The sequence below is a fragment of the Pholis gunnellus genome, assembly GCF_910591455.1.
Source record: "Pholis gunnellus genome assembly, chromosome: 18".
Taxonomy (NCBI): Eukaryota; Metazoa; Chordata; class Actinopteri; order Perciformes; family Pholidae; genus Pholis; species Pholis gunnellus.
The window spans coordinates 14,831,787-14,897,493 of NC_136545.1; the positions used below are offsets into that span (position 1 = coordinate 14,831,787).

At 42.9% G+C, this 65,707-nt stretch overlaps 1 protein-coding gene across 1 annotated transcript; it reads left to right on the forward strand.

Moving 5' to 3' along the window:
* Positions 1–4,020: 4,020 nt before the first annotated feature.
* On the forward strand, positions 4,021–45,212 carry ctif (CBP80/20-dependent translation initiation factor). The gene is given in 14 exon segments (XM_079179186.1): positions 4,021–4,156; positions 11,237–11,473; positions 11,778–11,849; positions 13,326–13,448; positions 14,106–14,179; positions 15,446–15,550; positions 15,687–15,765; positions 26,001–26,077; positions 32,892–32,904; positions 32,906–33,460; positions 34,292–34,591; positions 37,112–37,267; positions 41,254–41,307; positions 42,147–45,212. Coding segments are annotated over 13 exon segments (2,007 nt in total). The 5' UTR covers positions 4,021–4,156; positions 11,237–11,296; the 3' UTR covers positions 42,369–45,212.
* Positions 45,213–65,707: the final 20,495 nt, after the last annotated feature.

Here is a 65,707-nt window from a genome sequence, read left to right on the forward strand (position 1 = left end):
TTTCTTCTCACATCCAACTGTCAAACTATTGCTGAAGGTCACACAACTGTCTCTCCCTCCTGCACCTGATATCATTATCACCCCCCCCCCCCCCCCCCCCCCCCCCGAAAACTCCAACTCCTCCACCCTGCAGCCTCCATCCCTATACCTGTCACCCTCCCTCCTACCCCTGCTGCTCATCACCTCTCCCTCTGGTACCTGACACATCTCTCACCTCTCCATCCTTTACTCTCCCTCATCCTTTTACCACCCGCCATCTTTTCTCTCTGCATATCTGCCCCCTCATTCTCTCAGTCTAGGCTCCTCTACCTATCACTGTCCATGTCCCGTCTCTCTGAGCCCCTCCCTCTCTGTCCCTTTCCCTCTGACACTCTATGTGTTGCTGGTGAACTTCCTTCTGTGTTCCATCTGCCCTTTTCCCACCTCTCCCACTCCCTTCCAGCAGACCCACCTACTCAACGGGTGCTCAGCATACAGGCAGGCGGGCACACAACACGGCCCGGAGCTGTCAACGCGCTCCTCAGACGGTCCGCGCTCTACTGCAGTTCAACAGCAGGGGGAGTGTCAGGCTGCCGAGGGGAGGACAGAGGGGGGAGTTGAGAGCAGAGCGGCCCCGTGGCCCCTGGAGAGGGAAGCTGAAGGACAAAGTATAGAACAAATAACTTTGATCTGGGTTTTCTTTCGTCCTCTTAATTATCAGAAAATAATTATATTACAGCTTCAATGATCCCTGTTTTTCGCTGTTTTTTTTTTTACTGATGTCACCTTGTGCTCTAGGATATTATCAACTTTTTCTCTTTTTCCTGGCATTTTAGAGCCCAAACTATAATCAAGAAAATAACTGGCGGATTGATCAATAATAATAATGATTTATATATAGCCACCTGTTCTGTTGCAAAACTGTTGTCACTGTGGTATTGGGATCTTAAAAAACACAGATTTGTGAGGCTTTTTGCTTTCTGACGATGTTTGTAACGGCCAAGTCAGGATTCATTACAAATACGGTAACTATCCTTAAATTCAAAGATGCAATGTTAATGTTTTATTATTTTCACCGCAGAATTGAATAAGTGTCATTACAGTATAAACTGGGATATAGTGTTGCAGTAGATCGCATTAGTTAAGTGTTTTTGTGATTTTCTTCCCACCTCCTGTATGTGTAGGTTACAGTAGATCTTACAGCACATTATAATGGCACTGCTCAGTGTACAACAGTCCTATGATCTGTCTACTGCCCCCACCTGCTGGTTAGAAATCATGTTTTTGTTACTCAACACATTGAACCCTGGCCAATCTCAGTGTGTTTATTTTTCTGAGCGTTAATGTGTGTGCGTGTGCGTGTGTGTGCGTGTGTGTGTGTGTGTGTGTGTGTGCCTGTATGTGTTTTACACAAAGAGATGTTCAGTCACTTCCACCCACTTAGTTTCTCTCTATCTAGTTCGGTTGCTAGTTCGTATAGATCTTTCTCCCACACCTATCTCGTGCACCCATTCGACCTGTGAGAGCAGAACCGCAGGAGACAGCTGCGTCGGCGCCGCCGGCCTAATGAACTTCACATACTGACGCAAATAATCAGCTGCCCTGTTATAAAACCCCGGTACAGTACAGTTTGATGGCCAGTGTTGTTGGTATCACACCGTTGCTCTCACAAGCCACAGGAGGGGAGAGTCTGTGACCTTAAGAGCTGCGGGTCCTGCACTGTCTAATTCCATGTTTATGGTTTTGCCTTTTTTAACACACACAGACGGGAGCTGCCCTGGCCACAAGCACACGGAAATATCATCATGCGCCCTCTCCACTGCTAATTTGTGCCTTGGTACCATCCCTCTGGTGAGGACTCAGCTTTGTGCCGGGCGACCTGAGGAGCAACGGCAATTTCAGGCTTTGCTTCTCTTCCCCTTTCTCTTTCTTTTGTGCCACATCATTTACTGTATGTGTCGTCAAACCAAACATTAAAATGAATTTTAAGAGCAAAGTTCTCTTTAACAAAAAGAAAACTGGCAATAAGACTTTTATTTGTATGTAAAGTCCTACATATTCATACACGGTTTGCACTGCACACAAAGATATTTGACTGAGATCATTATACTTTAAGATATGTGTGACCTTCGCTCACACACACATTTCTAAACGAACACATATTAAATATTAAATATAAATATTTGAATCCTGTCACCGCTGTGGGAGTCGTTATTATGATTAAATACACTATGCTGAGAACATGAGGTAAAAAATAAAAGTGTTGCAAGCACTTCTTCAAGTGTTGGCGTTTTTAGAACAATGAAATTGTATAGCAGTTGAACTTTATGGTTTCTTTGGTAACAGTGCAATGTACTTTGACACTTACCAACTTTTACACTTTAGCTTCACACAAGCCTCACATCTGCAGTTCAATAGAGTCTTTAAGTTAAAACAGATATCAGAGTCATAATTATTTTGGTGTGTTTTCTGCTCAGCTCACATACACTGAGGGCAGATTTCAGGGTGGCACATCAAAAAGAAAAAGAGAAAAGCTATAGGTGAGCTTGTATCAAACGAGATGACAGAAATGGAGCATCTGCACAGAGAAAAACGCACAGCGGTATGGGAGGGAAACGGGGGGATGAATGGCTTGCAGTGCGGCGGGTGATGTGGAGAGGACAACAAAGTAATTATGGGATGACTAAGGATAGATATAGAACTGGGCGAGGGAGTGAGGAGGAAAGGGAGACATAAGAAGAAGAAGAACAACGGGGTGGGGGGGGGGGGGGGGGGGGGTAGCAACCTGCTGGAGTCTCCATCACGCTATGATAGTTAATCAGCCTCTGACTGTGGCGGCGAACATATTCTGTAGCCATCTGGAGCAGGAGAGAAATGTCTACCTTTCTACTTACAGACAGACGTATCTGCCTCTTTTTAGTTCATCTGTCTGGATTGTGTGCCTTTTTATGTGCGTCATGTCTCTATGCAGGTCTATCTTTCAGTCAATCTGCCTGAGCTCCATCTTCCAGCTGTCGACCATATTGACTAAAGACCCTGATAAATCCCTGTGTTAGTATAATATATGCACAATATGTACACATATAGAGAAGCACACACAAACACTCAAAAACCAAGACAGTGGAGCAGTCTATCCCTCCAACTGCACTTCTATCAACATCCACAACGGGTCATGATTACCTTGAAATGATTCTTCATCAACTGCGATCTGCAGTCTTTTGTAATTCCTTTCATTTGTTGGGAGTCCTTGATAAGACTTGAACATGTGCTATTATGTGAGAGGCGTTAGGCCAGGATTTTAGAATTGTGAATGATGCAATCCTAAAATGATTTTTACATTGACTTAATTTAAATCAGCTGCACATGCAAAGCACAAACATTTATATTAAATCTGTATTCACACCTCACATCTGTCACATGCATACTGTATTGTATTAGCCAGCTGCTCCGAAAACTATTAACAACAAATAGCCCTCTGACAAAATGGATCTACACTTTAGAGTGAGATGAGAGGAAACTTGTGGTATTGGATTTAAGCCTAATACTCCATACTCTTGAAATGTATTTCTAATTAAAGTTAGATGTTTGAGTCAATGCTTTAGACAATTATGTTAAGTACAGTTAATCACTAACCTCACAATTTATAGAAATACATGAAAAAGAGGGTCATATATTTTTGTGATCTAATTAGTTATTTCCACCTCGTAGTGGAAGAAGTACTCAGATCTTGTAAGTAAAAGTAAAAGTAGCAAATACAAAGAGTAGAAATACTGCATTCAAGTGTATAAAGTGTGCTGCTGTGCTCATATTTCATTGTATTCTATTTTAGTTAATCACCTGTATTAAAACAGTCTGCAGCAGGTAGGGAGGGGGTAGTGTCACACGTCCAACCAGTTATTAATCCGGTATCTTCTCAAGCGATGCTTGCATTACAACTGAACTCCTTTTCCCACAATGCCTCGCTCCTGCGTGCACGTGTCACCGCTGCCAGCGAACCGGACTGAACGTCACATTCCTGCATTCCCTTTTTCCTTAGGACGTCGGAGTTATTGCTACCGCTAGATAGCTAATCCTCTCCCCCACTTTTCTTTTTTGATGAAAACACACCCATGACACGGCGGATTTGATCTCAGGAGGTGATCCCGGGTTCACCAGGAGTCAGTATCTCTCTTCGGGGGTGAGTATTTACCTAATTTTAAGCCGGGGTTGAAGGTGCCTTGACGGGTCGGAGTGCAAACAACCGTGGTGGTCAGATAACAGTTTTAAAAGATGCGCTGGATTTGCTGCGAGTGAGCAGCCTGATTATGGTCTGGCTTCAGCTGGCAGACCTGTTGATACAGCACAGTTGACAGATGGTTTAAATATCGCAACGTGTGGCCTTGTTGTTTACTGTTGTAGCTACTTAATAACTAAGCTAACGTTAGCCTCCGGGGCTGGTTAGCCGCAACGCTTGCGTCACCATTGTTACCGGTGGAACGCGGGCACACGCGCACAGGGTGTGGAGGCGCCTCCAGATGTGTGTCTTTGTGTTACTCTGACAGGGACAATGCGGTGCAGTGAGTCGGATAACGTTGCCTGTAAAAAAAAAAAACGTCCTGTGGAAGATGCAGCATCACTAGGCTAAAGGATGCACACGGTGCTAGTATCCCACAGACAGCATGGGCGTGGTTAGGAGTGCAAAATAGAAGATACAAATAAAAACAGTAGCTAAGGTAATGATGGGGTCGGTATGATCAGTTTGGTTTCAGTAACTGTATACGTGCAGGACAGGAATGACAGTATCCTTTCAATAGATATCAGTTTGGCTTGGAAAGCAGCTGAGCATGCTGTAGCTCAGCAGCCTGTCCAACAACAAAGAGAGGACCACAGCTGCTGCTAGTCTGGGGCAGGATAGACCGAATCACTGATACACTTTGACGCTTTGAAGCAAATACAATCAGTTGTGTTTGGTTTGCATAGTTGCATAATTTGAATGAATGCTAGAGTCATCTTGTCATTGTAGGAGTTGTCTGTAACAGTCCTGCCTGCTGTTTTTTAAATTGCAGTCTCCTTCAGTTTGCTCATAACATTCCTGAGATTCCTGCTGTTCAGATGCTGATTGGATCAGAGTAACTTGGAAGGAAGGTTTGCGTGGTGCTACCACAAGTCACACAACAGAGACCCTCCTGAGCTGAATGTGACGAGATCTGTCACATTTTTATGCAGAAAAATCAAGACCAAATTTGGATGAATTATCTTAAAAAGACAGCTATTTTCAGTGGAGAATGGCTTCGTGAATTAACCCAATATTCCTCCTGCTGTAGAGGCATTTTGCTCATGAAGTATGACTACTTACAAGTCTGGTTCTGCCAGTGTCTGTATTCATAGTGAAGTGATGTTTAACTTGGCTTAGTGTCTGCCATTAAGTCTACCCAGACTGATCAAGTCATGTGTGTCAACCTTTGCAAACATTGTACAGGCAAACCTTGTGTAGATAAACACAAATATTTACAAACTTTGTAATGACTTGTATGCTCTCACGGCTGCACAAGATACAGCATTTAATCATGTTGTTTTCTTAAAGACTGGCATGTGAAATTCAAGTAGCATTTTCGCAAAGGTTCCTCTCCCATCAATCTGATCTAATCTGTGATCTTAGGCTCTGAAATAAGACTGATGAATAGAAACGTATGAGTGTTGCTGATGTTTAAACTTGGCCTGACATACAGCTTCATTTCGACCATGTAAGCAGAGTCAGTGCCGTGTCATCATCACCCCCAGTGATGTGCCGTCCCAGCAGCACATATGACCGCTGCATTGACGCGGTGAACTCTGCCCCCGGGAGGCCGAACGAGTGTCTGGAAACAAAATAATTCTCCCAGAGGAACCTCTGTTACCTCACGTTAAAGCTACAGCTAAGACGCCCGGGTAGTGTTGTGATTCACATCCAGGTGTGTGTGTGTGCGCGTGCAGTGTTTTGAAGAATGTGGAGGAGGAGGAGCAGCGCGCAGAGCTGCGTGCTGTGGAGAGAGAGTGTGGAATGCCTGCAGTAAACTGGAACACCCTGACTCAGCCTGCGTAGCACAAATGTAGCCCCTGTGGGAACTGCTGCTCATTACGCTGCCTGTAATTTATGACAGCGAGGAGAAGGACACCATGCAGGTAACGGTTGAGGAATACATACAGAGATAGCAGACGGCCTTTAGCTTAGCGCAGGAATGCAGAGTCGCTCTCTCGCAATTGCTACAGAACTCTTGTCACAGTCTTTCTAAGGCCGACCTTTTTGTTCTCGGGAGTTACTTGTTTTGTCATCATCACGTGTGTTCAACCCCAACCAATAATGGCTGCTGCAGCTCTGTTGACGACGAACCTTTTGTTGCCCCTCTTTGCGCTTTTGTTACCTGCACTCCATACATGTTGTGAAGCCCGTGAGCTGAATTGCACACCCTCGCTTGTTTGCCATGGTTTGTGTATGTGGATCCGGACAGAATAGCATTGTTGGGCTACAGTCCCACAGTACTGCACATGCCCATTAGGTCACTAAAGGGGCACAGGGGGGACAATGGGGCTATTGTTTTAAGTGAACACACACATACACTCGCCCCCCCCTCTCACCCTCTACTGGTCTGTTCCTCTAGATTCAGGTCATTCAGCTCAAACTGTATGAGTAAACACATTTACTCACAGCAGCTTGCTCCAGTGAATGGGAGGCCAGAACTACTACAGACTCTTTTTGAAGTTGGGTTGCAATTAGTCTCTAAACATATTCCTTCGGTTTTAGTGTTGTGATCAACCCTGCACCTGTTGCTGCATGACTTAAGGGGACATCTTGCTGAAAATTACAAATATTTTGTTCCTTCTGCGGAAGAAGAGCGGCCACAAATCTCATACTGTCACTACTCTCTGTAATGATAGTTTACAAACTACTAAAGGACACCATACAGAACAAGATTCAAGATTAAAATGTTTTATTTGTCACATGATGCTCATACAATATGTAGTGAAATGCAGGGCAGCGTACTCTTAAGGCGGTGCAGGAATGGCTAAGTTGTGCTTCTGAAGTCGGGACATTCAAAGACAACTTTGGAAAGATTCATTTTCTTTTCTCACAGCTGACTTTCATGCCTCAATATGCAAACACAGTGTACATTATACAAAGAGCTCATATTAAATGTAACCTCTCTAAATTATATTTAAACCCAAAGTGTTAGTTTAATAAGCCAGCCAGTCGGTCGTAGACCAGATCAGGAGAATTAGCGGCTCTCGCGCTGCATGTGGGGAGAACGTTGACTTGGACTCCCACTGGGGAGACTTTGTCTCATGATCTGCTCTGCTTGGGTTGTGGAGGATTATGGTTCTTACCGTTTGCTTGTTGTGTAACCATATCAAAGGCTGCAGATCACTGGTGGCTCAGAGCTGGTTTTACTTTTGTTATGGTACATGTTTTATTGTTTTACTGTGCCGCCCTTGGGCGTCTAGTCTGCTGTAGTGCTTTTGGAGCCCGGGGCATAATGGTTTAACATCGCCTCGCTTTATGTTGCCGTTTCACGCAGAGCTGACTTCTTTATAAAAGTATGAAACTTGAGAATATTATTCCAAAGTCGAACTTCAATCAGACAAATATTTATGACAAATAGCCCCCGTGTGTCTCCGTTAGAGTTGAGCTTGTTGCAGTGAAGCAACACTAAAAGAGAAAGAATGAAGCCTATTCTTAATAAAAGAAAAAGTCAATAATGAGTTAGTCCAAGAAAAAAACACTGGACATTGCTATACATCGCTCCAACAGTTGATGATATGTAACACTCACTTCAGCGGGCCTGGGAATGTGTGAACTCACCACCTCATCCTGCCATCTGAACTTCCTACCGTGTGTCACGCACTCAGTCTAGTTTCTCTGAAACAAAAATAAACACAATTGCGTCATTTGGAAGCTTTTGTCGCCCCGGTTTGTCTGCATGCATCGGACTGTGTGTCAAATATGTGGATATGTCATGATGACAGTTTCTTTTTGCCAGTAATCAATGTATTCTCTGTCCTGAAGTACGGATTTGTCTCCGCCTGTCAAACAAGAAACATTGTGCTGTCCAGTGTAGTGCTGTCTGTCCGGCCAGTTCAGTGTCAACCCGGACGGTGCTGGGCTTCAGGCACAGTCTTCCTTTTACTGTCGTACATGCTGCTTCACATTTTACAGTCTTGATCTTTCTCTGCTGATAGCCTCCTCTAAATCACCGCTCACATCTCTGAATAGTGCAGCGACTAAAATAAACTCCGCTGCCAGTTTCTATAGATTCAAAACCAATGCAGTCTGAAAACAGCCCTTCCATAAACCCTACTGTCATTTAGTTTAGTGAGATGTTGACTCAAATGTATGGCCATTGTAGCTGCTTCAGTGATGTTGAATCATACTGTGTGTGTTCCAATTCTGAGTATGGAGAAGATCAAATTAGATATTTTAGGATGAGTAGAAGTAAACTTGTGTTGCCTGCTGATGTACCAATTCTTCAGCTACAAGCACAACGGTGAAGATAAATGTGTGGCAGGCTGTGTTTTGTTGGAACAGCTGGTAGAATTGAGGGAGGGAGAGCGAAAGGGTGGAGACAGGAAAGAGGGGAGGAGTCGGGGTTTGTGGGATGGATGGGAAGGATGCAGTTTGAAGGGGAAGTCCAGTAGGCCAGACAGACGAAGATAGAAAGAGAGGAGGCGGGGTCTCGCACCGTCATGGCCCATGTTGCTACAGACAGGCCAATGCTACTAGCCACCGACAAGTTAACCCACGAGAAAGGCTTCTCTGTGTGATGCCTAGCTCTAGCTGTTCCTTGCTTTAGTCCCAATGACTCCTCTCTCTGGCACCCTACAGGGAAGAGGTTTGTTGTTTCACATTGTGGACTCTCACATTAACAGATTTACTTTATAATGTCATTAAGTTAGGAAGGCAAACCTCTAAAGATCATTGATGTTATGTTGTTAATGTGAAAGAAAGTAAAGCAACTGTAACCACCACCTAAAGCAGATTTGGAGTGGTGTGTTATGTTCCGCAGCAGGATAGAGTCAGGTCTACGACACAGAAGAACCAGTGTTTACTTTGGATATTGATGATGATGTTTTTCGTGGTGACTATAGTGCAAACAGGCCTCGTGATTCTAGCTAAAATGAAGAAAAAAAAATCGTAGATACCCAGACAAAAAGACTGAGAACTAGAGTGTTGTGTTAATGGTCGGGTCAATACAGCTGTTGGCAGCAGCTTCCCCTCAGGCAGTAATTCTATACTACACGTCAAGGACAAGAGTAGGACATCTGACTGAGCTGCAACCGCCACCAATATGCATCAAACCCATCGCTGCAACATCCAGTCTGCTATTATTGAACGCTTCTCCATTCATTAAAACTGTGTAGTAATTACCCAATATAACTCAGCCACTAACTGCAGCCTCAGATATTACCTGACTGTTGAAATGAACGGGCATGTCGGGGACAGATGTTGGGGTTGTTGGTTTTTAGGACGACACATGATCTCGCAGGAATAGGACCCAAAAACTGTTTTTTATAAAAACACTAGGAATAAGTAAACTTTAACACGAAGATGAAATTAGTACAACTACAAGTGTGCACGCATGTGTATATGTGAGCCCATACATGTACAGTACAGTAACCCAAGAGGTTTTGTGCTGGTTGTTTAACAAATATTGTCTTGAAGGCAGCTGTTAGCCCGCTGCCTGCCAATCAAAGCCCCCAGTAATGGTGGATGGATGGATTGTACTTTTGACATGTATGGATTATGCGACAGTAAATCAGATTAAGACAAGTTGACCCTGGTACATAGTATGCAGGGATTACAGCAATTGTCCTAAATGTACAAGAAAGCACTTTCCGTCCTTGAGCCAGAGACCGGTTCAGGTTCTGGTCTCTGGCTCCACAGGTGTGCTATCCTGAAGATAACCCTGAGATCTGATCCTCCAATGGATCATTTTACCTCTTGGTAATACTAACTGAGTTGTTGTAAACATGATTTATAGCGTTCATGGTACACATAAAAACAATATCAAGTTGTGTTTTTGTCGTTCTGTAGAAATAGTTGGTGTGATCTATTTACTTTGTTGTGTTGTTGATGAGATACTACGTAGTTCAGCAGGTGGTGGGATCAGACATGATGAAGCATAAGAGTAGACTAAAGGGAGTCTTTAGGATATAGCACGCCTCCCTACCCTGGTATTAGAAAGCCCTGTAGCACAAAATCAAAGCAACGACTTTAAACTTTGTGGCGCTGACTTGTTGCACAGGGCTCCCCAGCGAGTCCCCAGGGCTCAGCAGATACCATTCTGCGTGCTCCAGGGCAATAAATCCTCTTTGCATGGCTGGTGATCAAGCCATGATGTAAAGGAGCTTAGTAGCAACAGACAGCCAGGCGGGAAGCTGCTTCCCTGTTGGCCACAGATCAGGTGATCACACACAAAACACAGACGAGAGAGAGAGAGAGAGAGAGAGAGAGAGAGAGAGAGAGAGAGAGAGAGAGAGAGAGAGAGAGAGAGAGAGAGAGAGAGAGAGAGAGAGAGAGAGAGAGAGAGAGAGAGAGAGAGAGAGAGAGAGAGAGAGAGAGAGAGAGAGAGAGAGAGAGAGAGAGAGAGAGAGAGAGAGAGGCAGGGACGAGGTGGAAAAACAAAGAGGGGGAAATGGACATGGGGAGGTGTGTGAATGGTGACACCAGAGGGAGCTTGGACAGAGAAATTAGCAGAGATTAATCTGAGGTTTTTCAATAGATGGATGTGGTGTGAAAACACAACCTGGCTCTGCTGCAGGACACTCCTGTTGTTGGACATGTTGGAAGCAAGCAGTGCATGCATATGGATGTTTGTTGTCAGCAGTGAGGTCATGTTTGTTCTTTGAGTGTTGGGAAGTTGAGGGGAACAAAGGTGAGAGAAATGCTGCATTGTTGTTGTTGGTACTTAAAGCTGCAACTAACCATTGTTCTCATTTTGGTTATGAAATGACAGGAAATTGTCATAGTTTGTTTATTCAGCAAACAGTCCTAAACCCATAGACCTTTACTAGACATAGAGTTCACTGTAATATGAGAAATGGAAGTGTAACATTATCACATTTCAGAAGCTGGAAATGGAGAATGTTTGGTATTTTTGCTGATAATTTTTTTGTCAATCAAGAAATTGGTTCATCTGCTAACTGTTTCAACTGATACTGTTGGTGTTTGAGGTCTTATTGTAAACACAGGCCAGCCTTGAGTGCACTAACGTCTCCCTGTATCCTTCTCTTCCTCCCTTCACAGGTCACTTTCCTCCTTCCCTCCCCCCTCCTCCCCTCCCACCTGTCTCGGCTCTGGTTTGTCATGGAGAACTCTTCGGTGGCGTCTGCATCGTCCGAGGCCGGGAGCACGCGCTCACAGGAGATAGAGGAGCTGGAGCGCTTCATTGACAGCTACGTGCTGGAGTACCAGGTACAGGGGCTTCTGGGAGACAAGGCTGATGGCGACTTGGACATGGACAATGGTGGCAAGGTGCCGCAGGTCAGAGCGTTATTACATTAATGGATGACATATGCTCCCATAAATCCCGTATCTGTAGGCAGCAGTGATTCTTTTTAGTGATTTGCATCTTCCAGAACAGATAGGCGGGGTACAACCTGCATCAAAACAGCTGCCCCTGTCGTTGTAATGTGTATTTAAACGTAGACAAATGTGGAGGTACGTCCACTAAACACTGCAGCTGGAGGAAAAATACCAGACTCTTACAGTTGTGACTGTTTATGGTGTTTGTAAACCCCCCCTTTCACAAATGATAGCACCCTCTCCACCCATTTCTTCCCAGCAGTGGACAGATGACTGTAACAACAAGAAAGATGGCAGCTGGACGTCTTCACGGGGGAGAGGCTCAACCAAGCCAGTAAGTGTGTTTCCTCCTCAAAAAAAAATAATCTTGAATCAAATACTGGTCTATAAGGTCTTCATCATAGATCGGTGTGTTTGGACGATACCGGAGTAATAACAAACGTGACTAATTGGGGATTCAATTTGTTGTGAAGTTTGTGGTTTGTTTGTAGATGAAAAGTTAGGTTGGATTGAGATTCTGGCTTAAAAAACTTAGAGAAAGAATTGTTTTCTGCCCTCTCAGAAATCCCAGGATGGATCTTCAACCAGTTTCTATCTTTTTCTTCTTTAAATCTCAAATCTTCCACCTTCTTGACTTGTCCACTTTCCTCGTGTCTCTTTGCATCTCTGCTGTTGCTTCCTGCATACTTGCTTCTGTCTCCTCATCCCTTCCTTTACTTTCTGAAGGCTCTATTTAATAATATCTTACAGTGCACAAAACAACAAAACTATAAATACAGAGATAATAAACTATGGAACATGTCAAGCTACGTTAAATCAGCAACGACATGGACCTGTTAGAACAACACAAACCTAAGTGCTCATATCTAGCTATTTACCTCCGGCTTTTTGTTTGACAGATAATATTTGATGCAGCACATTTCAGAAAATGTCTTGTTCATCTTCTGAAGACTTGATTTATTCTTCTTACCCAAGAAACCCATGTTGCTAGTCCAGGGATGTTGCTAGCTGCGAGTCCTGCATTTAGAGTTAACACCACTGCTAGTCTGAAGAAGCTATGAGAGTAGTCCTAGTTTTCCCCATAAACGGCTGCAAAATATTCCAAAACACTACTTCAGAGTGTTTTAGGTGAGTAAACGGTGTTTACGCGTGTTGAGCTTTCACTGCAGCCCCGATTCTACTTCCATGTTGTTGTTGTTGTGCTCATCTAGACCCTCTGAGCTTTGCTCTGCTCTCTCACTTCAGTATGTCGGTGTAGTCTTTCCCTCTCTGTCAACTGCTCGAGTGTGTGATTAGAAGAGACCAGCCGAAAGCGATCACCGCCGCTCGTTGGCTTGCTTGTGGTTGCCGGAAGACAAAGTATGCTCTTAATGACTAACATGGGATGCTGTGAGGCTAGAGCCGGTAATGAAATGACCCTAAATGAATTATCAGTCGGTTTGTGTGCTGTACGGTGATTTAGAGTATTATTGCTCCCCAGAGATTCATTGGTATGATTCACCAGGAAGTGAAGCGGCATGGGTGAGAGGTTCAAAGAGCAGAGTGAGCCAAAAAATGAGGGAGGTAAAGAGAGAGACTAGAACTGAAATGTCCGAATTATCAGAAACAATTCAGCAACAATGGAGACAAACATGTGGTGACAGACTATTCTCTGTGCAAAAGAACACAACACGGGTTGTTGTTACTCTCCTAATATGCTTTTAAAGAAAAAGTTAAAAAGCTGTAGAAATGGCACTATGACAGAATATGAAACAGGTTTATGAATGAAGTACACAGTCTTTTTCTTTTATTCCCTCTCTCAACTCCACAGGACGAATGGGAGCACAGCAGCAACGGCAGCACCGGTTCCAGGCCCAGTTCAGGGTCCAGACCCGGGTCCGGCTCGCGCTCCGGGAGCAGAGGCAGAAACAACCAGTTCACAGGCCCTGCCATGGTACAGATGCACCTGTGTTTGTCTTCTACTGCCACCACGTTCCCTCAGTGTCCCTAAAAAGATCACCTCTAGAAGAAATGAAAGGGAAAGTCCTGGGGAGACTTTGAGGGACCAATACTTTGGTTACTATCGTCAAGTGACTCTTGATTTGTTGTATTGTTCCCTGTGGAGTCTCAAGCATCTGAAGATTTCACCACAAATCAAATCTGCAACATATTTTACTGTTTAGGGGGCACATGAAGATCAGTTTACTAGTCTCAAGGAGAACTACTCAGCCTGTGAAAACACCTCAAATATTTGACAAAAAAACAAAAGTTACAAACTGGAGGTGAAGCTTTTGAATGACGAGAGCATTTACCAGGTAAAGAGGGTCTAATGGTTAATGCTATTGAGGCACATTTGGTTGTAGGATCCAACCGTTTTTGGAGCATGACCCATACTACTGCTAAAACTTTCTTGAAGTGCAGTATTAAAAGACGAAATAATACTACGTGCATTGACTTTACAGCCTCTTTAATTCGTACTTATTTTTATTTCACAAGGAATCTGCTTTTCTTGAACAGTTCTTGTGGTGCACCTGTTAATATTTGTAAGTGATAGCTTGGTAAGAGGTGTAAAGTAGTCGTACTGAAACTATTTTCCTTGTGTGTCATGTAGAACGGGAACAGAGACGGCTCCTTGGACATCCTGGGGACAGACATATGGGCTGCCAACACTATGGACTCACGCGGGTAGGTGTACGTCGTACAGGGTCCGGATTCCAGCCATAGTTTCTCGGGGGTCATATGACTGATTTAGACGCACCGACACACCGACGGTGTCTTCTCACGGATTCTTTGGCTCTCTTAACCTGACTTTGCTCAGTTTATTCATTTGAGGTCTTGAAGTTTTCTCCTGGTTATCCCAAGACAGTATTTCCCAGCTTTTGTCTTCAAGGCCCCCAGATCACTGCTGACATTTACTGTGTGAATAAAATAATATATATCCAAACTAAATTGAATAAGGGGACATCATATCTTATACGAAGTGAGGTCTGTGGGAAATTCTTTCCCAGCTTTCTCTGTTAACTCCTAATGATTTTTCAAACGAGAGCCAGACCTGTAACTTACAGGAGGAATGGAAACTGAACGAGACGGTAATCAAATTCACTGGAGGGGAGAACTGGTTGCCATGGTAACAGCTACCTAAGATCCGTCCACGTTGGCACATCCGAGCGCACGGTGAAAGAGGGCAGCGGATGATGTAAGCGGCTCTGCCTCCATGCAGGCCGAGATGAGGTGTTGCATTGTGCGAATATTGGATTAAAAACTGACATTGATGACTTTAGTTATGAGTCATCTCTGTCAAATCTGTTTTTAGCAACAACAAATTCATATTATAACAATGCCTATTGTCAAAAAACCATAATAAACAGTAGCACAGATGCATATTACCAAGCTTGGGAGTTTGCTGAATTCTTCAGTTCTGTCAAAACTATTGTGCACCGTTTGTCTTCATGTTGCATCTTTCTTATCTTGTCAGCCAGCCTCACCTAGTGGTGACACACGTCTACTGTAGCGCCATGCAGTCGGTGATTCATAGAGCCTTTTATTAAGTGTAGCTGCCTCGCCAGCTCCCAGTCTCTTGGACCAAGGTTTGTACGAGTTACCATGCAGCAACACCGACTTGTTGCACATTCAATATTTCTGTGTGTGTTTTTGTGAGTGCTCCTCTTACGAACAGCAATCCAAAGCAGTCACGTACTGCCGTGCACCAATGAGGAGTTACGAGTACTTTAAACTAAACGTGATCCCACAGTTGTGGAGCGGTTTGCTTATGTAGCTGAGCCGCTGTCAATCAAATCTGATCAAACCGGTGTTAAACTCTCGATGAGTAACAACCAAGAATATTTTCTTTCCTGTGTTCAAAGTGTACAAGATGTCTCGTACTCTTTCCTTAAGTGTATGCATGGCTACTGTCTGTTTCTAACCTTAAATCTCTTTGTCTCTTGGTCGTAGAGGTGCTGGTTGGGACATCCAGCCAGAGAAGCTGGACTTCAGCCATTTCCACAGAAAACACCTCAGAGGAATACCAAAGCTCCTGCCACACATTGACAGAGAAGGGTAAGATCTCTGTTCTGCTGGTGCTGCTCTACTCGTCCCATATTATCTCAGCTATGCCGTTAGGATTGTCTTCTGTCTCTAATGAAGCCCGTTTCGATCCACCTGTCATCCCTGACGGTTACTTCCTTTCTTTCAGGATGAACAAAAACAAGTTTGAGGAAGATGATGGTATAGACATGAATGACATAGAGAAGTTTCTACCCCATCTGCATACTGTGAGTCACTGGTTTTCTATCTGAAATGCCTCTAGATAGTTTTCTCACTCTGGTTATTTGTAAATGCAACCCCATGTAGCTTTGTAAAGCAGTTCTTCTGCACTGATGAAGTTACCAGCAGACAGAAATCCTCTCACCAAGACAATAACCTGACCATCAATTAGTGGGTAGAGAGCGACCCCTGTTGGCATAAAGGAAAACATAATAAGTATAATAACCAGAGCAATGGTGTAGTAAGGTCCAAAATTACCAGAATATGAAACATTGGGGCAAAAAGGAGGAAAATTCATCAAGTGTCAGTTTTTTTCCTGTTGATTAACAATCAATTCATGTAAAATCAGTCTGTATAGATTTATATTTATGTTCTAAATGAAACTGGTTGATCATAAATGAACATTTAGGGACATCTGCTGGTCAGATGCTGAAGTGAGCTTTAACTAAGTGCTTCAGGGTGTTACACTGACCCCTGTTGGTTAAATGTATGTACAACATTTACACCTCAAGCCAATAATGTCTGCAGAAACGTTCGTTTCTGAGGCTTTCTCTGTCGGTTTGAGGCTTCTTCAACACCATTTGAGCTCAATTTAAAGAATAGATGCATGTTTTTTTTTCAATGATATCTTAAACAATACATAATTGCTCATATATACTCTGAACAAGAAGAAGAAATCCCCCACCCCCCTCCTGTTTGTTTCCTTGCTGAACTTCAAGGTGATGCGTGTTTCAGCCGGGTGACAGAATTCCCTCGAGGTTGCCAATGTCAACCTCTTCTCTTCCTTCCTTGCTCTCTGAGCCAAAATGTCTTCCATCGTTCATAGTGTTTGAGCCAGTGCCTTCCTCTTTCCTTCCCCTCTTGGCTGCTGTAGCCAAACTACCTCTCATATTTACTTTTTTTACAGCCAAGACAGGCCTAGTTGCGCTACCAAGATGGCTTCCTCATTGAATGGCTCCCGAGCCAAGATTTCCGTTTATTAAGTTACAGCCAAAAGAGGGGTCGGCTGCGTTCGTCCGGTGAGCTTGGGATCGGATATGTGTGGGCACTGAGCTGGGGAGTGATTGCCAAAATTTCTCTCCCTCACATTCCTTAGCTGTTTCTGACTTCATCCATCCTCTCACGGCCTCTCTGTCTGTGCTGGGTGTCATGCCCTGGCATCTTTTAAAGTTTTCCCGTAAACCTCTACCAGGCGGAGTCGTGCAGCGGCGATGCCAGGCCACCGTTTGTTTCTCGCTCTAACGAGGCCATCCACCGACGATACCCAGAGAACGTCTGGGATAGCCCCCAAGACAACTGTGAGGGCACTCATGTTGGTATTTTCCACGTTCAGGGCCGGTAGTAGAAACCACACTATAACATAAATAACTGCAACCACATTCAAACTCCCGTTGAACTGCGTTGGAGTGGTTTGTAATCAAGAGAATGGAGAAGTTATTAAATGTCTAAGTTGTTTACCAGTATCAATATCGACATTGATCAAACATCTTTATTATACGTGCACTGTGCCACAGTGTTATGGGAAAGTATTAGTATTGGATTGGTGTATGGTGCATGACTCATAAGGGCAGAAATCCCTCACAAATCACACTTCACACCAATATAGGACAAGCCATGGCTGTCTATGTGCAGTCTGGCTGTGAGGATTCCTGCTGCCACTTTCACTTTCGCTACACGTCCGTCCTCCTTACTGTAACCACCACAGGGTTATATGTTGCAGGGGGTTTCCATTTGTGCTATTACGACACATGACTGGCTGTCATGTCTCACTTTTTAGCTTGTGTACATTTACTCAAGTACTGTACGAATTTAAGATACTTGTACTTTACTTCATTTTTATTTCCATTGGATGCTACTTTATTCATCTTTTCGGTACGTTTCAGAGAGATATTGTACTTTTCACTCCACTACATTTATCTGATATACGGATTAAGATTCTACATAACAGTCGTTTTACCAAAGAGATATGTGTCCCCCCCCCCCCCCCCCCCCTCACTTAGATACAATTAACTTAAGTTAGATGTTTGAGGCCTAAAGAGGCTAAAAAAACATTTGAATATTAAAACGATTTGTGAAGAATATATTGAGATTTGAGATCAGAAGTCTGTTGTTCTTCTTTTCTACCACAGTAATCCAGGTTTATCTTGTGACAACTGGACTACGTATCTAATAAAGTAGTTAAAACTATATCCAGACTACAACAGCAAAATCCTACTTACACGTTGATAAATCAGTATTAATAATGTAATATATCATAATATATCCGTCACAGGGGACATTGTACTGCAGAAAAAGTGCTTTTAACTGTGATATGTTTTCTGTCAATACTTCAGCACTTTGAGTTAATACTTAGGAATGGAGTTACACCTCCAGATAGTGTACGGCAGGCCAACGTCACCCAAAGTCTCCGTCTACATTCGACACTTCCTGCCAACATTCACTTCCCCTTTCCATGAGTCGGAATATACTTACAAATAGCCCTGGGATAAGGGAAACATCGTCTGTGTGTGTGTGTGTGTGTGACTCTATGAGAAAGGACTTCCTCCTTTTGCCCTCAGATTGTTCTGCACCTCTACCGGCCCCTCTGGAATGTCAACCTGCTCATACAATAAGTCTGCCGTCACATCCAGCATCAGGTTGTAATGACTGAAGTGTTCAGGGGTCAGACATCGAGTCTGTAGCTGTAGAATTACGTGAGGTATCGCACGGATTCTGAATAACAGCAAAGACAATGTTACGACAAAAGCTGCAGTAACAGGATCAAATATAAAATAGCAGGAAAAACAAGCAAGGTAGAAAACTAGCAAAATAGATATAAAACAGCAAACACATTTTAAAGAACACATGGTGTCACAGATATTAAATGACGAAACATGTATTATGCACAATAATACATCGATTTCTGATTAATTATATACTGTCTTGTGTCTCCCCCCCCCCCCTTCTCAGAAAGTACAGAACTGGCACGTAGTGATATTTCCCCCTGGAGACGGGAGATGGTTGTATCCCCTTCTCCTTTCCGTCCTTCATGACACAAACTGTCCGGCAGCATGGACACTCGATCTCACTCGCATGGTGTTTGGCGCCATCGACATGATCCGTGTCAGCCAGCCCGATCCTCCGTGTTGTGACAGCCACAGCGCTTGTGTTGGTATATTTGGCCGTCCCCGTACCTGAAATATTATCAGCAAACGTCTGTACATCCACACATCAGCAGCAAAGTGATGCACGCACATCTTTCTGGACCCATTTTGATCAAATGTTGCGTTTGATCATAAGACTCTCTCACCTGTGGGAGGTTTCTCATCTGAAATAGAGTGGGTGCTTCTGTTTCTGTGTGTCTGTTGTGACCTGATGTTCTTTCCCGTGAGGTGATTTATTGGCTGCAGAGATCATGTCAGCTCCGTGTTACCAGACTCCAGGCAGCATATGGCATGTTTAAAGGAGAGGTTTAACATTTTGGGATATATGCTTATTTGCTTTTCTTTCCACAAAAGCAAGAAAGCGTATTTCCCAAAACGGTTACTGTTAAAACACGGCCATAGCAAACCAGTTTTCTCGTAATTTGTAGCAGGATACGAGTCTATGCTATGCATTTATGATTTTATTTCAAAGTGATTCACGTCAAGGGTTTTTCTCCCACTCTTGTCAGTGATGAAATAAAACAATTTAAGAATGGAGGGCACCACAGGAGGAACAGAAGGTTAGGGTTCGCCCGAGCAGAGAGGGAGAAACCGGCCAGTCATTTAGGAGACATCCGGTCTCTGATCCGGGAACAAAGCCATCCAACAGTGGAACAAAGCCGGAGTCTGGAGCTGAGATATCACAGACTGGTTGGCCCCTCCGTCTGGAAGTGTACGTGCCGCAGAGCAGGACTCCAGTTGAGAAGGGACACTGGGGGTGGGGTGGTCTTTTATGGGCGGTCTGTCAGCTGTCAGTTTGTCTGAGACCTGCATTCCACTCATAGCATTTTACTCTCCCACATTTATTGTGCCTGTATGTTTTTAGCTCACCTCAAAGACACGTCTGCGGGTCTCTTCTATCATCTTTTACCTCGTCTCCCTCTGGTTCTTCCTATTTGCCGTTTCCTTTTCCCCTATTCTCTTCTGACCACCATCATTACGCTCCGCCCCCTCCCTCCCTCCCTCCCTCCCTTCTCCACTCATGCCGTCCTTCACTCCTCTCCTCCTCCCCTCCATCCTTCAAATGTTGGTGGGCAGCAGAACAATATCCAGGGGGTCATGGTGACCGGCAGCCCCCTCCCTGTGGTCTCTTCCTGCTATTGTTCCTGGTCCTACTGCTGCTTGGCTCCTACACTCTGTTAACCGCACACATACTAACTTAATCACCGCTGTAGTCTGCTCTGCTCTCGCCTCAATCACTGGAGCCCTGAGAACATATACCTAAGCAGGATACCTTGGAAGATTAGTTATTTATTCCACACGGTGACTCGATCTGTTGAATTTATCGCATCTGAAAGACAGTAAATATGTACACGCAAACACGATTAACCAAATGTATTCTATTGCAAGTGCACGATAAAGAAATGCATTGTAAAACAGTTGACGGTGCGGAATAACGAGGCTGAAAATGAGGATAAATTGCTTTCGTGCACCCCCCCCCCCCCCTCCCCGAACTGATTTATATACTTGGCGTATAACTGCTGCGCTAAATCCCTAGAAACAAGGTAACCTCCAGCCTCTGACATAATGAAATTCATTTTCTATCCCTAGTATGTGTTTATGATGGGCTGAGCGCTGTCCACAGTGTCAATTTATGGTGATAATATAGAGTTTAAATGCACAGAGCAGCCAAAATGTCCTCGCAAGAATAGGGGTCATTAAATAGTCTGTCTGTACACGTTTCCATCAAACCCTGTACGCACACAAAGGCTCTGCAGAGAAGATGAGGTGCAGTGTAACACAGAGAGCACATATGATTGAAGTCGTTTTTTTGGGGAGGGCTATAACGGCTGTAAGCATGTGAAACCTGCTGCTGCAGCAGTGGTTGTCGCATGATTATATTTCTGTAGGGTACTACAGGTTATTTTCCTCTCTTTCTCTGACACTTTGATCCCACAATGGCTCCATCTCCTCCTGTAGCTAGACCCCCCCCCCCCCCCCCTGAGTCCTTTGATGTGCCTGTCTATCTGTCTGTGCTCTGCTGTGGCCGCAGCCTCAGATCACTTATTAAATGAGACACGGATGCCAGGACCTCACATCTTTTCCTCTTATCACCGATCGCCCGCCATACCTGACTGTGGCAGCTTTAAATCTCTTCTTTCAGCGTGGTTGGCAGGCATCAGCTGCACAGCAAGTTGCATGAAAGGCCTAAAGTAAGGATCGTGAAACACGGAGCAAATCTTTTACTACAGGGAATTTTACAGAAATTCTAAATCCTAAATTTCAACTTGATTTATGACCTAAGAGAGCTAGACACACATCGAATGGTAGAGCACTTCCTATCGCCTAATTCCGATGGTAGGAATTCACTTTTCAGTCACTCCGTAGTGCTTATGAATTCTAAAATGTCCCTTTTTAATTCATTTAAATTGAACACAGTTGAGATTTGGTAAATGCCACTTTAGCACACTGCAATAGAAGCATTGCATTAAAGAATCCTGCACTCAAAATTAGAGCAGAAATATTTAGCAGGACACTGATTTGCCAATTTATTAGAAATCCTTTCACAAATGTAGACGATGAGATCATCAAGTTTATGTCTACTGTTTAAAGAGATAAAAACCTTTTTAAAAACAGTCCTAGTTAATGGTACAGTTATAAGTAGCTGTGTCTAATCGACACAGGAAATAGAAAAACAAATCGGATGTTATTCATTTGGGCTTGGCAAGACGGCAAAACGTCCAAATGATTTCAGCCTCTGTATTTCAGCTGCCCTCTCTGTATTTTACATGCTTGCTATCTTGTATTTACAGTCTCTCTTGTTTTCATGCTCTCTCTCTCTCCCTCCTCTGCTCTCAACGACCTGTCCTGTAATGCCACCCCTGGGGCAGTTTTAAATTTATTGCTTTTGGCCGAGGGCCCTCGCAACATAAATAAGCTGAGAGAAACAATGGACGGAGTGAATGAACATCGTAGCAGAATTGTTGCACACTGGAAGGGGCAGGAAGACGTGCACTTCACTTTCTATGCTGTTGCAGAGAAAGTTCTATAATCATCGTTCTCCGTTTCTATTCTTCATATTTCCATCTCCGTTGGCTTTTCTCATTTCCTTACTTTGCTCCCTTGGTACTTATACCCCCCCTTTTCACGCTGAAGCGACGTCATCGTTATGAATGGATCCACAATGGTATCTGACCCAGGTCAATGAGCGATCTGGCAAAACCATCGGAAAAAAAGAAAGTGCTAAAATTGAATGGCTAAATCATGCGTTACTTTCAAAGAAGATATGTTGTTGCTTGGGAGCTACGTGGTGGAGTAGTTGTAAAAAGGACACGTCCTCTTTTTTTTTTTGAGCATCCTTGGTCGCCTCCTTCAGTGACCTGTGATTTATTTTCTGGATTGCTACGTGGTGTGTCAACTTCCTCTCAATGCAGACGTGCACACCCAAGCACATAACACAATGCACACATGAAACACCCCCGGGGGTTGTACAGTTTAAACTTGACAGCAAACCACTTTGTTTGTTTGTTTTTTTTTGGTTGTCGTGTGAGCCGTTGGCTGTTGGCGCTCTGAGTGACAACCGAGACTTGCCGTTGAGAATTGCTCTTAATGCTCGTGCTGTACGGTAACTTAATGTTCCACCCGTTTGTAAAATAGACGCGTGAATACATGTCAAGACAAACGGGCTATTGCCGTACACTCCGTCTCGTTATTTTCCTGTCGAGACGATCTAGATGACAAGTTGTTTTATCATCTTTTTTTGTTGGAGTCCTTGTTTATTGCCTTTGGTTAGAACGAATGCTTTACTTTTTCAGCCCTGCCTCCAAGACAGAATCTACTTACTAACTAATCAGATAACTTACTCCACTCGCTATGTCATCCCTAACTGTCTCAGGGATATAATGACCTCGAAGAAAAACATTGAACATATTCAACTGTCATGGATTTGAAGTCATCATCATTGGTCCTAAATCCCTCAACTAGCACATGCTTCCTCTGTGTTGACAGCTCCAGTCATTTTCATTCTGTTCTTTCCTTCAAACTTTACATGAATCACATTGTCAAAACTGTCTTTTCTTTTATTCCATCACAACACGTCCACATCCGTCCTTTTCATCGACTCATTAATCTCCTCGACGGTCTTTTCTTCCGGACACCTCCAGGATCCTGCATTCAAACACACACACACACACACACACACTGATGCTATATTTCTTTGTAGCGCTAATGGGGTAATTCCAGTGTTTCCCCTTGTGAATTTTGAAATGGAGAATAAATTGACTGTGGTTGTGACAACTTTCTAGCTTTATAAAAGCATGTCTGATGGATGCTCGCAGATCTATTACTCGTAACTGAACCCCGCTGGATAATATTTGATATTCTCTGTAGCTGTAGCAACATATTCACAGTCCGCCCCTTGTGTATTTTCAGTCTGACCGCTACTGAAGACAGATGATAGGGTGGAGAGGTATTTTCCTGGATCACTCTCTTAATCCACATTAGCAACTGAAGCTCACCTTTTAACAGTCTCTTAATAATGCATTTATTATTCAATGAACTTGATAGTCTTTACTCTTCCAAATATAAATAATACCACGGACAAAATCTCTTTTTCTGTCCGTTTCTGTCTGATCTCGGTCTCTTTCACACGTTACACAGCCAGCCCCCCCCTCGCCATCCCCGTCACGTCCACAGAGCTCGCGCTGCCTGCCATGAGGTGAAGGGTCTCCTGGCTGGGGACCAGGAAGGCCCACGCCTCCCTTTGATCTACCCCGCGCTGGCTGCTACCTGCCGATAGCGTATTCACACACACACACACACACGGCGCTCTCCCTTTCAGCCACAGAGACAACTCTACATCTCTCGCTTCCTCCTCCTCCGATTCTGTCTGATGCGTTTACAAACTGTGCACACAGCTGTGGGTCTAAAGCGTCCATGAAATGCACTTTTCTTTTGGATGTAGACGATTTAAAAAAAAAAAACTAACATTTTTCTTATTTAGAATATCTTAGTTTTCGGAAAATATTACAACTCAAACGGTTTTGGTTGAAATGCGCGCGCACGCTGTCATCTGGTTACCATTTGAAGGCAGAATTGCAGCTAATGATATGATGATCCTAGAGGAAAACTACAGTAGCTAAACATGCAACAGTTCCTCTGTTTAGTTCTTTCCTTTCTCCACCTACTTTTCCTCCGTGTCAGGCAGTCCTTTGAGTCTGGGGGGAAAAAGCAGATTTTTATAGATATTAATACTTTTTGGGGTTTATACGTAAAGACTCTGCTCGAAGTAAAGCTTTGTTCTAGCAGACAGTTAAAGTGTGTGTTTGTTTGCCCTTTTCTGGATATTACTGTGCCACATGTATATCGAGTGCCCCCCCTCTGCACGCTCACACACACACGCACACTTTCTGCCTCTCACATCTGGATTCAATCAGAATCCAACAATCCCTTAGCAGCCTCTCTAAGAGAGAAGTAGGTTAGAGCAGCAGTTTCAAATAGCAAGCAACCTCATTAGAATACCTACGGTGTGAAAGTCGGAATGTACAGTTTGTTTGTGCAAAAGAGGAAACCAGAGAAATCTATGGACACAAAAATATTAGTACTGCAGAATGTTTACAGAACAGTGTATGTATCGCATCTAAATGACAGTGATGTACACATAAACATGATCAATTAAATAATATTTTTTTGGTATACAGTACTTTTTATCTAGAAAGGAAGAAGTGAATTGTACCAAGAGCCACAACAGTGCACAGAGCCCCACCTCCCTCTTTACAGACTTTGTTCACCTTCCTGCAGACTGCACTAGGTTGAGAGTTTGGGGAAATTTGGGGCTTTTTGCTTTGCATCAGCCTGCAACTATTTGCTGTACAGCACACACACACACACACACACGCGCTTTCCCTGATCTCTGATTGACATTGATGTTAACTGACACAAACTCTAGCATCCACAATTTATACAGTGTATCTGCTTGTAACATGATGTCTTGTACTCCCTATGCACAGCAGTTAGACACACACACACACACACACTTATGCAACGGCTGCCATTGCACACTGTCTGTCTACACGACAGCGCTGGTCCTGTAGCCACACTGATGCTGAGCTAAGGGCCAGTGTGCCGTTTGATTGATGGGGCTGATGTTTAATGGATTTTATTTATTTTTCACAAGAAGTGAATTTATGTAAAGAATACATTCCATGATAATATCAAATACCACAGCCACATGCCAACAAAACTAAATACATAAATATATTGTTTATTTACCTGAATAACTCATTATGGTCTCGCTCTTCAAGTTTTTATATTATGTACCTGTGCTTGGCAACATCTAGTTAAGCAGGAAGCAGTACTTTGCCCCGAGGCTGTGCCAAGGAGTTTTTAAATTCTGAGAAATGAAAGAAATAAATTCCACTGACACCTTGAAGTCTTGAAAAGAGAACAGTGCTGCATCCTGCCACGCAATATTATTAAAAATATTTTTTTCCAGCAGAGATAACATTACACAGCTTTCTCTCTCACACACAGGTGCCTCTCTGTCTTCCTCCCGCTTTCCGACGCACACACACACACACACACACACACACACACACACACACACACACACACACAGGCACGTTCGCTCTCTATTATCGCTGGAAATTGATTAAATCGTTGAATTTAATCAAATTTATCAGGCAGGAAGGACCAAAATATAATGTGCTGGTTGCAGCTCCTAAAATGTGAGAATTTGCTGCTTTAATTTTGGAAATGTCACCTCTGGGAAATTATAATGGGCATTTCTTTCTACTAGTTTCTGAAAATTATAAATGAATAATCAATTAAACTATTCAACAAATGATTCGGTAATTAGAATATTCATTAGTGGCGACCCTAACTACCAACTCTCTCCTTTTAGCCTCTAAAATACCACTTCTCTTAATCTCATTCTGTGCAGTAAGTAAGATGCAATTTTTTATAATCCATTAAAATGTTTTTTTCAAAGAGGTCTGGTATTAAAGAAAATAAAGGCTATAATTTGTCTATTCTTTTTAAGCATGCAACTTTTGCGTGTGCAGTGGTGCGGAATACTTTCCACAAAGTGATGAGCTGTCTCCTCTGTGATTTGTTTCTAACAGGTCTTCCCCCCCCTTCTTAACGAGGCTGAGATCGCACACACCAAAAAGCTCTTCCGACGGAGGAGAAATGACCGACGGTAATGACGCATGCAAGCTTTTGCACACACACACACACACACACACATACCTACCTCAGTGAGAGGGAATGTTTTTGCTGTTGATGTCAGATGTCAGTGCACAGCCAGTCCTATAGCCTTCTCTCCCCCGCCAAAGCAACGTCAAGACAGGAATGCAGGCTCCACACTTCACTGCAGACAGGGAAAAGAATTAAGGAGACATTCAAAGTTTTATTCAGTCAACCGTGTTTGCCCTCAACGCTTGAGCTTTATTTCTTTTTATGACTATGCATTCCCTCGTCGTGTTTTTATGACATTTAACCTCATTTAACGTCGTCCTCCTGTCCCCCAAACTCTTAACTCGGATACTCCATTTTTTTTTTTATCCTGGCACATCTGCTGTAATTGCACACACTCTGAAATCTAATTTCACCCAAGTCTGACTTCATTGAGACCACGTCCTTAAGAGAAGAAAACAGCCATCTCTCTCTCTCTCTCTCTGTCTCTCTCGCGCGCTCTCTCATTCTCTCGCTCCCTGCCCTGATGTCACTGGAAAACCGTTCTTCAGTTGCTAAGAGACAAGCAAAGAGAAAATATTTGGGTTGTATTTGTGGTTTAAAAAAAAAAAAAAGAGGAAATTTTAGCTCCACCAAATGGACAAAAGCACTTTCATCCTTGTTTTTAAGTGCAGAGAGTAATTGGTTCTGTCATGCGCTATTGTGTTTATGTGTGATGGACGCAGCGCAGGCCTGGCAAAAAGAAGGGAACAAAAATACAAACTTGGACCAAAAGCAGTTTGCTTTGGTTTCATTCAGTCTGTTTGTTTTGTGAGCTGGAAAATTAACCAGAGGCCATCCTGTTTTCTTGCACGCTTCCAATTAGACTTTGTCAGTGTGTTACAGTTTGTATATGAGGGGAGAATTGTATGTATTTGTTGTATACATATGTGTGTGCGTGTGGAAAATATTCACATGGATGCTTCACTCGTGTCAGAGATGGCGACTTGCATCGGATCAGCTGCACATTGACCAAAGATTTGGGCCGCTCTGTTTTACAGCTCGCATCAAAGCATACCACTTTTCTGTCATTGGGAACAATTGAAAAATGTGAAACATACTAAAAACGTAACAAGACACTGCCTAGTATGCTCGAACTGAACAGAAAGAGTTAAACCTGTGATTAAGGGTTTACCAAATATGGAGAAATGTTGAGCTTGAAGGCGGATTTTTAAACTTGGAAATGGCCAATTCTTATCACAAGGTTGAATAACTTAGTTAATCTGAACCTTTCAACCACAAGAAATGGGAAGTTCAATCTCGTTGGACTAAAAATGTGTATTGCTTTCCGCTCAATTACTCTTGAGTGATGAAATTAGACTTGGATACTTGGACTGAAAATGTATTTTCCTGCGAACCTTAAAACTGGCTCCAGCAGTGAGTTGTGATATAAAAATCCCAACAGGCTATGATGTGAATCGAAAATTGGCAATTCATATTAGTATTCATCTCTGATGTGGTTATATTTTGGGGTAACATGCAGCCTGGGGAAAAGCCTTTTAACCTCATGCCCCCTTAAACCAAGGAGTGGTGTAGTACATGTTGCACTGCTGAGAACCATAAATGTATGTAAGAAAGGTTCATCACAGCTACGCCTGAGCCAGAGAAGAGTATAAAATGTATTAACGTGTGGAAATGTTCGTATATTTTCCTTTTTATGAAGCTTAGCATGTTTGCCCATCAAATACATTAACGGCACGTTTGCCTATCAAACATGCTAATCCTCTTATGTCTATGTTGTCTCCAGGTTCCACACAACAAATAGCCTGTGGCGATGCATATTAATTGTAATGAGATACCACATAAATAGTAATTTATATATATTTCGTGGTGTATTGTCAACACAGCTGGGAGCAGAAAAGAGAAAAAGTATAAAGGACCTGATGATGAAATATGGAGATAAATATTGATCATTTGAATACATGTACAAAGCTCGAGGGTTGTATTGAATAAAGCACCAGAAAGAGAAACGGAGTGAGACGGAGTAAAGGAAGAGTGTAGGCTGGCTGCGGCAGGGAGGAAAAGAAAGGGGAGGTAGTGCATGTGTTTCTACTTTAGTATGCACGTCAAGCAGGGCTGAAATTAGTTGTGATTTACTGGAATGTGCTGCTTACTGCTCTCTACTCCAAAACAGAAAAAGGGGCAAAGAAGAAGCTAATATGCTCCTTCTTCTTCTTCTTCTTCTTCTTCTTCTTCGCCTTCAGGCGCTAGACGTAATTCTGTCCGTCTTGCGAGAACAATTTACTCACAATGATTTAACACGACCTGCCTTCCAGATTCCCACATTGCTGTTATTAAGGGATAAGTAAACAAATGCTTAAATGTGAGCTGTTGGATTGAGAGGGATAATTCTTAAGAGTCTGTGGCACAAAATCTGTTTTAATGATGCATTGTGTGTGTGTAAAAGTAAAAGTACACGGTAGGTACTCTTTTCTTTTTTGTCTTTTCTGCTTCTGGCCACGAAGATTCAAAGCTATTGACTGCAATCTCTTAATCTATGCATGCGCGTATGCACTCACATTCAGTCAGTTCCTGAGATTTAGAGTCTTAAAACTTGTTTAAAATCGAGTAATGCAAATGCTCAGTCAGGCTGCCTGAGACCCGTCTCCCCACAGTCCATTAAAGCCGGTGTGTTGTGGCCAGCATGGAGCTCGGGCCGAGTTATTGACTGTCTGGGCCTGCACGCTTCTCTTCCTCCGGGCCAATCGATTTGCTGGTCTGGGTCAACCAGTGGTCCAATGGATCCACGGGTTCTCCATCCACATACATCCACAGCAACAGCCACGATCAATCATCAGTATCCTACCACCTCTCATGATCATAACTGCCAATTCATTTCCACATTTGTAGCTACCACTTCCTGTAGTTCTCTGCATGTTTGAATGACGTAGTAATCAACCTGTAGTTGTTTTCTGTTTGCTTGTTTCCCTTCTTTTCTGCCCTGCTGCTTTTTTCTTCTTTTCTTTACCTCCCCTCTATCTTTTATGACCTCCTGTCTTCTCCTTCGTGCTGTCTCCAAAAATTCCCTTCAGTTTTCCACAAATTGATCTGCCACTTTACTCCACTTTTCATCCTTCCACTCGTCTGCATTGTGGCACACCCTCCTCTCCTGCTTTTAGAGCGGTTGATCAGTTCATCCGAGACCAGTTAACCATACTTCTGCCCACTGGCCCCGGGGGAAAGCGGCAAGTCTCAGCCAGGTCAGTGACAACATGAACCAGATACCGGGCACAAAAGGTGGACCTGGATACGTTTTTGTTTTTTTTCGGCATTTGATCCAGTGATTTGATTTATTCTACTGGACACAGCCTCAGCATTCAAAGGTCAGCTGATGATTGTTGAGACAAGGGTAAGATTTTTTTTCATTAGATACTTGAAAAGCTAAAAATACAAAGTAGGTAGGATGGAAATAGAGTGATTCGAAACAGGGGACGCAGCCAGGCAACACCGAACACTAATTTAAACCTGATTTAATACCGTAATGTTTCAGACTCATCACCAGGACCAAAAAAAATGGCAGTTTCTCATTTGATTAGATGGTCGATGGCGGCGAGTAACAAGAAATTGTGAGATGGAATTTCATCAGTGACCCTCATCATTTATCCTCAATCCAAACATCTCCCTGGACAGCCAATCTGATCAACACTCACGCTGCTGCAGAGCTCAGTCATTAAATATGATTAACATTTCATTACTGTCTCACTTTTCACCTGCCAGCATCACCGGAAGATCAGGAGAAGAGCTTATAAGAGCTGAGCCTGAACTAACAGCTCGTGTAAAGATCAAACTGATCGTCAGATGAGTGAATGTGGGTTAGAGAGGGAGAGAGACTCAAGAGTGAGAGATTCTATAATCTTCTTTTTAAACTTCTCAGTCATTAAATGAGAAATTCACAATTTCTGTCAGTCAATGTTAAGCTATTATACTTTATTTCATGATGAGGAAAAACATTGGTTAAACAAATTAAAACTTTAATAAGCAGCTTTCTAGTAATTAAAAGTTTGCTGTAGAAAAACAGACATTGAAGGATGCTGACAGGAGTGCCTGACGAGTGGGTGTCCCCCCCTCACAATTATGTGCTTTGTAAGAGCTCAGTTTTTGTGTCTTGAGTATTTGCATAGAGCGGAAGGCAGGCTGTTGAGTAGAGGAGAGAGTCAGAAGATGAACTCTCTGCCAACCTCCCCAGGAGAGGGGACTTAAACTAAGACGAGACTTAAACTAAATGAACCACAAACAAAAGCTATAAATACCCTCCAACGCGTTCTCTGTGCTTCAAACACACACATTCCTATATATATATACAGACGGATGACAATTTAAAGAAAAAACAACTATGGCTTTAACTAACAACTATTTTCGTTACCAAAGTATCCACTGATTGTTTTCTCAGTGCATCTATTCATTATGTAGTTGGGAACATTTCTAAAATATTGTGAAAAAAATGCTCCTCGCAACTTCTCAGAGCCCCAAACCGACGTCTCCAAATGTCTCGTCGTGGTCATCGCACCAGCGTCCTTTTCGGTTTACAGAGAAGCTGCAGTAGCAGTTACTAGGAGTAGTTAACCTTTTTTTATTTCGGACAATATCAAAGGAACGTGTAGGAATTGCAATTATTTTCATTATTGATTAAGCCTCCAACTATTTTCACAAAGCTGTAGAACTGCCTACTACAACAGTCCAAGGTGACTTAACCAAAGAGATTCAATTTACTGCTAATGGAAGACACAGAAAAGCAGCACATTTGAGAACCTGGAACCATTATGTTTGGCATCTTTTGATGAAAAATTTGCCGTACGGCTGCATCGCTTTCATCCATATTTGTAGACATTTTTTTCTGTGTTCATCATGAGTGTTGCTAGCTAGCGATAGAGGAAGATGCTGCCTTGATAGCTCAAAGCTGTTTGACTCACAGAGGAAATGTGTTTATGTTGTTGTGTTCAGCAACTGTGTTATGTCTACAGCACACGTTCATAGGTTGCTGGCAGTTCTTTTCATCAGGCCTCAAACTCAACAGCTGAAATGTTTGTTGAGCAGAAAGCCCCTTTCCGTCTTTTAAATATATTTTTTAAAACTTCTGCAAAGGTCACTTTATTTGAATTCTGCGTGCACATTATCTCTCTCTGCCGTGTATCAGTGCTGCAGTCTTTCTGCTGAGATGTGTTTGACTTGCACATACGAATATATCAAACTTCTTTTAAGCTCAAAGAACATTTACAAGGTTGTTCAAACATCCATTTATTTGGGACGGAATGTTTTTCAAACCTTAACTTTTGAGTGTCGTAGTGACGCACAGTTCTCTTTCACACGGTAGAATAGTTTTATGTGCTTCTGTAAAATGTCTGACCTTTTTCTTTCACCTTTCATTTTTTGTTTTGTTTTTTTTTGGTCCAAAAATCAAGCTATTGGAAGTTGAATTCAAAAGTGCAAGGAAGGGCTTTTGTGAGGAACGATGAAAACCCACATTGCTCAACACTTGAACAGAGTTTATGAAAAGTTTCCTTTCTTCGCTCGTCAATCCAGCGTCCTCGAGGCTTAAACGGCGCGGTTGATCTCAAAGATTTCGCTTTTGTGTATCTTATTTTTTCGTTCTTAAAGAAACCTTGCGTCTTGTCTTTAGTCGTGATTGTTGAAATCTCTTTGGGCAGACGGACAAAGGTTACACATAGGATTCAATATGAAACATTTGTATGTGCATCATAATTTCTTCATACGATTTCAAACATAAGGCTGGATTTTACCCAGATTTTGAGGGTTCATCTCATCTGTTTTAACCAGTTATCTGTCCATCAACATGCCTAACCTGTCATGTCGGCATTTATGCAGTGAGTTACAGCTCGGCACAGTTTCTTTTAGTGTGTGTTTTGGTTTTGACTATTGAATACATCCGATTTGGCAACTAGCTAGTTTCCATCTGTGGTCTCTGGCAAGTAAAAGTGAGTTCCGTTTGTGGTGAACTACAGTGGAGACGTCGGGCTCCTTATTCAGACAAGTTTGGCCAAATCGTTTCAGGTTTTATACTATTCAAGTGAAATTGACAATTTCATTATCCTTGATTGGCAATCTGTCACTGATTAGTTATATACATCCCTATGCACAAAAGATGTAAATCCCCTTCATTTGATTTCACAGTAAACAAAACTCTTATATCTGAGCAAAGGTGCAAAAGTGCAAGTTCACAGACTGAGGCAGATAATAGGTTGCCTCCTCGGTGCCAAGGTGTCTAATCCCCTGGACCATATGTCAGCGGCTTGTCAAGCCCAGAGTCAGTACAGCAAAAGGACAGAGCTATGCAGGACAGGAAAACACAGACGTACTGTGCGTCCACATGTAAGCGGCCATTGTGCTTTTGAATGTTTAGTTACTTAAAGATTGGATCAGTAGATGATGTGTTACTGGTCGTGTCTAGTTGTGACTTATCATGGTATTTACAGAAGGTTAGTCACTGTTACTAGATACGCAGTTGAAGATAAAACAGAAAATGGATCCTTTTCAACTAAAGATGAGTTTTTTTGGGGGGACAGAGGGGCTGGGAGAAGGCTGGAGACCATCATGGTGCCATTGTGACACAGAGGGGCGGTTAAAGTGTAGCAGAGCGGTTTATAGAAACAAGCCAGCTGCTGCTACATCACAATGAAGCTAACTGAAACCTGCTCTCATTTCCAGGAGACAACAGCGGCCTCAGGGAGGAGGAGGAGGAGGAGGAGGAGGCGGCGGAGGAGGAGGAGGAGGAGGAGGAGGAGGAGGAGGAGGAGGAGGAGGAGGAGGAGGAGGAGGAGGAGGAGGAGGAGGCGGCGGAGGAGGGAAGAACCTACCTCAGCTGATACAACAGCAGTCACCACAGCACCAGAGGGATCAATCCCAACATCAATCCCCAAACCAACAGGAGCACAGTCTAACAGAACTGGGAGATAACAGAAACAGTAGTGCTGGTCGGCCGCCTCGCCAGTATCAGGGAGGACATGGGCAGCGCCAAGGAGGACCCCCGCACCACGGATACAGCCAGAACCGGCGCTGGCACCACAATCCGAAAGGCCCGGGGCACGGACAGACGAACTTTACAGGTGATAAAGCAGTTCCCCCACGGACAGCCAAAGACAGAGAGACTGAGAATGTAAAACCAGATGACGAGCAAATCAGACCTCCTCAAGACAACAGCAGTAAGAGTCCCAATGAATCACCCAGACCAGTGTCGACACCCACTACAAATGCGTTCCCACATCTGACAGTTAGAAAGGAATCTCCCAACCCGCCAGGAAGTGGAAAGGGAGGCGAGGGCCAGTCGGAGCAGCCCAAAATCAGCTTGCTGCAGTCGTCGAAGGAGAGACTGAGGAGGAGACTAAAGGACAAGGTACCGAAAAGCTGCTTAGTGCCCGTCAGTCAGTATTAAGGCAATCAGGACTAATGTGCATGTGTACACACACGCTAGCATTTAGTCTTATAATTACCTTCATTATGTTCACGCACACACACACACACACGCACTGTCATCAAGTAGACACATTTTCTCACACGGCCTTTCTTCAGGCCGTTCCTCTCCGTACTTATTTAGCATTCAGACTGACACACCCAGACCGTCAGGGAGGGGAGCACATGTCCTCACTAAGGACGTGAAGAGACTAAAGCAGCATTAGCTTAACTGTTTTTGATCTTTTCCACTTTGTGCACTAAACTGGCGAGTCAGCCAACTGTGTTGCTGCTCTCGGCTTCTCTTCCTCCTCTAATTCGTTACCACCATGGGGCGCTTTCAATTTGACAGCATGGAACTCCCCAGCAAGGCAGGAATTAATGAACAGCCACGCCAATGAATCAATGGATCCAGTCTCGGAGACGGATTTGGCTTGATTGGGTTGTGTACTGAACTCCAGCAAATAGAATGCAACTTCTTTAAGCAGCATTTATTTGTTTTTGTTATAGTTTACCATCTGCACGGGGCTGTCACCTCAACTTTCCAATGAAACTACTGCGTTCATGTCCATTGTTGTTGTTAAAGTACTTCATTATTTATTTAAATTGTCTCGCGCGTCTTTGCTTCATCAGATCAGCGCCGATCAAAGTATTTAGACCGAATATCGGCTGATAACAATCATAGCGCCATAACTGAAATCAACTGATGATGATCATGACCAATCTGAATATTGTCCCCTGCCGCTCATATCCCCTTTTCCATCTTCCGCCGCAGGAGGAGGCACGCGTGGAGGCGCCGGGCTCCGGATCGCAGAGCATGGACCGGCTGGTGGACCTTCTCAACAGCATGAGGAGCAACAGCAGCGGGGTGGAGCAGCAGCTGGCCTCCTTCATGGAGGAGGCGCAGTGCTCGGCGCGGTCCGAGGAAACCCTGGCTCAGGTGGTCGGCACGATCTACTGCAAGGCCGTGTCAGACCGAAGCTTTGCCGCCACAGCCGCCAAGCTCTGTGACAAGATGGCACTGTTCATGGTGGAGGGGACCAAGTTCAGATCGCTGCTCCTCAACATGTTGCAGGTGAGAGGCCTGCTCGACAATCTGTGGGTTGCAGTTGCTGCAATATTTTCTTCTTTATTGACAGAACTCAGAGTTCAATACAACACACTTATTAGTTAAGTGGACCTGCCTTGTTTTTTCTTATTTTTAACTTGGCGTAGTGTAGTTACTTCTCATAACTCCTCAGCAGAAACCAATGCAGTCTAATACAGCATGTTATTTTGATAAACTATCAATTATCCAGTGTTAATATTGAACTGTGTAAAGTCATTTATCAAGCAAAAATGTCAAACATGCTCTCGTTCCAGCGTCTTAATTGTGCGGATTTGCTGCTCTTCTCTCTTTTTATATAATCGAAAATTTTAATATCTTTGAATTTTGGCTGTTAGTCGCACGAAACAGTCGATTTGAAAGATCTCAGCCGTGGCCCTGGGAGATTGTATGTGGCATTTTCCACTGTTTTTATGACATTTTATAAACTAAATTGTCAATTGATTAACCCAATCATCAGATTAAGCATTAATGAGGATTCTTTGCATCTTTTGGATAAACTACCTTTCATTCTCTCACTAAAGTCTTTTGTTTTATACAGTACTTACTGTCAACAAGATCTCAAAATGTCCTTTCAAAGATCCTTCTAAGCTACCAGCGCTTGATAAATGAGCAGACGGTTTTTTTTGGTCATTTTATATACTGGATGTTTTCAACAGAAATGTCCCTGTAATGTCAGTGGTTTTATGAGGAAGCACTTTCAGGTGAAATGTGTGCGTGTGTGATTCTGTAAATGTCAGTAAGTAAAGTGGCTAATCTAAACACCCAGGGGAGAGAGAGACCTGATCGAGTGAGCCCCCCCCCCCCACACACACACACACACACACACACACACTTAACTGCACCCATGATGACAACATCCTCTCAGCTGTTCTATATTCCACTGCCTCTCTCCCCTTCCTCGTCCCTCATGAGCTCTCTGTTACTGCGCTCTCCTGTCTTATTGCCTCCCCTCACCCAGAACGACATGGGCCAGTGCCTCGCTGCCTCTCCCCGCACAACTCCTCCTCTCTCTTTCTCTAACCATGCTTCTCCCTTTCACCCCTTCCTCAATTTTGGTATTCGGACAAACCTCGCCTCAGACGGTCTAGAAGTAGGCAAACAAGACTCGCATGCCGTCTTCAGAAGACAGTCGAGGTCTAAATGTTAACCCACCTGCTGCCATCTTTTCACTCTTACTCCTGTTTCCGTCTCCTGGAGATGCTCCTTTCGACCCGAGCCTACTCTCTGTTTTTGTGTTTGTCCATTAAAACACCTTTTTCTTTCGATGTTGTGATTTTTATCCCAGACACAGCAGTAGTGAATCCCACCTCCTTTTACCCCCTTCTATGCTTTTTTTTATTTATTCCCTCTTTTTCACAGCTGTGCGGTCACCTCCTCTTCTTTCATTTCTCACTTTAATTCCCACTTCCCAGCCAGCATGGACCCCCTCCTCGTCTTTGACATTTAGGTGTTTTTTTCTTTGCGTTAAAACGTTTTAAATGCACTAGTGGATTCATGAAGGCCGTCATTAACGATGTTGCTTCCAGACCCCTAGATCTCAATATGGGGGCAGTTAGTCTGTGTATAAAAAGAGAGGCGTCATGCTTTGTTGCTGCTGACATTAAAATGTGGTCAGGTTGTGAAAGATGCTATTTCCTTACAGCTGAGAAGAGCTGGTGGCCTTGTTTTGTTTGCTACTGCCGTTGGCACCTTCCTCATCATCTTCTTTTCTTAAATAATCTTGTCGCTTCAGTCCTGTTTTTCTATATGTGTGTATCTTACCGTTTGTTGTGGAAGTGTCAAGTACTGTGGCGAACAGTACTAGGTCCTGGGAGGTGTATGTGCAGCTGTTTTTGAGTGGGTGGTTTGCTTTTGACAGTGTGTTTTCTTTTTTTTTTTTTTATCCATTCAAGGCCGCATACTCTGTGTATGTCTGTGTACAAGCAGACCTTCAGTGCAGTCGTACGAATCCGTGAAAATATAAGCCGCTTGTGTTTCTAGTGCACTTGAGCAGAGCGTGAGCAGAGCGAGTTCCTCTGACTGTTAATAAAGTTTTAGTTTAACCTGCCGTGTAACATCTTTACAAGTGCGCATTACGCATTAACCCATATTAACCCCAACACTTTCACAGCATTGACACAGTTCACTACCCTTCACTTTCAAACCAAATTAACATATTCTCCTCTGCTTCTGGCAGATAAACCAAATTCATGAATTTGTTTAATGTGCTTTTCAACTGCTTTTTGGCTTTAAGTGCTTTAAGCTGCGAGGTTAATACGCGTGCCACCTACAGAAACTCCCATCAGGGAGATAGCAAAGATCTTAATGGTGATTACCACCACTGCTGATGAATTCATGAAACACTTATATATCCACCTACCTACCGCCTACTTAGAACTCGCATCACACATTTACAAAAGCTGGATAGACTCGTCGTTTTTCATTGTATTTTCCAGACCAAATATGTATCTGAATTGTTCTTTCTCGCCTCCCTCCACCTCCCCACAGATGGACTTTGCCTGTCGAGAGGATCTCCAGCAGTCAGATGTGGAGCGGTGGCTCGGTTTCATCACCTTCTTGTGTGAGGTGTTTGGTACCATGAGGAGCAGCTCAGCGGAGCCCTTCAGGGTGCTGGTGTGTCCCATCTACACCTGCCTACGAGAGGTCTGTATCCAGACACACACCCTTTTTTTTTTTTTAAATCAATAAGTATGCCAATTACCAATTGATCAACCCTACTTGTTCCAGTAAAAAGGAAAAACATCCAGCTGTGACTGTACATCTTGTCTGTTCAGATCAATTAGTGCACCTAGTTTCCTGTTTTTTGCCAGACGTTGTCTAGACTTGACACACCACAGCAGGGTTTGGTCAGTGGCGTAAACAGTCAGGACACCATCGGTTCCAGGAAAATGCATGACCCCCAGGTTCAGTTCTCATCAGCCAGTCACGCTGTCTTGCACAAACACTCCCTCGGTCTCCATGGTAAACCAGCCAGGGTAGCCACAGCAGACGCGTCGCGATACAGAAGTGGTAAACGGCTGATGGAATATTGAAAGGGGAAGCGAGCGAGCGAGTCGGGGGGGAGGGAGAGAAAGAGAAGAGGTGAGAGGAAGCGAAGGAGTCTGCGGTCAGGTTGACAGTTTGCTGCAGAAGACGTTTACCGATGGCGTGACGTGTAGAAAAGAATGGAGAGAAGAGATGACAGAATCTGGGACTGAAAACCATTTCATTGTGTAGTTTTGAGAGGTTGAGATAAAGTAATGGCAGGCTTGAGGCACGTGCCGGGTAGTTTCACCACCCACGTCCACACCTCTGCCGGTCTTCCACTCGACACACACCCCACACAACAATCAACACACGACTAATGCCATCCGCGCCCTGTCTGAGCGTTTGCCCAGGGCATTATCTCAGCTTGTTAAGAGGGCTCCGCGACACGGCCGAGGGCGTGGAGCTGCAGTGCAACACACCACCATATTCAGCAGTGTCACATTTAGCCTGATGCTGCTCGAGGTCAGAAAAATGTCAAAATATTTGTACAGTAATATGTGATTTAGTGCGTTTGTGGTTGCGAGTCATGTGCTTGTTAGACCATCTCCGTTTCCCAGAGCCGGTGTTTCCAGATTATTTTTAATCCATTTGCTGTTTTGTCCATCCTGTCGTAACATGTTGTTGTTGGATTCCAGCTATAATCTATCTGCCATAATGTGCACTCGCCTGTGTGTGTATTTTCACAAGTGTGTGTGTGTGGGGCAGTGCATTTTGCCGCAGCTGTAACCGGCAGAACAGGATTATGTAACAACTGAGGTGTGCTAAGATGTGTTTTTGAGAATACATGACAGCTGTACATTTAAACAAAGCAAGTCGGCGCGTAGTGATCTCATCCATTCATGACTTAAAAGCCAAACGGATGTGTGTGTCTGTGTGGATTTTTACATCAAAATAAATAAATACAGAAACCCACATAGATGCACTAAGATAATCTTCGACTAAGTGTGCATTGAAGCGCGCTTTTGGGCAATTTAGGATCAGCACAAGCTGTAAACTGACATATTATCAACTATTAAGATCTCACGGTGAACATGTAAAAAGAAAATAGGAAGAGAGACGTTTTTATTGAATGTTTTAGGCTCATTGTGATATTTGTGAAGCAAAAGTTTTCCTCTCTTTTGCTTGCTACACTTTCAGCAGGTTACTGTAGTTATATTGTTTGTTAAGAAACTTTGCGGTTAGAACAGCATGTGCATGAAACTGTTTAAATAAAGCTACACAGGCAAATCAGATTTACATTTTTAATAACATTTTCCCAGACAATTCCATAAATGTATGTAACGCACAGCCTGTACTACACTGCACACACACACAATACAAAATTGTTATAATATTGTACCTTAAAAAAGACAAAAGAAGGTTCCGTCCTGCACAGCCAGATAGTCATGGAGAAAAGGGCAGCTAGCAGGGCGCTGGAATTATCATATAACAATCTTTTACTGAAGAGAAAGACCTGCGTGTTGTCCACAGACGCCTTCATCGGGGTGTTGGTGGTTTGCCGAAATCGAGCACATTCACAGTCTCGTGGTGACCTCAGGGGCTGTTTATATTGAGTCAGCGTGGGCAATCAACTCAGAATATAAAGTATAAGCGGACAATTATTATGTATATTTTAAAAATGTATATATATTTTGAGCACCATCGATTTTTTTAAGTGCTGATGCTGATGCTAGACCTGCTGTTGCTATGCAACTATTGGAAACCAAAGTTTAACTTTGAGCATGCATTCGTGTCATTAGTGCTCTGGTGAAACATATTTTTCTCTCCCTTTTTATTTAGCCAGCAGTATGATGGCATGAGTCAAAATGAGTTTGAGTAATTAGGTCAAACTGAACGACAGAATGTTTAAATAAATAAATGGATGTTTTTTCTAGTTGACGGAGTAATTCAAGGTGTTTTCATGTTGGATGCATTTCTGCTATTTAGTGCTGCAAGGCGATTACAGCTGGCCTAGTTTATCTCGCTTTTTATGTTCCAGATAAAATGTCTCTTGAATAAAAATACTTCATGGAAATCACACAGAATCCCAATGTTTCCCTCTGCTGAGAGATTTCTTTTCTTGATTATGTAACGACGCTGAGAGACTTTTGTGTGTCAAGTTGTCTCACGGAAACGGTGTTTCCTTTCCCCTTCTACTTACAAAATGCAGGTGTTATGGAGTGATTCATGTATGTGTCGGAGCGCATTGGAGAACATAAAAGGCTATTGCAGTGGATCGGGACACTGATTAAATGAGTATAGATTAGAGCATTTTAAAAGGTATTGAGCAATAGCTTCCTCCTGGGCTCCCCGGAGAACTCATTATGAGCTAATCCCGCTTGTCACATAGCTCTCCATCTCTGGGATCGACGAGACTTTAGTTCCCACATCAAACAGCCACACTGTCGCCACACCCATCTAAGCATACTGAGGCGCTGACGTCTGCACAACTGAATGATACGTGGAATACCATTAAGCTTACGGCTTAGAAATAACAGTTCATATTGAGTGTGGATCATAGCATCGGATGGTGGAGAACCTTTTATTATTCAGTTATGAAGAATCATTTCCATAACTGTTTTTATTCTTTGAGCTCTTTCCTAAAGAAAGTGCTTAAGCGTTCTGTGGCGTTAAATTAAACTGATTGGTTGAGTTGTGTGGCTTGTTTACATGCTGCATGTGGGCTCCATCAGTTGGCTGAGGCGCCGCGATATCAAGCCAGCGGAAAAACAAAAAGACTCACTTTTGAGACATTTAATACGTATATTATCAACCAGTATCTTCAATTCTCAATCAGACATTGCACTGACTATGTTCTAGGGACCTGGCGGGGTAACGTCTGTTTAATGTCCGGTCCGACTGATTCGGACATTTGCGTTCTCGCATGCAGCTCCTCTGGGTCCAGATCAGTTTAGGGTTGCGGTGCATGTGTGAAAGGGGCTTTATTTTGCCCGTTGTGCAGCAGGTCTATGCTTCTACGGTTGAATTACACTTCATTCCTCTGTTACTTCCTTTTCCTCCCTCATGTTAATCAAAGTAGCTCTTTGGAAACAGAAAAATGAGTATTTAACCAAATGTCTTTCTGCTGTAATCTGACACTAGATGTGTTTACAGGCTCGCTGTCGTTCTACCTCCCTTTGTTGCCGTCGCTCCCCTGCATTGTTTGAAAGTGCCAGTTGTATGCCCATCTGTGCATGGGGCCAGTGTTGGGGCCGGAAAGCCAGCAAGCGTGTTTACCAGCTCCGCTGTTTGTTTTTGGCTACGGTGTGTGTGTGTGTGTGTGTAGACTTACAGTGTGCGTAAAGCCAGCCTTGATGTCTGATGGTGAGCTGGCTTGCCAGGATGAAAAGCCTGGTGTGTTGTCTTCCAAGATTTAAAATGTTAATGTAGAAAATATTTACAATTGGGATTAGGTCTTTCTCTCTTTTTTTTTTTTCCTCCATGTGAACTGATTAACACACACAAACACTTGCGTTTGCTTAATCTCCCCATGTGGCCTACATCCAAATATACATTTATATATCTTTATTTATTTATTTATATACAGGCCTTGGGTTTGCTCGCTCACTTTGCTTTGCCATGTCTCAGTATATTCACATTGTGTCTGTTATTGTCCCTTTCAGCTGTTGGAGTCCACAGATGTTAAGGAAGATGCAGTCCTGTGCTGTTCAATGGAGGTATGGTCCCCCCCCCCCCCCCCCCCCCCCCCCCCCGTCATGTACACACACACACACACACACATAAAATGTGAGAGCCATGCAACACTATTAAATGCAGTAAAACATCTGAACAAATGTATGTACGAAACAAATTCTGCACATTGGAACCCACCATGTTTTATTATAGTGCTACAGTACATGCTGGAGAAGTCACTCGTATGTTCAATCTCAAACGCATCTCTTTGATATTCTATGGAAGTCTCCGGGGGCTTATGAATAATAAAGTAGTGCCGGTGAATTTAAGTACAGCTATGGATTTAATCTTAGGTATATTTAGGTCCATAAAGAGGAGCAGTGAGCGCTCACCAGCAATGATATGAAAATACGACGGAGGGGTAAAAATGTATCATTATTATCTAACAATTGTAATGTTGTGTTAATATACATATTAATATTTCTGTGTACTTTTGTATGCTTTGGCAATATTGTGTATTTTTTCATGCCAATAAAGCCACATTGAATGGATTTGAATTGGTAAAATAACAAGAGAGCAAAGATAGGTGAGCTCTAGTTGGCAAACAGTTGCCAGATGCTCACAAACACAACCACATCCTTTTTACAGTCTTGATTACTTACCAGCAGGCTACACACACACACACACACGCACACACACACACACACACACACACAGAGCCTTATGGCAGTGTGTGAACCACTGCTGTCTAAGTGAATCCAGAGTAACAAGGTGCCAGGCGTTGTGTTTGGCTCACTGTAAGGGACAAGCACACTCTCTCTAACCTCCTGCCTCCTCTATTCCCCCCCCCCCCCCCCCCTCCGTCCCTTCTCCTCTACACCAGTTGCAGAGCATGGGGCGCCTCCTGGAGGAGCAGCTCCCAGAGATGATGACCGAGCTTCTAGCAGCCGTCAGGGACAAGATGCTCAGTCCGACGGAATCACAGCTGACTCGCTCTCTCCTCATGGAGGTCATCGAGCTGCACGCACATCACTGGAGCCCCCTGGAGGCTCTCACCACCCAATACTACAACCGTACCATCCAGAAGCTCACCACCACTGCCTAGGTGACCAGCTCCCCGCAGGAGAAGAGGAGACGAGCCCTCCTGAGAGCCCCTTGGAAACATTTTTCAGTTGCGCGTCAATCGGCTCTTTTAGTTTGACCAAAACACAGGAATTGAATAATAAATTCACTCTCCGACCGAAGTGAATCCGTGCTTTACGTGGGTTTTGAACTTAGTTGTATAATTTGCTAATTCCTCCCAAGATAGGCGAGCACTGCCACAGATAAACCGTACACTATCCACCAAACAGTTAGCTTATGAAGCAAGCCATCGAGGCAACACTACACGCGTATTTGACACCCATTTAAGAAAACGGCAACGTATTTATGGCCAGTAGGGGCATGCTTGGCCACACGGAGGGAGCTCGCCTTGCACAGGCTGCTGAGGGATAAAGGAGGGAACAGACAAGAGGGGAGTGTGGGGGGGAGAGAGAGGAGGCGAGGGCAGCAGCCCGCCCGTAGGGAATAGAGCGAGCCGTACCCAAAGATGAATGGAGGGGGGTTAGGGTGGGAGGTCAGGGTAGTCCGTGTCAGTCTCTTCATTGTGTTCATTTGCCCACCCCCCCCACTCCTCTGTCTCTCCGTCAGCCCCTGGGGTCTGTGTGGCTGATAAAAGAGAGAGGAGATGGAGGAGGCGGCGGCAGGGAGCGAACACGGTGCTTGTCTGTCTGGGCCGTCTGCCCCGCCGGGGCCAGGGACCAGGTCAAAGGGCCTCGCTGTGGAGCTCCCACAGCTCCTCCCCGCCTTTGTCTCCTCCCCCCCCCGCCTCTCCCAACTCCACACCCCACTGCAGGAAGCCTTTTTGTGGAGATGAGACAGCGGGCCTGCTGGGCCCGATGGCTGGGGTGGAGGATAAGGATCAGGCTGGCTAGAGTAGGGTGGCAGATGGCTGCTTGAGCCCCTGTGAGACGACACACCCCTCTGGCACCCCGGCTCCCTGCTCCCCGAGCAGTAAAAAATATTGCAGTTGGCTGGGGGGGGGGGGGGGCAGCAGCAGCAGCATTAGAAAAGCATTAAAACAAACACTGCTGTGTGATAATTCTGTTGTTTTTGGTCCTACAGGGGAAGGTCTCTTCTCCTATGTTAAGTCGTGCATGTACATGCTTTGTTAACCACATCTTTGATATTATCATTATATTATTTTTTTAATAATTTAGTGTTTTTATTGTTGGTTCATTTTGAAGTCTTGTTTTTATGAAAAGAAATGTATGTATGAGGTTTTAGTGGTAGGCCTTATTGCACAGGTTTGATTTGTTTTGCACTGTTTTGCTTTAAAGTTGAATTTGAACCAGTGCTTGTGGATTACTAGGAAACATCTCAGCAGTGAGACGAATGGGTTACGCATAGTGAGGGATTGTAGGATGTTTTAATGGACTAGTGGCCTTATAATTTATCCATCTTTATAGGAGCTCTCTGCTTGCTAGGCCTGCGGGGCCTGCAGCGGCAGCAGAGGGCATGCTGAGGACTTGACAGTTGGTCTTATTCACATCATTCTGTTGCTGAAGGAAAAAAAAAGGAGGACAGAAAGTGATGCGATATCAAAACAACAAAAAAAAAAAGAGCATGGCACACAGAAACGAGAAGTGAAATGCTTCTTTTAAAATGTTCTCGTACTCAAGCCATTCTTTGCGGTGGACATTTTGCAAGTGTTTAATATTGACTGTATTTGCTTTGTGTTTGAGGAAAAATGACAACTATTAACCTGTGTATTTGAAGATGACAATGCCGAAAAAAATAATTCTTATTGTATGACCTCATTAGCTAATCATATGTGACCCTTATTCCAGCTAACGTGTGTACTATGATATTGACGTACCAAGCCAATCACTTACCATTTGTAAATGGGCTATATATATATATATATATATAGTCTGCATACAGTATATTTACAAGTATTTAAAAACATTGGAATAGAGGTGGATAGTGCGACAGATGTTACACAGGACTGTGGTTGTGTGGCTCGAGTTTAGCCTTCTCATGCATTGCTATGAGGAACTAGTTCTTTGTTTGGGAGTAGTCACACACACACACACACACACACACACACACACACACACACACACACATCCATGCGCATATACTCATGCACATGTATATACATACTTAGTGACCCACTGAATCTCTGTGGGCAGTTTTAAGTGTTTTTATATTATTTTCTCTGTCTTGCATCAAGAATTAAGAATCCTGTGTGGTAGAAACGCCATCCAGAAATCTGTTAGACGAGAAGGGTGATTTAAAGCTCACATATGTTTTTGGGGGTGCAGCCTAATCGTCTGTAAGTGTGTGTCTACTTAAGAAGTCATTTGTTTTTTTTGTTTTGTTGTTGTGTTCTTTATTTTGTTTCTAGGTTTCTATTTAAATTATATTTAGCTCATATATATATATATATATATATATATATATATATATATATATATATATATATATATATATATATATGGCGGGTTTTCAAGACATCCGAAACAGTTGTGATACCTAGCTTGCTGTGTAAGTGTGGTATTACAGTGTTTTTAGTTTATGAACAGAAAATACGGTGAGTTCCCATTATGCAAAGAGCAACTTGCTCTCACAGCAGATGGGGGCAGGTTGGGGTTAGCCCCCCCCCACCCTGTGGTACTGGAGCCTCCCCCACCCTGTGTGCCCTTAGACCCTTCTGCTCGGGGTCCAATGACTCACTCGACAATTGAATGAGACGCCCCTTCATTTGCATATTCGCATGAATATTGAAAAAAAAAAAAAAAACGAGGTTCTGGTTAGCACACAGACACGCTGTAGATTGGCAATAGTGGGTCATCTTGTAAGCTCTTGTTTTTTTGTTTTGTTTTTCTAAGCAACTGAAAAATAAACTAACGGGCGGGAAAAAAATGATGTGACGAAACAAAACGGTGTGTTTTTTCTGTCTGCTCACTCGCCAACACAATCGCATGGAAGTCAGTGCAAGTATCATGAAGATATTCAGACATCACAAAGGGAACAATAGTGCGCACACTATTTCCTCTGCCATTACCAGCCAGACTGCGTAACTAATCTTGGCACCACAGTAGGTCATTATACGAACAATTCATACATGTGCACACTGAAACTCCTCATTAACATGTCTTCGCCTTTACATGGTCACACATTAAACTGACCACACTTGAGAATTTTTAAAACAAATGTTGCAGTAAGTCCTTGGCCAGTGATTTGCCTTCGGTTAGCCCTGACACATGCCTGTGGGCATCCCAACGGGAGATCTCAGGGTTGGGGTTGCCTCCCCACTGAGGACCCCATCCTTGGAAACTACAGGACTTTCTTCAGCACTCGTCCACATCACTCAGCATAAAGCCTTACAATAACATATTTAAATCCATTTTCACAGTGTGATATACCCTTACAATTTGCCAGTGATGGATTCATGATGGTTTTGTTTCCTCTACAACCAAAACTGAGTGTACGCGTATTTTTAACACAATACAAGCAGGGACAATAGGCAAGATATTATAGAGTAATAGACAAACCAATCTTGCAAAAGGAGCGTAAAGAAAGTACGATCAAGCTGCTGGAGTGGAAGAATAGAGGGAGGAAATAGATAGTGGAAAAAAAAAAGTCATGGAATACTATGTTGAATAAGTCATAGTATAACATGTTCCATGATAGGCATCTGTATTGACTTTGTTTATGCTGTGAAAAGCAATGAGGCAGTATTGAACTATGAACCTTGTATTCTAGCAAGGAAAGCTGACCTTGGCAAAGGCATGAATACAGACTGAAGGGATTCATTAAATATTTCAGTCATAGAACATCGTAACAAAGTCATAGTATATTATGTCGAAAAAAGACATAGAAGAGCATGTCGAAAAAAGACATAATATATTACGTCTAAAAAACTATTTAAAAAATAGTGAATGTATAGTATGTCGAAGTGCTATAACGTTTTGATTTATTTTCTATATTCAATTCTTAAAATCCATACTGGGGGTCGAATCCAGGCCACCTGGGTGAAAACCAGGAATCTTTACCGCTAGACCATATGGGACATATTTGAAGAAGACTTTTTTCGACATACAATACTATTCTTTTTTTTAACATGCTATACTATAACTTTTTACAACATGCTACACACTATACAATGACTTTCTACAATATGCTACACTACGATGTTTTTATGACTTTTTTCAACACGCTACACTATGACGTTTTTATGACGTATTTCGACATACTATAACTTGAATTGCCTTGAATACTAAACTCTGAATGTTTACGACATACTATACCATAACAATTTCATTTGTTTTCTATATTATATTCTTAAAATCCCGTTCCAATACCGGGAGTCGAATCCAGGCCACCTGGGTGAAAACCAGGAATCCTTACCGCTAGACCATATGGGACATATTTTTGTACTTTTCAAAGACTGTTTTCTGCATACATTAGTATGACATTTTTGACTTTTTCGACTTGCTATACAATGACTTTTTTCGACGGGCTATACGAAGACTTTTTTCAACATGCTACACTTTGATGTTTTTATGACTTTTTTCGACATGCTATACCATGACTTTTTGACATAACTATGACTTTTTTATGACTTTTTTCGACATGCTGTACTGACTTTTTTATGACTTTTTTCGACATGCTATACTCAGACTTTCTTCAACATGCTACACTACGATGTTTTCATGACTTTTTTTAGACACGCTATACTATGACTTTTTTCGACATGCTATTCTATGATGTTTTTATGACTTCTTTTGACATACTATGTAAAAAAAGCACAGAAAACAATCTTTAGTTATGATAGGTATGGTAAAGTATGTTATGAAAAAGGCATAGTATAGTATGTTAGAAAAGTGTAGAAAAAAAGATCCTGGAGTGCCAAGATAACTCACATGGCAGAGTGGGTGTCCCATGTACCAAGGCTGAGTGCTCGCCCCCGCAGACACGAAAAGTCATAGTGTAGTCATAAAAAGCCAAGACTAGCATGTCATAAAAAATTCAGTATGGTATGTCTGAAAAAAGTCATACTATAGCATGTCCAAAAATATAAAATGTAATATATGTCATGAAAAATGTCAGTAAAGCATGCTATTAAAAAAAAAAAATCATATAATAGTTAATTATAAAAAGTCATAGTACAGTATATAGAAGACTAAGTGTGTCATGCAAAAAAGTCATTAAAAAAGTCATAAACTAAGTCATAGCCTATCGAGGAATAAATGCAAACTGTGGAAGAAAAACAGAGCCGGCCCTGGCTGACCATTACCATCATAGTTAATTTGGCTCTGTGCATTGAAAACAGACAGTTGAACAGACATGTTGGCCCTCAGGGATAATGTCTTGCTGGCTGGCTTGCTATGGTGCTGGAGCCTAAACTGGTAAGACACAGTAGCTGTGTCTCCAATTTAGAATAAAATCAAATTACAACAAGATGGTGTTATTTGTCTGCAAGCCAAGTGACACAATTAGGGAAAATGTAAGATACTTCTGAGTGAATAAAAGGACTGTAGGCCATATGGATTGACGTAGCCGTAGGCTATTTTCATTGATAAGTTTCAAATAAATATGTTTGCAAAGAAGACGTGGTGCCATATTTGCCAGAATACAAAAAAATGTAGCTGCAAATGGTATTATGTTTTCTCTCAACACTGAAGGCCTAATCTTTAGCTTCAGCCTGCCATTAGGGGCGCACATAACAACAGTATCTTACTGTATTTAAGAAGTTAACTCATAACCTGACTTTTTCATTCAGACTGAAACCTTCATCTTTTTACTCAAAGCATTATTTATCTTCTAACACAGTTGTATATTTTGATGAACATTTTCACATTATTTTGACATTTCATAGACTAGGCAATTGCTTCGTCGAGAAAAGTATAGGCAGAGTAATTGATAGTGGAAATAATTTGATCATGTGTGCATCATGACCGGAGCTTTGCCTACTTTCTCTGCTGCCATTGACGGATGAATGGATGCGAGTGTTCAAGGGTGACTCACACAGCAGTGCCGTCCATTTTTTGCGGCAGACAAAAGCAGGCTGCATCTCAGCTGGCCTTGATGACAAAAACGTGGAGAGAGTACACTTGAATTAAGATAACTGCTCACACACTAACCACACACACTCCCACAGATTTAGACAACACAAGCGCCAGCTTGTGTTCAAGTATCTCCTTGCGGATGTGTCTCGTATCTTCAGTTGTCTGATGGCTCACACATTGTGTTTTTTAGACCTTTTTACGACCTTTATTTTTATTTTTTCGTCTGCACAGTGTTAGTCTTTCTATGTTTGATCAGCACACAAACAAACTAGAGGAGAGCACTGCAGAATCTGTTCTCTTTGGTCCGAGGGGTACGGAGGCCAGATATTGTGTAAAACAAAGTGAAGTTAAAACACACACAAGCATCCCCAGATGTTTTCCTACAGTGCGTTTGCTGTGGGAGAAATCAATAACTGTGGGCTACGAAGTGGTTTTAGCTCGCTCTCTTGACCTTTCCATCTCAGCAGCAGCTACCGCGCTGAAGTTTATTCTACTGCCCAAAAAACAGATTCCATCTCCGCTATAATTGGAATCAGACATTTTAGTTGTATCATGTACTGATTCTGGAGTCTATTGTGGATTTCTGGACTATACATTTATTTATTAATAGTACTTTTTAGTACCACTATTTCCTCATATTTGCTTCCAAATTAACTCAGGGTGTCATATCCACCTATATATATATCTTTAAATGGACTCTGTATGGAATATTACTAATTGTATTGTTCATGAAAACATTGACAGTGTCAAACTGAGCCTGAAATGATCTGTTATACTATATAACGATGAAGGTGCCCCATTTTCTAAAGGATTTATGATCTGGCTAGAGTTTTTTGTATTTAGCTTCTCTGTAGGTCGTGTCTATGTATTACTGTTGTTGCTATAGTGAACTTACACCCTTGAGTAATAAAGTTAAAAAAAAATTCCAAATTAAAAGACTGACAGGAAGCAGGGTGCAACAACAACAGTCAGCTGCTGCTCAATAAACCACCAGAAAATTAAGAAATAGCACATGCTTAATGACTAGCAAAAACTAACACACACACACACACACACACACACACACACACACACACACACACACACTTTATGTCCAAATGGAGTTTTTTTCGAGGAAAAGCAAGAACGTGATCTCAACAAGAGCGGAAACTGGAAAGCTGTATTCCTGCTTCCTGGACTGGCAGTGTAGGAAATGATGTCATGACCTCCTCATTTCCTCTTTTGGTGAATCACCTACTCAGTCAGTAAATCAACCAAATAATTGCTTCTTGGGCTGTGAGTGGGTCACACCCCCATTCACTTGCAACATCAGATAACCTCTTTCTGTACAAATCAACTTAATACCAGAATGTTTCCAGAATCATTTATAAATTATTTGTATTTATTATTCAACCTAATTTAAAAAATAATGGCACAAAATTCTTGAAAGAAGCTGAAATGTATCCAAAACAGGTTGAACTCATGTTTCTGCTTTGCTTTGGCATTTTGTTTTGTTCTAATGTGAGAAAAAGAGTCTACAATCATGCCAGTGGAGAGCTAAATGCTAACGTATACATGATAACATGCACACAATGACAATGCTTACATGCTGATGTTTCGCATATATAATGTTTAGTATGTTCACTGTCTTGGTTTAGCATGTTAACATGCTAACATATGCTATTTAGCACTAGACACAAATTACAACTGATGGGATTGTCATTGATTTTACAGGAATTTGGTCATAAACCAAAATACAACTGACAAAATGTTTACCAAAGTCAGTGGACTTCATCCTCTGGGGAACATTAATGACTGTACAAAATGTCTTTGTAATCCATCCAATAGTTGTTCAGATACATTAGTTTGGAATGAAGTGGTGGATTTAAAAGACCCACAAAGCCTCTTAGAAAACAATAATACACAAACTTGATAAGATGCAAGTTTGTCAACAGCTCAGTGTGGCAAATATGTAGTGCCATCACGATCACTCCGACATCGAATTAATACAGAATGAGAGAAAAACGGCCTTTCATCAGTGTACTGTAACACAAACGGGGACCAAGTGACTCAAGGATGTGTTCTTGAAACCTACATGAACTCGAGTAATTAAAGCACCAGCCATTTAAGCCCAATGAACACATTAGACATAATATTGTTTTTTCTGCAGAAATGTGAATAACACACTTTCATGAATGCCAGTGACAGGTCCTAAAACAGCTCTCTGTTAGGTGAGGAAACATGACGTCTCTGTTGTTAGTGAGCATGTGTGCCCTGGCGATGGCCTGGCCGAGGAGTGTGCTGTGGGCTTTTCTCACTGTGTTGCTGCCAGCAGCAACACGCACACGCACGCGCTGCCAACGTCAACAGGCGGATCTTCATACGGGGAGAGGAGAACAAAAGGTGAGGGCGAGGGGAAAATAAAGAAAATTAATAAACTTCAGAGAACAGGATAACAGAGAGGAATCGGCAGTTTATTTACATGGGGAAAACAAACGGAGGGGAACCATTAGATCATTCTCTCTCTCTGCCTTTATCTCTCTTTCAAGGTTCATCTCAGCTAAATGCTGCAATTTATGAGGAATGTGTGTGTGTGTGTGTGTGTGTGTGTGTGTGGGGGGGGGGGGGGGGGGGGGGGGGGGGGGGGGGGGTTGTGTGTCACTTTACTAGACCAGCCACCCAGAAGTCTGTCTTCCTTTGTGGCTGACAAGCCGGCGTGAGCAAAGCTTCTGCTGTGAGCTGCACTCAGTGGCTGATCACTCAAGCGGAAATCAACAAACACACACACACACACACACACACACACACACACACACACACACACACACACACACATCATAATTAGAGACGAAAGGGACATGAGCAGCATCAGCAGAGCCTCTGCTGCTAACTGGAGCAGAGGTGAACAGACACACACACACACACTGCAGCCGTTGGAGGTCGATGGAAGTGTCCGCAGACGAGCAGTGGGAAGTAACACCTGATGTCTTTGTTGGGAGGCTACCCGCCTATAGCGACCGTCATTGTGGCAACCCGCTGCGGCAAGCACGACCCTGTTGCCAGGCAACCTGAACTTCTGTGACAGATAGTTTGAAAGTTCCGCGGCGAGAGCGAAACTGAAAAGGACAAGAAAAAGTAGAGAAGGAATACAATCACGAAGACACACGTGGACAGCTTATCAGATGAAGCGGCGAAGCACGAGAACAGCTAAAGTCGGTCTTCACCAAAACAGCTGCATCTGTCTGCCTTCTCCTGCTTTCACAGACCCACTGCCCCGCGTGCCAGCAGCTCTTTGATTTGTGAGGTGTGCATGCTGTGCAAGGCGTGTTCCCAGTATACTGTGTGTAAACACACATAAAAGAGTTCAGCGCACAGCCAGTGGATCACATGGACTGTACAAGGTACTGCTTTGTCTGTGTCCATGCGGACTCTCTCTCTCTCTCTCTCTCTCTCTCTCTCTCTCTCTCTCTCTCTCTCTCTCTCTCTCTCTCTCTCTCTCTCTCTCCATACACAAACACATCAAGTGAATACACCTCATATACACAGCCTGCTTCTTCAAACCCCTCCATGCAAAACCCTGTACATGTTGTGCCTCCCTGTTACCCCAGCCAATATCTTTTCTGAGCAACATAATTAGCTGCAGTACAACTCACACTGCATTTATTTTAATGCACAGCATGTCCACAAATACTGGATATAAAAAGTCTGAATATCAATCTGTATTTCTAAGCTGCAAGTTATGACTTAGTTTACCCACCAATTAATCTATTATGTCTTGTTTTAAATAATGTTTGGACCACAGATGTATGTTTTTATACCCACAAATGAAATAATGTCTTGAACAGAAAATATATTTATGTCAATTCTTACACTGTATATTTAAAAGTGCTGTCGGTCTTAATACTTAATACACATTGACAAATCCAGAGCCATGTCTGTACAGTAGTAAGTGTGAGCAATGTCACTGACATTTCAGGAGGTAAAAGAAGTTGTTAACAAAAAAAGTCAGTATAACCTGACATTCCTAATAATGGCCGAGGATGATTCAGAAGGGTAGGCAGTGGCAATGCTGCACCACTAAATATAGTGTCCACACTCTATTAAAATTGGCATTGTGTGAATACTTGTGATGTGTGAGTCAGAGTGATTTTGACGGGTGAGTGTCATACGCCCACGAGATCCGGGCATCGCTGTAGTCTCTCTTCTTTAAATGATGCTGCGTTACAGGGTAGTGTACAATCCACCAAAAATAAGGATATATATATTTATGTATTCGTCATCCTATATATATGTTAATCTGTCAATATTGTAAAATCAATTCTAAAAATTGCAGTAAGTCTGTTCAACTTTTGTTTGGACCAAACACAGAAAACTACTTCTACATAGATGTACTATTTCATATTTTACCCGTGTTACCATATCTTTGACATAATTATTGGTGTCATGCTGAAAAGCAGCGAAGCAAATGCATTTCACTTGCACAGCAATATCTACAGCTTTAGCAGCAAAATCCCCTAAAGTGTATCGGACTTATGGGTGTTAGTTATTGCCTATATTATTTGTCTAAAAGCTTGGTAACACCAGAAAGTAGCAGAGCAAACTTCAGCCACACATAATAGGTGGTGCTAGAGGCTTGCTGACATCGTGACTACTTGGTGGTTTGTTAACTAACTGTAGCTGAAGAGCTAACACTAACATGCTAATGCTAGTCCCGGTAACTCTTAAAACCAAGCCCTCAGGAAGAGAGCCGGGCTTTGAGGCTCATTTTTAAAGACACTTAAAGAGCAATTATTCAAATCATTACGTCCTAAAAGTTGTAAAATGCACTAAAAAGCCGAATCCAGAGTTATTTTCCTGCCTTTTTATGTGAATGAGCCGTAACGAGCAGGAGACCGAGCTGCTGAGTGTCAAAGCTAACGGAAACGCTGCTGCATTTGATCTACGGGCCCACAGATACAGAAGATCGCCAGAAGATCCAGGTGATTTTATCACATTTCATCCCTTTCGCTTCGCTAGTCACTGGAACGCTTTCAGTGGAATGAACGGGAGCCCGCCTCCAACTCTGTATCTAGTTCTCTTTATACATCCACGCTCCAAACTCAGACAATAAGCAGGAAAACAGGACATCAAGTTTGATCAAGAGGCGTATTTGTAAATGCAACTCTAGTCTTACGGTCTTTAAACCATGTTACTTTTGTGGAGCAGTTTATACCCCCGACAGACGAGGTTAACTAACAGTGGACGGTGCAGACTGTTTCCTACTGGTCAACGTTGCAAGTTCGGGTGTGAAGGTTTCATCAAAGTTGAACATGACATGAAACATTGGTGCAGATACTTGAAATGAACTGATTTTACAGCTGAATTTTAAATGAAAGAATATGTTGTTGATTCATTAAAATATATAAATCACATCGGCTTTCTTTACATCTCTGTGCTGCATACAAAAAAAAAGGATGCTATAGCCATAACAATGGCGGAAAAATGTATTGTTCTCATTTATCTGCTTATTCCAGTTACAGCTTGCAGGAGGTGGTCGCCTTTCACAGCACTCAGGACAACGAGGTACAGGTAGTCACAGGGTTAATGCAGATTAACATACTACCAGTCGCTGACACTTTCACCTCTATCAATTATCCAGAGGCCCCAATCCACTCGATTTGGGTGTTGGGACTGTGGGTGGAAGATGTGACTGATATATACGGTGTATGTATATATATAGACACCACCATCCTAAGACTTGGTAAAACATGATAGTAATATCCAGCAACACAGAGACTGTTAATGAATGAGCTGTGGCTCAACGCCAATAGAAAAGAGAATAGCATAATTACACAGAGCTGAGAGCTCAGTTAATTCATCCAATTAAAGAGTATTGTTGCAAGCGTATAAGCTCATCAGCACATGTTGGGCGCATTTGTTCTAGCTGAGCTTTGAAGTTTGCGAACACAAGAACAGTAAAAAGTGAATTAATAAACACAAAACAATTGGCCAGTGCTGTGAATTATTCAGAACGTCTTCATTATTTTTTGTCTGTTTCCACTACTAGCATGTTAACTGCTCTGAAGTCTTTTATCTTACAGTAGATCCCACACTGAATAAGAGTTGTTTGTTTTCTTCCTCCTTTATCTTCACCTTCATCTTACAGAAGAGACAACACTAATAAGACTTGTTTTCTTCTTGTACCCACCCCCTCTTTGTCTTCCCCGTTTCTCTTTTACTTGTACATAACAACGGCGTGCCCACTTGGCACCTACAAGCACACACACACACACAGACACGCACACACCACACATGCAAACACAAAAGGCACACACAGACGTTAGGCGCAGTAGGCGTCTTTACACACGGAGTCTTCTAGTCTCCTAGTAACCAGAGTTGGTGCAGCGGTAGAGCAGCTGTCTACTGTTTTATTAGCTGTCGTCTGTCTAACATGTCCACATTAGTGTGAATGAATTTGGATATGCATCTTCTTTCACAACAAAGCTAACATGCCATGCAACAGGCCTTTCACAAACATGGCCGACATAGAGACTGCTGACAAATTAGAGGCAAAGCCGGGCCTCCTGCTAGACACAATCATCAAAACACTAAATTGAATTCAATGTGTATACATTCAGGAGATAAGAGTAGTTTTTTATGTAGCGCTGGAGTCCACTATTCCCCCCCACTGGAGTCCGATTGCTTACTGAAGCGCAATGGATTCAAAGAAAAAACTGCACAATTTGATCTCACCGATTATTTGCTCTCCTTCCGCTGGAGAAGAGAGAGAAAACTGCTCCGCATTAAAAGCGTTAAAGCGAGAGGGCGCTGAACCTTTGCCAGCTTCGTGTACTGCTCACGTAACGGCGAGTTAACAAACTATTCGCTCTGAAAACAATCAGCATTCTTCTGGTGCTCTCAGCGCGGGAATGTCGCCACAGACGCCACAACTGCGGTACACCGAGAAATGCAGAGAGCTTTCCCTGGCGGCTGGTGGCTTAATCGGCATTTTGTGAACTCGTTTAGCAAAGGCTTGAATGTAACCGACTTTCATTTAAATGTAAAAGTCCCGCGTTCTAACTTTAAACTGGTAAATAAAAACAACAACACAGGGGTGGCTTGTTGTGAAGCAAATACATTAATAAAATATGTTTATTTGACAATGCCTGATGAAGATCCCTGTTGGATTGAAATGTTGCTCTGTTAAATTAAATGTGCTGGGAGCTATCTGTACGATATGCAGATCCATGGAATTCATGGATATAATAACCTAAGAAGGTACACTGCCTGCAGGCAGATATCTATAATGGGAGCTGGGTTTTTTTTTTGTTGCCGTATCCTGAAAAGAAATCTTTGTTAACCTCACAAAAGCTTTCAACTTCTTCGAGCAAGTGCCGTCGTAGATGCTCGTTGTATCCTCTCTTCAGTAACACATTCACAATTTTCAGAAAGACGGGTGAAATAAATGTTCAACGGGAGAGTTACGGAGAGGAGCACAGTGGAAACGCAGCTAAACGGGAAGTGGCGTCAAAACGTTTGCGTTTCATACCTCCAACAGATTTCCAGAGATTTAAGGAATATATAACAACAAGCATTGAGGCTATTCTGTTAGCTCATGCTCATGAACTTATGTTGCATTTTAGAGCGGCTGAACAATAAAAGGTTTTGTGATGACCTATTTGTCCGTTTTTGTGGACAAAGCACTGATTCTTTACCCTCATACAGATTGTTTGACAACAGGAAACGAGCGGCATGTTAATGTGAACTGTGACACATAATTGTTTTGACATTCAGTGTGGACAGAAAACTATAAAAGATCTATCGATATGAACATAAAACCACACCACCATACCAAACGCCTGTGTTTCCCAGAAGGCTTCCTGCCGACATGCTGATCCTTTCATTCTGCGCTCACATGACAAAAACAGCCCCGGCGTCTTTTGGGAAACCCAGACAACACTTGCTGTCCAAAATCTGACTCCACCTGACTGACTCGGTCTCACATCCCCCTAACACGAACGCTACACACCGTCCCCGAGGCCCGGCAGGCCGAAGTTCACCTGTCACACACACACACACACACACACACACACAGGCTCCACAGCGAAGGGTCGCAGCAGCAGCAGCCACGCGCGCCTCGACTGGCTTTGACTGATGTCAGTTGGTGGTCAGTGGGTCACCCCGTTAGTCATGTGGTGCCCAAACTGTAACCAGTCCAGAAGGGGCAGCAGGCTCGGAGACAGCTATCTGGCTATGTTGCTTCCTGGCGGTGAATGCTCCATTGTGTCGAGAAAAACAAAACTATTTGTGCCTACAGAGCCGAGATATCCACAACACAAACAGACACTTCTTTTCTCCCCCGGTTCTTCTCTTTCTCTGTATCGGTGTTTATGAATTCCTTCCTTTCTCTGTCTCCCGAGAAAAACAAATTGTAGCTTTTTCTCTGTCTCTTCCGAGCAGACAGTTCATCATAATGTGTCTCTCTTTATCGCGGCGTTTTTTCAGCACAAGGGCACGTAGTGTTAAGCTGAAGAAAATAACAGGACACTTTCACCTAGAAGAACCTTATTTTATTATCAACCTGCTTAAAGCCCTCCAGTGAACCGGTGTAAAAAAAAGTGATTTGTAGGGAAGCGTTGAATTTCCATTACAGCATCTTTATGAGTCCAAGAGGTAAAAATGTATATTACTGCTCCTTTATGACAATAATAACATGCTTAATTAGATCATATGATCCCCTTTCTATATGGGCTGGTACTCCTCTTCCAAGAGCCACGCTTTTCATTAAATATGTACCTTTTTGACATTGAGCCACGAGTGAAATGCCAATACAATATATATGATAATTATAATGTGTGGGCCAGAGCATCTCCCACCTCCTTAAAGTCATTCATTATCCATCTGCCCGAGGTCTCCTATCTGTGCGCCTCTGTATGTGTGTGAGGAGATGTCTGTGTATGCTGGTAAATGCTTCACTTAATGTAATCTGTATGAAACACAGACGCAACATTTCAGTCTGGCCTCTACCCTACCAAAAGTATCCGGTACATGAGTGGGTGTTACAATAGTGTGTGTGTGTGTGTGTGTGTGTGTGTGTGTGTGTGTGTGTGTGTGTGTGTGTGCTTGTGTGTGTCAGAGCCTCCATGGCTGCACTTCAGACACGAGGCATGCAGACAAAGGACCATTCATCAACCCATTCAGCCGATCGCGAGGCCTCTCTTGGAGACACTGGGGCTGACGCCGAGAATGGTGGCGCTACAATGGTGACATTATTTGGCGTCAGCGCAACTACGCCACGCTCCTTAGAAGAGCGATTTCAAGGCTGCAGCTCCAAATGCTGGGAACACACCAACAAAACACACGTGCACGAGTGTAGGACGCGTTTGTGAATAGAGCAGCGTGTGTGTGTGTGTGTGCGCGTGTGTGTGCGTGGTATGAACTCGTTGAAACAAAGTAAGACGTTGCCATCCTGGAAGCGTTCAGGAGTCGTGATGGTGATGCTCGTTTCTCTGCCCAGGAGCAGTAGGTGTTTAGAGGCATTTCGTCTTGGTAACGGCATATTTTTCATCTCCCTGAAGGCGATCTGCTCGGTTCTCACCTCTTCGCACATTCTCACAAACACTCATTGTTATTTTATGGCGCGTCGGTGAGCAGCACATGGTACGGCTCCCCTGCCATTCACAGCCGCTGTGTTTCTTTTTTTGGGTCGTCAACATGCTTTCAAAACTCTCAAGTTATAGTTTTCATTCACAAAATGAAGCCCTGATTTTAAAATAGCTGCGGTTCAAGAAGGTGAGACTTTTACAATGAGGTACAAAGGATGCCGATGAGAAATGATCACAAGGGGACAAAAACAGCAAACATTTGGGAGTTTGCATCCAAAAGTAAGACAACCAATGTACAAAATGAGCATGTAGAATTCATCAATATGAAGTGAACCTCATATAAGTGCTGACTAATATATTGACAAACCCTTCAGACAATCAGATAGAGTTGATTGTTTTTTTTTTCAAACTGATTTGTGTATTTAGTCGTGCTGCGCAAGTTAAGATGAGATATTATTGAATTTGATTGCTCATCATTCGTAGCTCTCCCAGACAGATTGATTAGGTTATTGATTGGCCTCTATAAGAACACAACCACTGTTCAATAACATCTCCTCCGGCATGCGTTTTGTCTTCTTATATAATTGCCAATGCCATGGACTTAAATTATTAATAAAGCACACACCTTACACATGTGTGCAACACCAAGACCTAGGCATGTGGTGAGATGGGGGGGGGGGGGGGGGGGGGGGATGGTGACGGAGGCCGAGACACGGGGAATGAGGGGATATTGATGAATGGTATTCGGAAAGTGACGGTACGTTTTGGTGTCGGAAATTAAATGTGGCATTGAAAATGGAAACATTGGCACTTTTTTAATGTGCCAGTGTTTCCTTTTTCAATGGCAGATTTTTATTTTTGATGCAAAAAATGACTCTCACTGTTCTAGCTGTGTAGATTGGAGGGTGAAGCAACGGGGACCAAAGAATAGCAGACATAGAGAGGTCAGACACGTACATGATTTCACTCCTGATCTCCGTGAGTTAGAGAAGGACAGATTAGGACTGCTTACTTTCATCAGTGTGGTACTTTAATCCACCTTTTCCTCCTGCGTGTATTTACAGTGCAGTCTAAAAGTGTGTGGGGAGTGACTGCCCGGCCAGTAATTAAACTCTAGTTTGTCTTAACACTCGCCTCAGAGCCAAGGGAAACACCAACGTGTCAGTATTAACATACAGGTGCAAAAACCTGTTCTGCCTTCAGAGCCACGGGCTCGGCTGATATATCCATGTCAACACACATATCTGAAACTGCAGGCTAACTAACAGAGGCCGAGGTGTATTTGAATGTGGATTTAGAAAGCGTTTAAAGTAAGCTGACTGGGAGCTGACCTTAAATCAAAAGACATGCACTCGAACAGATGCAGAGGCAAGTAAATCAAGTGCCAGTATTTTTTCTAGGTAAATACTATACTGGTGGTTTTAGGCCATTCACTAGAACATGTTTTTTACTTAACATCGCTGCCGGCCATTTTCAAAAGTACCTCTTCTCTTTATACCTTTTAGGCAGCCTCTGGTTTGTATTTTCAGCCAATAAAAATAACTTGTTTATAGCTTGAGATGAAAAACTAACCCTTTAGTTTCAATGACCCTTTTACCTTGGGATGTTCTAAACAGCAGCTTTACTAATCCAGAATCCAAGTTTTTTCATCTGAGACCTCGACTAATGGATGCAATGCTTTTTGGAATTTGGCAATTTTTCCTACAAAGATAGCAAAGATTGGTTGCAGGATGTGCTTCTTTTCTCTGTTTTATATAATTGTGAACTCAATATTTGGACTGTTGCACTCTCTCAAAACAAGACATTTGAAGACATCACTTTGCACTCGAGGGGATTGTGATGGACGTTTTACAGTTTTCTGAAACAAATAATTGATACATGAATGATGATAATAATCTCTTAATGACAGACCAAGCCAATAAACGGATGGATTTTCATTGTGTGTTGAACACATTAGGAACCAGAGGCTGCCAGGAAAGTAGGAAATTAATCTTAAAACGCATAATATGCTTTGTAAAAAGGATGGCAGAAATGTGTTGTTTACAGGCTAAAATAAAGGGGTCTGATCCATTAAAGAAATCAATAAGAATTTAAACTGAAAATTGATTTTTCTTCTTTTTTTTTTTTTAATCTGACACAAAAGTTTCTTCAAATTAAATTCTTCAAAACGATGGATGTGTCCAAAGATTTTTAAGTTTTTTGCAGAGCATCAACTTTCCTTTTAGATGTATTAAACTTCTGGTATCGGAGCTTTTATTAAATACACCCAAATGTAATCACAGAGAGCAAAGCTGGAGCCCAAGCCTCACCCGTCAGGTGAGAATTCGGGAGAAAGAAAGTCAGACTAATGGGGGGGGGGGGTCTTTTTACCATGTTGGTGATAAGCTTAGACATTCTGCCGTTTGGAGGTCAGGTTTCAGGTAGTTATGAGGTTAAGAGGAGAACAGATGAGGGAGGAGTGGGGTGAGGGGAGAGAAGATTGAATTTAAGAAGTAAAGCGTGCAACGTTAGAATGAGATGGGGGAAAACATTTTATCCCTTAATGACGGAGACAGACATGATGGAGAAAGAGGAGACAACCAGAAATATCCTCCTCAGTCAGTTAACACAGACAAAAACCAAAACACTAACCCTACACATGTCATGGGCGCCTTCTCTGAAATATGAGCTTTCAAGCATATACTGTGTGTGTGTGTGTGTGTTGGTGTCTGTCTACTTGCATTATCACCCCTCTTCTGCCCTGCGGCTTCCTGTTGACGAGCAAAGCAAGAAAAGCAGAAAAAAAAGAACTGTGAAGCAGAACGCGAGAGACACGCTGGATGAACTGTTAACTTCCTCAACCCACCCCCATTCGTCTCACCCACACTCCTGCACTCTGCTCTTTGTCCCAGCACTCTCCCCTATCTTTTTCTCTGCCCCCCCGTCCCCCCCTATTCAGCTTCTTTCCTCTCAGTCACTGCTTGTGACCTCGACACCAGTATAAAAGCCAACCGTACACGTCAGAGGGAGGTCACTTGCACACAGGGAGGTCAAGGAGAGGTTGCGTTCGTGCCCCGGGGCGCTGCTTCAGTCCCAAAGGACTGAGGGCAATGTGACAAGAACGAGGTGAGGGGGGGGTTCCCACTTGACCTCAGGGGGGGGGTTGTGGATGTTCAGCTAATAAACGTCCAGCTGTATGCTTCCAAGAGTTTAACAGTGTAACCATGTGAAAGAAATGTGTTTTGTTTGTTCAGTTTACCGAATGAATGTCACACAAGGCAGAAAATGAAGCTTCAGATTCACATTTTGAGCGGAATTGTTGACAGTTTGAATATAAGCATCTATATCCAAATAAAAATGCTTTTCTTCCCACAGGGATTGGATTTTTCTACACATTATAACTCAACTTGTCATGACTTTTATATTTCGCACAGAAAAATCCTCCTCACTCATCCTTCATTTTCCGAATAATTCTCTTTGTCTTTTTTTCTTTCCTCTTGTCTCTAGAGTGTATGTGTGAGGGTGTGTGTGTGTGCGTGTGTGTGTGTGTGTGTGTGTGTTTGTGTGCGTGCGTCCATTGATTGTCTGCCTCCTACAAACTGATCTGTCTTCCTCAGAGCAGTGTGACAGGTCCCTCTGTGTCTCACAATAGACAGACAACCCCCTCTCTCTCTCACACACACACACACACACACACACACACACACACACACATAGATACACACAGTCACACTTACCATACAGCCAGATGGGCCTGTGTCCCCCATCGCCAGACAAATTAAGTTTGGGCTCCCAGATTAATATTCAGGCAAAGCACTGGCTCTATATAATTGAATCATGGTGCCATGAGTGTACAACAGGGGCTACTTTAGATGCAGCCACCATGCGCACACGCGCGCACACACATCAACACTAGGCTGCCAGCTGCGCTCGGTATCCTGTCTGCTGGTTGGGGGCAGGTTATGAATACAGAATTGTACTTCTCTGCGCACCACACATTGTTTTATGGTTTACCTTTAAGTCTCTCTTCCACTTATATTCCACCACTACATTCAGAAGAAAAGAGTATAAACAGAGTTTCTTCAAATGAAAACCCCCCAAAAATATTTCTAAATCAAAAACAAGCCAAGTTGGTGTGGCTCGTTACAGCTACATCAATAAATTGGCCAGACAGATTGACCAATATTAGCTTAATGCAGGTGTATATGTACAGTATATTTATATAAATCACTGGATAAGTTACAGGAAATGGTTGTGCAGAAATGAAATTTTAAAAAATGAGAAACATATAAAGACAACCAGCTCAAATCAGGTTTTTTTTAACTCTCACATATGTCAGTGTCGGTCTCAACAACTCAATATGAGTCGGGCTGCACCGGCAGGTCACTGCTCTCTTTCAGTCCCCCTGTCACTGCTGGCATTGACATTTTAGCAGCAGACACCAGAATTATCTTAAAGTCAATAATCTTGGCATTGTTATGTGTGAAAAGGCTCCACTGAGAAGGGAGGACAGAGAGACACACACACGACACCTTCTGTGGTGTTATTTCTTGTTGCGTTGTGGCTTAAAATGTTCAGCTAACTCGGCCCCGATTGCAGCAGTTCGTCTTTATTAGACAAGGAACCAGCTGGCTAGGGGGAACTCCAGTTAAAGCCTTGCAGCTTCAGTTAATGTCCCTGCATCAATACTGCATTCGTGGCACCTTATGTAAAAAAAAAAATCCAAAGTAAAAAATCCCCTTGATTCTGTGATGTGTTCACATATGCTGTTCACATATGCTGTGTATAGTGAGAGAATGCTATAGGTAAGAGGGATCAAATACTGAAGTTTCCTTTTGATAACGATTGCTTTTTGATTATGTATGCTTTTTGTATGAAAGTTTCCTATTGTTTTTCTTTGGTGTCTCACAAAAGTGATTTGCAGTAACATTGTTAGTGCTGCAAACAACCTCAAAAGCTAAATTAAATTCATTGCCTCCGGGACTTTATTAGAGAGGATACAGCTTTATTTTCTTTTTTTTTTTATCTGTAGAAACAATAGTGTGGAGACTCAACAATGATTCAGTGGCTCACTTCCTTCAAAGGCACGCGTTTGGTTTTAATATTTAACATTTAACAGGGAGGGTTAGTTTGGCCCCTCAGTGAAAAGCAATTTGGTCCCATACGGGACAAGCAGGTGCTTCAAGCATGTCATCCAATCAATCTGTCAGCCGTGTTTTGAAGGAAAGACGCTCAAAAAAAGGGGTTTTCTTAAAAGAAGAAGGGCATTCTTAATGTTAAATATACACTCTTGACTTTTACTATATAATTAGGTTTTTTTTAAATTCAAATGCATTATTCTAGCTTTCTATTTCAACAAAAGGTGACTTCTGGAGATACAATATATTGATCTATTAATAGAACAGAGTGCTAGTCTGCTCAGCTAGCTGCTAGCCTGCCAACTCGTATTTTACCCTCTCTCTCTCTCACACACACACACACACACACACACACAGTCTCCTCTGCTTCCTGTTCTCTCACAGGCTGTCGCCCTCACAAGTTGCGGGGCAGAGAGGAGGAGGTGACATGAACACACCCGCACACACACACTCACCACTTCATTTCTCACCAGGCTTTTTCTGTCGCTCCCACACCACCACCTCCTCCTCCTCCTCCTCTCTTGTCTCTCACACTCTCAGTCACACTCAGGGTTCAGTTGTGGGTTGGCTGGCACAGTCGCCACATATTGTGTTTCATGTTGACTATTCGTCCGATTTCTACGTTTGCTTTCATCAGTGTTGGCATATTTCGTTAGGGTTTAACACGATGTGAGAGGCAAACACTGTTTCGTTTTTCAATACTCTTCATCTACAGATAAGACGGCAATAAATGCCAATTCGTGTCTCTTTCACTAACAAAAACAGAGTGAAATTACCTCACGTCGATGAAGTGGCAATGATTTCCCATCGGCACCTCTCTGGTAATTTCATGGTTCCTCTTGACATCTCTTGTGCCAAAATGAGCAGGGAGGATATACAAGAGACGAGTGAAGGTACCAATCAGTGTCTGTAGTTCTCCCACTATTCAAAGATAGTCTCAGCGAAGACAGTAAGACGTGCTAACCAAAGCTGTGAAAACAGCTTTACTTAGCAAAGTACCTCCCACATACAGCTCTCTAAAATGACAGCAATGCTTCCCTTTGCCAGTTTGATATCAATTCTTCAACCACTAGACACGACTACACACACATCAGTGGGTGATTAAGACCAGCGAGGCCGAGTCTGCTCCGTGGTAGTGAGTATCTGTCATCCACAGCTGTTTGTATGCTAGACGCATCACTTTCAGGTGATTAAATCCCCACAGTCATCTTATCTGAAGGCAGCAGGACAGGTAAGTGCACTCCAATGGCAACCGTTTACTTGAGGGATGTGCGGCACATTTTCAAAGAGCCATCCCAATTATACACACCACTTCCTGTGTGGGTGTCTTGGTTAAATCTTGCATAATCAGAACCAGACTTTCTCTGCACTAAATGGGCTGTCTTGGGTCTGCACAGCCTGCAGAGTATAGAGATTAGAAGGGGCACAAGAGCACACAATATGATTTTCTGGGTAGACACAAATTCACGTGGAAGCCAAAAGGAGTACGGGTGTGTCCCAATACCTTCACCTGCGATTTTGAGCACTTAAACTGTATTAACAGACTTTTTGGGGGGCAGCGTGAACAAGTTGAGAACACAACATTGATGTATTATCACCTTTTAAGGACTGGTCATGCTCATTTGCACATCCAGCTGTTATGGAGAAACATTTGTTTTGAGTTGAGTTTGTGGAAACCTCAAATATTCTCTCTCTTGTATCATAGTTTTTGGTCTCTAGCAACTCCTGAAGAAAATATATACGTTCACCAGCTAGAAACTGTGTCTGTCTGCCTTCAGGTGCTGAGCAGTGAGGGATTTTTTTGTTTTTACCTTTTTCACTGACACTATGAGAGCTGTGAGAGTGAACCAAAACAAGTCAAGTTGCAGACTGGACAGCGAACATATAATACTGTGCTGCAGCCATGAGTGCTTGCCACCATTGGAATCCTTTTTAATCAACATCAACATTTATGTATACTGGCGACAGACGCTGTTGTACAGACACACGCTGAAAAAGAACAAACCTAAATCAACATCAACACCCTAAAAAACAAAAGAGCAGACTGTGCTAGCTGCTCCATGTTCATCATAGATGTCACACACACCAATATACACAAATGATCACAACAACGGAGCCACTAATGACATGCTTCATAACGCCACACCTTTATTAACTCACACCACAGCATAACTAGCCAGAGAAACCGAGACTTTCCAAATGCAGCACGCTCATCAGCCCAGACTCAACCTCTCCCCAAGGCACAGAGCTTTGCCACTGTAATCTTCTGTACGCTCCCTGGCCAGATGAGGGTATTAGCAGCATGAATAATTAGGCCAGATGTCCTGTTCTGGGCCAGCAATCCCCAGCTACTTCCCCACAGTTCAATGCGGACACACACACACAGAGGGAGTCCTCAAGAGAGACAAGTCCAGGATGGTCAAAGGCAAAAGCGAAGAGAGGTGCAGATGTGGTGTTGTCAAGGCCACACCAACCACAAATGGTAAAACATCATCAAAAGAGAAGACCTAGATATCACTCCAAGTCCCTGCAGTCATGTTGTTCAATGTCTGAACCACTTAGCGAATGAGAGAGAGACAGGAAGAGGGGCAGAGAGTGAGAGTGACACACACCACATATTTCCAACACTAATGCAGCAGGGACAGCGGC